Below are 72,089 nucleotides of genomic sequence, written 5' to 3'. Positions count from 1 at the left end.
CTGAAAACAAGATTGGCTCAAGATGAATGCATAACAGAAACATAAAACCTAGCCATATAACAAAAGCTCAATCAAAACAACAAAACACAAGCTCCTCATGCTAGAACGAGTGTAGATGCAAGTATGTGATTTTAAGGGAAACTCGAGAACCAACTGTCCCGAGTATGCTATCCCGCTATCGATGTCTGCTTTTACCTTTCAATGCAGTAGTTCCAACTCTGGATAAGCTACAGCAAAAGGTTTAATCAACAACTAAACAATCCAACAAAAAAGGCAACGGTTCAAGGTAATCTCTTTACCGTTCTTCGTCCAATTCTTGACGAAAAATGCTGCTAACACGGCTTGACAAACTCCAAACGAATCTGTTCAGATACAAATCAAAGATCAATTACCAAGATCGACTTACAAGCCAAGTTCAACAACTCAAAAAACGGTTCAAATCTCCAAAACTCAAACCGACGGCATAACGGCTATAACTGAACAAACCGACAACGCAGACAGCAGTTCAATAGCGATATAACCTCATATCAAAGCCAATACAACCAAAACAAGGCAAACCCAACAAATCTCAAAACCATAATTTTCGAAAAAGGCTTTCAAAAATCATAACAAATCCGAGCGTCGCTCTAATTCAAAACCGACAGATAATAAACGATCAAAACTCTGTCTAGAACAACATACTCGAATCTAGAACAATTCTAACAACATCCAAAAACTAGAATGTATCTGATCGTAGAAAAACTTACGATATAACAGAGCTCTCACTGCAGTGATCGATAATCTGCCTTCAGAAATAATTTCTAACGGACGGATCGAGCTCGGACTGAAATCTAGAAGCTTGAAAAGGTGATGGGGCGTTTCAATGGAGGAGGAGCCGGCTAAGGAAGGAGATGAAGACTTTCCCAATCAATTCCAAGTGTAGATAATATATAAAATCCAATAATTGCGTTTTAGTCCCTGAAAAATCCAATTTTTGCAAAAAGGACCCTGATCAAAATCAAGTCGGCTCGTGAACTCTGAAATCTCCGATTAACTCAAATAAACTCATTTAAGATAAAAACGGGGCGTTACAATTCTCCCCCACTAAGAAGAGATTTCGTCCACGAAATCAACAAGAACCACAACTCATAAGATAGAATAAAGAACTAAAGACAGTAAGAAGAACTCACGTCATCCGAATAACTCCAGAAATCGCTGTCTCATGTCAAATTTTGTCTCCCAAGTCGCTTCCTCGATGTCGTGACGGCTCCACTGCACTTTCACCAACGGAATCGACTTGGTTCTGAGTTGTTTCTCCTTTCGATCAAGGATCTGAATCGGTCGCTCAAAGTAGCTCAGAGTCTCGTCTAACTCCGCTTCGTCAGGCTGAAGAATATGAGAAAGATCTGGATGATACTTTCGCAGCATAGAGACGTGAAAAACTTCGTGAATACCAGATAAAGACGGAGGAAGTGCAAGTCTGTAGGCAAGATCGCCTATCTTCTCGAGAATCTCGTACGGCCCGATGAATCTCGGAGATAACTTCCCTCTCTTACCGAATCTGACAGTGCCTCTGAAAGGTGAAATCTTCAGAAATACTCGGTCTCCCTGATCAAAACTCAGAGGTCTACGCCTGACATTCGCATACTTCGCCTGTCTATCTTGAGTTGTCTTCATTCTGGTCTGAATGATCGTAACCTGCTCTGCCATATCCCTAAGCATATCCGGTCCAAAATCTGGTGACTCGGACAATTCATCCCAAAACAACGGAGATCGGCACTTCTCACCATACAAAGCCTCAAAAGGCGCCATACCGATACTCGCTTGGAAGCTGTTGTTGTAAGAAAACTCGACAAGAGGCAAAGAATCCTGCCAACTAGTGCCAAAGTCTAGCACTACCGCTCGCAGCATATCCTCTAACGTCTGGATAGTCCGCTCTGACTGTCCATCGGTCTGAGGATGATAAGCTGTACTCAGATGCAATCGAGTACCAAGTGCCTCCTGAAGACTATGCCAGAAGTGCGAAGTGAATCTAGGATCTCTGTCTGAAACGATCGACTTCGGCACACCATGCAATCTCACAACATTGCTAACATACAACTCAGCCATCTGATCATGACGATACGTCATCCTGTACGGAATAAAACACGTAGACTTCGTCAATCGGTCGATCACTACCCAAATGGCATCGCATCCTCGAACGGATCGTGGTAGCTTCGTGACGAAATCCATGGAAATGTGATCCCACTTCCATTCAGGAACAGATAGACTGTGCAACAAACCTCCTGGTCGCTTCCGTTCTGCTTTTACTTGCTGACAGTTCAAACACCGAGATACAAACCTCGCAACATCGCTCTTCATTCTCTTCCACCAGAACTGGTTCTTCAGGTCGTTGTACATCTTACGACCTCCAGGATGAATACTGAACCGACTGCAATGAGCCTCTCGGAGAATACGCTGTCTCAACTCCGCAACATCAGGCACAACAATACGGTTATTCACATACAGTACATCATCTCTAACCTGGAATTCAGACTGAGGCCCAGATCTGACTTTCTCTACTGAAACCTGAATGCTCGGCTCAGACTTCTGTGCTTCTCTGATTGCAACAAACAACTCCGCTTTGGCTTGAATAGCAAACACTCTGATAGTCTCCCTATCTGTTTCAAACTCTAAACCAGAAGTGCAACAATCATAGATCAACTGAGAAACACCAATAGTAGAAAGAGATAAAGAACATAGCTTTCGGCTCAAGGCATCTGCAACTGCATTCGACTTTCCCGGATAATACTTGATTTCACAGTCGAAATCCTTTAACAGATCTAACCATCTTCTCTGTCTCATATTCAGCTCTGCCTGAGAAAACAAGTACTTAAGACTCTTATGATCAGAAAAGATCTCGAAAGACTCACCATAAAGATAGTGACGCCAGATCTTCAAAGAAAATACAATCGCAGCTAGTTCAAGGTCATGAACCGGATAACGAGTCTCGTGCGGTTTCAGCTGCCTCGATGCATACGCTATCACATGCTTATGCTGCATAAGAACACAACCTAAATCTCGGTTAGAAGCATCACAATACACGGTAAAACCTCCAGTACCCTTCGGAATAGAAAGAATCGGAGCACTGGTCAGTCTCCTCTTTATGTCAACAAAGCTCGCCTCACAATCTGAAGTCCAAACAAAAGGCTCATTCTTCTGAGTCAGCTGGGTAATTGGCTTGGCAATAGACAAGAAACCCTCGATGAAACGACGGTAATAACCAGCTAAACCCATGAAGCTTCGGATCTCCGGTACTGAAGTCGGTCTAGGCCAATTCATAACCGCTTCAATCTTGCTGGGATCGACAGAAATCCCATCTTCAAAAATAATGTGACCAAGAAAGACAACTCGATCTAACCAGAATTCACACTTAGACAGCTTGGCAAACAACTGCTTAACTCGCAAAATCTGCAGTACGGTCCTCAAGTGCTCTGTATGGTCAGTACGGTTCTTCGAGTAGATAAGAATATCATCGATAAAGATAATGAAGAACTCATCTAAATAACGCTGAAAGATACGGTTCATCAAACCCATAAAAACCGCTGGAGCATTAGTCAAACCGAACGGCATGACTATAAACTCAAAATGACCATACCTCGTTCTGAATGCGGTCTTAGGAACGTCTTCCTCTCGCACTCTTAATTGGTGATAAACTGACCTCAGATCAATCTTAGAGTAGACAGAAGAACCCTGCAGTTGATCAAAAAGGTCATCTATTCGGGGTAAAGGATACATGTTCTTAACTGTAGCCTGGTTCAATTGGCGGTAGTCGATATAGAGCCGCATAGAACCATCTTTCTTCCGAACAAAAAGCACAGGAGCACCCCAAGGCGATACACTTGGTTTAATGTATCCCTTGGCAATCAAATCCTCAAGCTGTTCCTTCAACTCTCTCAATTCAATAAGTGCCATACGATAAGGGGCTTTAGAAATAGGTTGAGTACCTGGCACTAAGTCAATACTGAATTTGATTTCTCGAATAGGTGGCAAACCAAGAACCTCTTCCGGGAACACATCCGCAAATTCTCTAACCACCGGTAAATTTACCAAAGCTGGGCTAGATTTCAGTACATCAACCGCATAAACCAAAAATCCTTCTGCACCTCTCTGTAGCAAACGAGTCATAGATAACACTGAAATCAAAGGAATTCTAGATCGAGAACCCTTACCAAAGAATTTCCACTCGTCTGCCATTTTAGGTCTGAACCTGACAACTTTCAGAAAACAATCGACTGTTGCCCTGTACTTGGTTAAAGCATCTATACCGACAATACAATCAAAATCTGACAGTCCAAGTACAATACAGTCGAATTCTAACAAATTACCCTCAAAACAAAGTTCACAGTTCCTGACTAGTCTGACAGAAACAATTCTTCCACCCAAAGGTGAAGTAACAGCTACTACAGTAGGCAACAACTCAGTAGGCAAAGCATGCAATAACACAAATTTATCAGAGATAAAGGAATGGGAAGCACCTGTATCTATCAAAACATGAGTAGAATGACCAAAAATCGAACAGTTACCTGTTATAACATCATCAGGTGCCGCCTGAGCCTGATCCTCTGTCAAGGCGAAAACTCGTGCCTGCTGTCTCGGGGGCTGGCTTGCACTAGAGTTACCTCCCTGTCTGTTCTGTGGCTGGGGCTGGAAGGAGTGCACTGCAGAGGACTGCCTCTCTGGCTGAACTGTAGGTCTAGATGAACTCCCACTCTGAGCTCTATCTCTGTTACGCTGAGGGCACACCTTAGAGAAGTGTCCCGGTTGCTGACAGGTGTTACAATTATCGAAGACTCCCACACACTAATCCGGTGAGTGTCTTCCTCCACACTTGCTGCAGTACAAGGATGATGATCCAGAGCTCTGTCCTGAACCAAACTGTCGGGAACCATTGGAACTAGACGAACTGTTCCCCTGCCTTTTGAACTGTTTACCTCTTGCCTTGTACTGATCCTTTCTGTTTCCCCCACTGCTACCACCTTCATACCTCTGCTGCTGGTTCTGTTGCTGAGATGGTTGATTCTGATACTGAGAAGGTTGGTTCTGATACTGCCTATATTGCTGAGGTGCCACCTGATTACCTCTTTGCCTCCACAAGCCTGCTTCTGCTCCCTTTGCGTGATTCATGGCATCCGCAAAGTAGTTAGGCCTGTTGGTGTTAACCAACGTGAAGACGTCGGGGTTCAACCCATTGATGAACTGATCTGCCTTAGCTTCTTCATCCCCGGCAATTAGCGGCGCAAAACGCAACAGACTATCAAACTTAGCCACGTACTCTTCAATGTTCAGATTCCCTTGCCTTAGATTGGCAAACTCTGCTCCCTTATCTTTGCGATACGAGATAGGGAAAAACCGCTTATAAAATTTAGATTTAAAAAGAGACCAAGTAACTTCTGTACCTCTACTCTCAAATGCTTTCTTTGTCATGATCCACCAGCTCTTAGCACCACCACGCAGCTGATGAATTACTAACCTGATTCGGCGGTCATCTGTGTAATCAATGGAATCGAACAGCTGATCGATATCATCCAGCCAACTCTCGCAGTCAACTGGATTTTTTGAACCCATCAATAACGGCGGATTGAACGACTGAAACCTCTTCAGCAAGGTTTCCATAGGCGTTGCTGAAGCATCCAACTGATCAACTTCAGTGCTAGCTTGCTCAGTCGCAGGGATAACTGGCAGTGTGTTTCTGTTTATCACCCGACGAGGACCCATCTGATAATCAAAGGTTAGGACACGAGATATCTCAATCTCTACAATCAGTGCCCTTACAACCGCTTGGAATACCGGATACCAGTCGATAACAGAAACAGTTATATCTCAAGTAGATCATGCTTTATAAATTAAATCACATAACCATGTAATTCAATAATTCTCAATAACAAAGCATGCTCGCATGGAATTAAGTACACAGTTAAAATAATTCAAACACATGCGAGGAGCCAATACACGCAGACTCGATCTACCCGCTCACTCTAGTTCGACCAAGAATCTTATCGCTCTGATACCACTTAATGTGAGATCTCGATTCTAAATAATTATTAAGCATACAAGATCCAACACCAAAGTAAGAAAGAAATTTTTTTTTTTTTTTTTTAAAGGGGGGTGCGCTCGGGCGGGCAAAAACTGCCGCTCGAGCGCGCCCTAAACTCCAGCGCTGCTGGATTACTCGAACTGGGGTGCGCTCGGGCTGCTAAAAACTGCAGCTCGGGCTCCCCCCCTCTGCAGCATAATAGAACAGAGCAGAAAAGCTTGGCATCTCAAACAAAAAGGTATTCCATACATCAAACTCAAATTCATGCATTAAAAACATAACTTCTCCAGTTATTACATGAAACGCTAACGTTAATCAACTACGAACCAGTCTATAACATGCAACATAAGACTCGCATAATAGATACAACATAAACAACGAAGTTCGAGATCTAACATGTTCTACTATAACTAGATAAACATATTGACACGACTTCTAAACCGGGTCTCACTTCTACAACTTTCCCTCGGAGCTAACCATGCCTCTTCTGACTTGTTCCTGCCCCACCTGTTGCCAAGTACACATACATAATAAAGCAACAGCCGGATAACCGGTGAGAATGATAATCCCAGTAAAAACAACATATCAAGTAATACAACAATAAACATGCTTTCAAGACAACAACGAAATCAATAACGATGTAATGAAATGCATGTCTTTAAACCGGGATATCAACTCTGATAACGAGGGATTGCTGCTGTGCTTTTGGGATCCCGAGGGTGAGATTACGTAACGACTCACCGACTCACCCAATCGAGGTGGTGCCACGTATCCCACTCCTCTAGACTTTGAGCAACTATAATGAGTATGCTAGCACTAGGCGAAACGACTACGACCTAGGCCACTCAATCATAGTTCCCAAACGTCTAAACAAAAAGGGCGGTTCTGCCCGCTGAAAACAAGATTGGCTCAAGATGAATGCATAACAGAAACATAAAACATAGCCATATAACAAAATCTCAATCAAAACAACAAAACACAAGTTCCTCATGCTAGAAAGAGTGTAGATGCAAGTATGTGATTTTAAGGGAAACTCGAGAACCAACTGTCCCGAGTATGCTATCCCGCTATCGATGTCTGCTTTTACCTTTCAATGCAGTAGTTCCAACTCTGGATAAGCTACAACAAAAGGTTTAATCAACAACTAAACAATCCAACAACAAAGGCAACGGTTCAAGGTAATCTCTTTACCGTTTTTCGTCCAATTCTTGACGAACAATGCTGCTAACACGGCTTGACAAACTCCAAACGAATCTGTTCAGATACAAATCAAAGATCAATTACCAAGATCGACTTACAAGACAAGTTCAACAACTCAAAAAACGGTTCAAATCTCCAAAACTCAAACCGACGGCTTAACGGCTATAACTGAACAAACCGACAACGCAGACAGCAGTTCAATAGCGATATAACCTCATATCAAAGCCAATACAACCAAAACAAGGCAAACCCAACAAATCTCAAAACCATAATTTTCGAAAAAGGCTTCCAAAAATCATAACAAATCCGAACGTCGCTCTAATTCAAAACCGACAGATAATAAACGATCAGAACTCTGTCTAGAACAACATACTCGAATCTAGAACGATTCTAACAACATCCAAAAACTAGAATGTATCTGATCGTAGAAAAACTTACGATATAACAGAGCTCTCACTGCAGTGATCGATAATCTGCCTTCAGAAATAATTTCTAACGGACGGATCGAGCTCGGACTGAAATCTAGAAGCTTAAAAAGGTGATGGGGCGTTTCAATGGAGGAGGAGCCGGCTAAGGAAGGAGATGAAGACTTTCCCAATCAATTCCAAGTGTAGATAATATATAAAATCCAATAATTGCATTTTAGTCCCTGAAAAATCCAATTTTTGCAAAAAGGACCCTGATCAAAATCAAGTCGGCTCGTGAACTCTGAAATCTCTGATTAACTCAAATAAACTCATTTAAGATAAAAACGGGGCATTACACAAGACCCATACGTAGAGTCGTATGATTCTTACTATGGGCGGCAGCCGCTCTTTGATGGTTGCTACTGCATAGTCGGGCATTAGACTATAAATTTAGCGCTGACTGGGAGGCAACCCAGTGTTCTTTCCCTTGTTTTTGATTTTATTTTTTGTTTTGGTTTTTTTTATTTATTTTTTTACTTCTTTCCCATTCCATTTTTCCGAGCCTGACAATATATCTAGACTGATGCTACCTTACCTAGCGGATACCGTCAAGAAGGAAAAGGATGAATCGAAAACCAGGGGAGTGTTATTATTGTTTTCATTGTGTTTTTGTTCGCCTTTGCATTTGTGTGTTTGTATGCATTCTGTTCATTGTTTTGAAGCATTGAGGGCAATGCTTTGGATAATTATGGGGGGTAGACTAGTTTATTGCATTGGTTATTGTGTTGTTGTTTAGTTATTATGTTTTGTGTTCATTCTGTTTGCATTCATTTGGTTTAGTTTTTGTGTTTGGTTCGTAATCATGCATATCATTTTGTTGTTGTTCGTGTTGTCTTGCATGAGTATGATGAGTCATGGTAGCCTATGATGATGAAGTTTATTTGAAAAAAAAGTGGATTTTTGAAAGAAATTTCTCTTGACTGGACATGAGAAACTGTAGGTTGAACCGTGAATATTTATAAGCACTTGTGTTAGACCAGTGGAGTGTAACGAAAGATTTGATGAAGTTTCTGTCTGTTTGACCATTGCGTGACAATAGGTGGTTTGTGGATCTTGATTGTGTTCTATGAATTTTGATGAGGCTCTAGTTTACACTTATGATCTTGGGCGCACCTAGAAAAAAAAATTTTTACAACTCCATCCGGGCTTGGACAATGATTGAAATCCTAATCATTGCTCCATAGATAAGTTTGCGGGTAAAATGGGGTTGATGCTCCATCCGGGCTATAGACAAGGGGATTAAAAAAAAGAGAGATTTTTCGTATCCTAGACAGTTATAGCTAAGTCAGCGGGTAATTATTGGGGCTAAAGCAATACCGGGTGCAAAATCCGGAGGTGTGTAATTCATTATCTCAAGGGAGGTGGGTTTAGTCTAGAGGTCATTGGAAGGAATGGGCACTTGAAGAGTGAAACTTGCACTAATTTGTCATAGGTCGCTAAGAAGTTTTGAAACGAATTTGGTCTAAGTTGTATGAAACTGGAATGACAGTTCACACACACACGTTCACGTTAAACCAAATGTGTATTATGAAAAGTTGAGAGCGTCGGTGATTTTGTTTTGTGATTGAACTTCTCGGAGGCTGTGCACTCTCATGAATCGTCCTTACTTATGTTTTTGTGTGCATATTGTTTTTGCATGTCTTGCTTGAAGGCGAGCAAGGATTGAGGAAGACAACTCGGTCCAACCAGAACTCACACTTAGACAGCTTGGCAAACAACTGTTCAACCCGCAAAATCTGCAAGACGATCCTCAAATGCTCTGCATGGTCAGTACGGTTCTTCGAATAGATAAGAATATCATCGATGAAAATAATAACAAACTCATCCAAATAACGCTGAAATATATGGTTCCTCAAACCCATGAAAACTTCTGGAGCGTTAGTCAAACCGAATGGCATCTCCTGAAATAATGTGACCAAGGAAGACAACTCGATCCAACCAGAACTCACACTTAGACAGCTTGGCAAACAACTGTTCAGCCCGCAAAATCTGCAAGACGATCCTCAAATGCTCTGCATGGTCAGTACGGTTCTTTGAATAGATAAGAATATAATCGATGAAAATAATAACAAACTCATCAAAATAACGCTGAAAGATATGGTTCCTCAAACCCATGAAAACTTCTGGAGCGTTAGTCAAACCGAACGGCATGACTATAAACTCGAAATGACCATACCTCGTTCTGAAATCAGTCTTAGGAATATCTTCCTCTCGCACTCTTAGCTGATGATATCCCGACCTCAGATCAATCTTCGAATAGACAGAAAAACCCTGCAGTTGGTCAAAAATGTCATCTATTCGAGGTAAAGGATACCTGTTCTTTACCGTCGCTTGAGTCGGTTGACGGTAATCAATACAGAGCCGCATAGAACCATCCTTCTTCCATACAAAAAGAATAGGAGCACCCCAAGGCGACATACTAGGTCTGATGTATCCCTTGGCAATCAAATCCTCAAGTTGTTCTTTCAATTCTCTCAATTCGACCTGTGCCATACGATAAGGAGCTTTGGAAATCGGTTGAGTACCTGACAATAAATCGATGCTGAATTTGATCTCTCGAATAGGGGGCAATCCAGGAATCTCATCTTGAAATACGTCAGCAAATTCTCTAACCACTGGTATATCAACCAATTCAGGGCTAGATTTCAGGACATCCACTGCATAGATCAAAAATTCCTCTGCTCCTTTCTATAACAAACAAGACATCGACAAAATAGATATTAAAGGAATTCTGGATCGAGAACCCTTACCGAAAAATTTCCATTCATCTGCCATCTCCGGTCTAAAATGGACTACTTTCTGAAAACAGTCAACGGTAGCTCTATACTTGGTCAAAGCATCTATACCAATAATACAGTCAAAATTTGACAACCCAAGCACAATACAATCGAAAATAATCACGTTACCTTCGAAAATAAGTTCACAGTTCCGAACCAATTTTACGGACACAATTCCCCCACCCAAAGGTGAAGTAACAGCTACTACAACAGACAAAGGCTCATAAGGCAAGGCATGCATCAAAACAAATTTCTCAGATATAAAAGAGTGAGACACACCCATATCAATCAATACATGAGTAGAATAACCGAAAATCAAATAGTTACTTGCTATAACATCGTCAGGTGCAGCCTGAGCCTGATCCTCAGTTAGAGAAAAGACTCATGTCTTCTGTCTTGGAGGTTGGTTCGCACTCGGGTTACCTCCCTGTCTATTCTGTTGTTGAGGCTGGAAGGAGTGAACCGCAGAAGTCTGCCTCTCAGGCTGAGCTGTAGGTCTAAAAGAACTTCCACTTTGAGCTCGTTCTTTACCTCGTTGAGGACACCTTAGCAAAGTGTCCTGGCTATTGACAGATATTACAGTTCCCGAAAACTCCTACACACTATTCTTGGGAGTGTCTACCTCTACACTTGTTGCAAAACATAGATGGAAATCCAGAACTCTGTCCTGAACCGAACTGCTTGGAGCCACTGGAGCTAGAAGAACTGTTCCCTGGCTTCTTGAACTGTTTCCCTTTTGCTCTGAAATGATCCCTTCTATTACCCCCACTGCTTCCTCCTTCAGACCTCTATGGTTGGTTCTGATACTGCGATGGGTGATTCTGATACTGAGACGGTTGGTTCTGAGGCTGTATCGGCTGCTGAGGCACAAACGGAGCTCCTCTCTATCTCATCAAACCTGCTTCAACTTCTTTTGCATGATTCATGACATCCGCAAAATTATCAGGCCTAGTAGTGTTTACCAACGTGAAGATCTCATGGTTCAAGCCATTAATGAAGTGATCGGTTTTTGCTTCTTCGTTTTCGACAATGTGCGGTGCAAACTTCAGCAAGCTATCAAACTTAGACACATACTCTTCAATGTTCATGTTCCCTTGGCTCAGAGTTGCAAACTCAGCACCCTTGTCCTTCCTATAAGACACTGGAAAGAAACGCTTATAGAATTCTGTCTTGAACAAACTCCATGAGACAACTGTACCTCGATTCTCAATAGCCCTTTTCATCAAAATCCACCAGCTCTTTGCAACACCCTGCAGCTGATTAATCACTAACCTGATTCGGCGGTCATCTGAATAGTCGAGAGAATTGAACAACTGATCTATGTCCTCTAGCAAACTCTCACAGTCAATAGAATTCTCAGAACCTTTCAAGGTTGGCGGATTAAACGACTAAAACCTCTTCAGTAAGGTTTTCATAGGCGTCGCTGTGGCGTCCATCTGATCAGTTTCGGTACTAGCTTGTTCGTTTGAAGGAGTAACTGGCGGTGGGTTTATGTTAATTACTCAACGAGGACCCATCTGTTAATCAAAGGGTTAGGACACAAGATATCTCAATCTCTACAATTTGGTGCCCTTCAACCTCTCAGGAATTCGGATACAAGTCGATAAACAAACAGTTATATCTCAAGTAGTCCATGCTTTATAAATTAAATCACATAGTCATGTAATTCAAATAATTCTCAAATAATAAAGCATGCTCACATGGAATTCAAATAATCAAATGAATAACTCAAACACATGCGAGAAGCCAATACAAGCGGACTCGATCTACCCCGCTCACTTTTAGTTCAACCAAGAACTTATCGCTCTGATACCACTTAATGTAAGACCTCTGTTCTAAACATCTAAACTCAGATTAAACAATAATTAAGCATACAAGATCCAAGATTGAAAGACAATAATTAAAAAACAAAATTCCATGTAAAGGGGCCTCGCTCGAGCGGTAAGATCTTGCCGCTCGAGCGAGCAAAACTCTGTCCGCCTTCTTGAAGACCGTTCGCTCCATCGGTGAAAATCAACTGATCGAGCGGGCAAAACTCTGAAAAACAAAGAAGACACTACAGACACTCTCGCTCGATCGGTCAAACTCTACCAATCGAGCGAGGGAAACTTTGAACCAATTTCCAGAAATAACTCAAACAAAACTCAACATCATAATCCATTCAATACATAAAGATGAATATAATACATGCAACGGAAACATTCAATCCACAATATTCGAGTATTAGAAATTACAAACATCAAACAAGTTCGAGTTCTAAACATGCTTCAAAATATAAACTAGATTGACATGTTGTTCCACTTATAAACCGAGTCCCACTTCTATTCCTTGCTCTACACGCTAACCAAGTCTCTTCTGACTCGATCCTGCCCCACCTGTTGTCAAGTACACATACAAAACAAAGCAACAGCCGGATAAATCCGGTGAGAATGATATTCTCAGTAAAAGCAACATAACATGCAATGACAAGTACTATCTCAATAACATGAAATAAAGACAACATATTCAATGTTAATATAAATGAAATGCATGTCTTTAAAACCGAGATATCAACTCTGATAATCAAGGAATTTTTGCCATTCTTTTGGGATCCCGAGGATGAGATCACGTAACAACTCACCGACTCTCCCGATCGAGGTGGTTCCACGTATCTCCATCCTCTAGAATTTGGTGCGACTATAAGGAGTATGCTGACACTAGGTGAACTTCTACAACTCAGGACACTCTCTATATAGCCCCTAAAATGTCTAAACAAAAAAGGCGTACAGTCCGCTGAAATCAAAGATTTAGGCTCGAGATGAATGCATAAGAAAAACGTAAAACATTAAGTCATATAAAAAAAGTTCAAACAACAAAATAAAAGTTCCCCATTCTAGAACAAGTATTGATGCAAGTATATGATTTAAGGGAAAATTAAGAACCATCTGTGTAGTAACCCAGATTCCATTTTAAGATAATGATATGTTAAACATGATTAAGGGTTAGTAATTAACCAATTCCAGGGCATAATTGGACTTCAGAATTATCAGAGGGATCGCTGCATATAAGGGTGATAGCCAAGTTCCACTTTCCATGCTATGATATGGCATATAATTTTAAATGTGGCAAAACATGATTAAGGAGTCCTTATTTGGTAAAAATAAGTGGAAAATCAGCTCCGAAACGTTCGAAAATGGTAGGAAGGGTCCTGGGGGTCTCGGACAGTTCGGAGGCACCGAAATGAGTACGGACCATTCAAACTCAAATACAAAGTTCGGACCATCCGAACGTGGGTTCGGAGGATCCGAATCCAGCACTTAGGAGGCTCCGAACTCAGCCAGTTCGGAGGCTCCGAACTCCCCCAGACAGCAATGCTAGATGACTAATCCGCGATTTTTGAAAAGTGTCGTACATGCAGGTTCGGAGGGTCCGAACCCAGTTCGGAGGCTCCGAACTCCGACGGATTTTTGGCTATAAATAGGGCTCTTCGGAGTCATAATTTGAATATGAATTTCCGAGTTTTCTTCTTTAGTTATATAGTGTGGGTTATACACTTGAGGGCCCTATCGATTATAATAGAGGTTTTGGAATAACCAATGAGTGGTTATAGTCATCCGGGACTAGCGACTTCAAAGGGCTATCGACAAACGAAGGTATGGTCCGGGAATCTATTTAAGTTTTGGAAGTACTTATTAGCTTAGTTAAGGCTTATAGAACTTGTGTAGTGATACGATGAACTTCTGAATATAGGCTTGGAACCTAGGATCCTACTATACTTGAACTAGCTTAGAGGTACGTACACATTGACTGAGATTGCCAGCGAGTATACATGTTTATATGTTGCATTTATTTGGCATTATTATATGGCATGATATATGATTTACCGCTTTCTATAGTCATATGTCATGTGCATATACACGTTGAGCCTATACCTTGATATACCTGATTATAGAGTCGCTCAGCTCTATACTCGATAGTCTGTCACTGAGAGTACCGCGACGGCGGGGACATTTATGTCTGACTACTCTTGTCTACTTGACGAGTGTGGTTGCACCCAGAGGTTGATCCGTGCGGTGGCAGCACTAATGTGGCGCCAGTACTGAGCATGACTTTTCAGATGACCCTTTACCAGTCATCATGTTGCATGCACTATATACATATGTTTACTCATGTTTATGTACTGGGCGTTAGCGCTCACGTCCTAGTTATTATCTTGGACACCCTATTCATTGGAGCAGGTTGCAGGATGGACGGAGCTGGTAGTTTAAGGCAGGACTAGGGAGCAGGAGCCTTGAGGAGTTTATTATACAGCAGGATTCGATATAGCTGTATAATGTTTACTTTTAAGTTTTTCGATATGGTTGTATCACTACAGTATTAAGTCTGGATATATTTTACTAAGCTGATATGTAAATTATGGATTATGTTTCCGCACGTTTTACTCTGTTAAGTATTTTGTTGTATTAAGTTTAATGCATGCTATTAGTTGCCAGTTAGTAGGTGATTCCATGTAGAGTCACTACATTTTTGGTATCAGAGCATGCATAGATTTTGGGAATTAGTACTTGGGATTTAGTTTAGGCTTGAGTAATTCTTGCACATTTGGGATTTTAATGTGCAATTATTTTCAGGATATGGCTGACGAGAGTCACGGTAGTATTGGCCAGGGAGGTGGTCATCATCGTCATCATCGCCATCGTGATGATCAGTATCGTCCTCATGAGGGTAGACGCCGCTGCACTATTAATAAGTTCATGCAAGTAGGACCGAAACCCTTGGTGGGAGGCGAGAATCCTGAACAAGCAAGAAGTTGGATGTCCGAACTCGAGAGTGCTTTTCGAGCTTTCGATTGCACTGAGGAGCAGAAATTGGAAGTTCTATAATTCGTTCTAGAGAATCGAGCACGATTTTGGTGGGATGCCAAGGCTTCTCAGGCACGTACTGAGAGAGGACAGGTGACTTGGGAAGATTTCTGTCAGCAGTTTCAAAAATTGTATTTTCCTCCAGCTGTTCGCCAGGCACGATCGATGGAGTTGCTTACTCTGAGGCAAGGATCAATGACTATTGATCAATATCAGAAACGATTTCTTGATCTGCTACCTTTCAGTCCTAATATCAGTGACAGTGATACGTCCAAGTATGATATCTTTCTGCAAGGCTTGAATCAAGATATCTACTCACAAGTTGTCGTCTGTGATGATCCGACATCTTATGACATTTTGGTGAACCGTTGCCGTCTTGTGGAGACCAGCAACAGGCGGGCATAGTTGATGATGCCAGGTCAGCCTAGTGGATCTTTTGAGCCTAGAGCTCAATCTGTTGTGCAATCTGGACCTATGTCTTCTTCTACTCATACTACTTCGTCTGGTTCTCGTGGTTCACGAGGTACATTCCGTTTCGGGAAGAAGAAGAAGAAGAAGAAGAAGAAGGAATTTTGTAGCCACTGTGGAGGGAAACATCCTGCAGCTTCATGTCGGAAGGCTACTGGTGCTTGTTATATTTGTGGTGAGCAGGGACATCTGCGGAGAGATTGTCCTCAGCGTATGGGTTCTGCTAGTGGATCGGGATCACAGGTTGGATTTTAGGCTTCTAATTTTCCACGTCAGCAGCCAGCACCACAGAGTTCTTCTGGTTACCGTCCACACTCACAAGGGCAGGTGTTTGCTCTGTCTCAAGACCAGGCTACTGAGGGAAGAGATCGCATGTTGGCAGGTACCTTTTTGTTATGTGGTATTCCTACACTTGTTTTAATTGATACTGGAGCATCGCATTCCTTTATTTCTAGTCGTTTTGTTAAGAGACATAGATTACCTTATGTATCATTAGATATGGATTTAGTTGTATTTACTCCGCTGGAGCAGGAGGTAGTAACTAAGCGTCTAGTGATGGGTTGCCTTCTAGAGTTTGAGGGTAATGTGTTATCGGCTAATTTGATGATATTAGCGATGGCAGATTTTGATTGTATTTTGGGAATAGATATGCTGACTTTGTATCACACTACTGTGGATTGTTATCAAAGTCTGGTACAGTTTCATCCAGATGAGGGTGATAGCTGGTACTTTTATGGTGAGGGTGCGCGACCTCCAATGCCACTTGTATCGGCTCTGAAGGCCTGTCATGTCTTGGAGTCAGGTGGGGAAGGCTACCTCATTTATGCAATTGATATGTCCACGAGTAGTTTGAGTATTGATCAGCTACCGATTGTCAGCGAGTTTCCTGACGTATTCCCTGATGAGATTCCTGGTTTTCCTCCGGTTCGAGAGGTTGAATTTGGTATTGATCTAGTACCAGGAACGACGCCTATATCCCGAGCACCTTATCGTCTAGCACCGCCAGAGATGAGGGAATTGAAACAGCAGTTGCAGGATCTGCTTGATAAGGGATATATTTGTCCGAGTGTTTCTCCGTGGGGAGCACCTGTTTTGTTCGTCAAGAAGAAGGATGGATCGATGCGATTATGTATTGACTACAGGCAGTTGAATCGTGTCACCATCAAGTATCCTTTGCCGTGGATTGATGATCTGTTCGATCAATTACAGGGTACTTTTGTTTACTCGAAGATAGATCTGAGATCTGGATACCACCAGATGCGGGTACGAGACTCGGATATTTCTACGACTGCTTTCAGGATCAGATACGGGAATTATGAATTTTTGGTGATGTCATTCGGTTTGACGAATGCACCGGCAGTCTTTATGAATCTGATGAATCAGGTATTTCGAGAATATCTGGATAGATTTGTCATCGTCTTCATTGATGATATTCTTTTTTATTCTCATGACAAGGATGAGCATGCACAGCATCTGAGGATTGTTTTACAGACGTTACGAGATAAGCAGTTGTATGCGAAATTATGTAAGTGCGAATTCTGGCTTGATCGGGTAGTGTTTCTCGGTCATGTAATTTCTAGTGAAGGGATATCTGTTGATCCAAGTAAGATAAAGGCAGTGCTGAACTGGTCTCGTCCGACGACGGTTGCTGAGATTTGAAGTTTCTTGGGTCTAGCGGGTTATTACCGTCGGTTCATCGAGAATTTTGCACAGTTGGCCAGGCCTTTGACACAGCTTACACGGAAAGATGTTGCCTTCATATGGTCCTCGGATTGTGAGGAGTCATTTTACGAGCTGCGTAGACATCTTACTACTACACTTGTGTTAGCTCTACCTTCTGTATCAGGAGGTTATGTTGTCTATACTGATGCCTCTGGTCAGGGGTTAGGATGTGTTCTTACACAGCATGGACATGTTATTGCCTATGCTTCTCGACAGTTGAAGACGCATGAGAATAATTATCCAGTACATGATCTCGAGTTAGCCGCCATTGTATTTGCACTCAAGATTTGGAGGCATTATCTTTATGGCGAGAAATTTGAGATATTTACGGATCACAAGAGTTTGAAGTATTTATTCACTCAGGCGGAGTTGAATATGCGACAGAGACGCTGGATGGATCTTCTGAAGGATTATGATTGTGAAATCAAATATCATCCAGGTTCTGCTAAACTTACTGCTGATGCCTTGAGTCGGCAGGTCAGACTGTCTGCACTTCAGACTAATGAAATATCTCATATGATACAAGAGTGTTGTTCATTGAGTTTTACGCTCAAGCACAGGAAAGGGAGAAATGGGATTCGATTGTATACTATTCTATCTGAGCCAACATTGTATTCTCGGATCAGAGATGCTCAGATATCTGATGTTAAGACTCAGCGTTTGGCACGTCTAGACAATGGGGTTAATACATCTGGATTCCATTTTCAGGCAGATGGATTATTGTGCTTATCTAATCGAGTGGTTGTACCTGATGTTGCGGAACTCAGGAATGATATTCTTTCTCAAGCTCACAGGAGTCGATTATCAGTTCATCCTGGAAGCATGAAAATGTATAAGGACTTGTGAACTAGATTCTGGTGGAAAGGGATGAAGAGGAGTGTGCATCAATTTGTTTCGAGATGTTTGGTTTGTCAACAGGTCAAGGCTGAACACCGACGACCAGGTGGATTACTTCAGAATCTTGAGATTCCCGAATGGAAGTGGGATCACGTGACTATGGATTTTTTTCACTCACTTGCCTATGACTTCACGTCAGTGTGATTCTATCTGGGTCGTTGTTGACCGTTTGACGAAATCAGCACACTTTATTTCTTACAACCGGGAGTATTCTTATGATCGCATGGCACGCTTATATGTCCAGGAGATAGTGCGATTACATGGGATTCCAGTGAGTATAGTTAGTGATTGAGACCCACGATTTACCTCACGTTTTTGGGGTAGTTTTCAGCAGGCTTTGGGTACCACTCTGAGTTTGAGCAGTGCATATCATCCGGAGACTGATGGGCAGTCAGAGCGGACAATTCGTACGCTGGAGGATATGCTACGTTCTTCTGTCATAGATTTTGGTTTGTCTTGGCAGGATCAGTTACCTTTGATCGAATTTGCCTACAATAACAGTTATCATCGTAGTATTGATATGGCACCTTTTGAGGCATTGTATGGTCGACAGTGTCGTACTCCATTATTCTGGGATGAAGTCGGAGAACAACAAGTCGAGGGTCCTGAGTTGGTACAGCATATTGTATATAAGGTAGATTTGATCAAGCGGAGGATCAAAGCTGCTCAAGATAGACAAGCCAATTATGCTAATATTCATCGCAGGCCATTGCACTTTGAGCCTGGTGAATATGTGTTCCTACGAGTATCATCTTTCAGGAAGGTGATGAGATTCGGTGTGAAAGGCAAGTTGTCACCTCGTTTCATTGGACCTTTCCAGATACTGGAGAAGATTGGAGATGTTGCTTATTGTTTGGCGTTACCGCCATCTCTTTCCAGTATACATAATTTTTTTCATGCGTCGTTACTTTGACAGTACATAGCTGATGAATCACATGTAATTCAATCTACTGATGTTCAGCTAAAGCCAGATCTGTCGTATGTTGAACGACCACTCCGTATCCTAGACAGGAAGGAGAAAGTTCTTTGGAACAAGACTATACCACTTATGATGGTACAGTGGCAGCGCCGAGGTGTTGAAAAATCAACATGGGAAACCGAGATCCATATGCGAGCAGAATATCCTGAGTTGTTTGCTGTGTATTTTTTATTACCATGTAAATATGTAATTATAGTTGTTGTAATAAAACATTGTTTGATGTTTCATATTATTATCTTGATTTGTATTTAGATTTTATTTTGCGGACAAAATATCTAAAGGTGGGGAGAATGTAGTAACCCAGATTCTATTTTAAGATAATGATATGTTAAACATGATTAAAGGTTAGTAATTAACCAATTTCAGGGCATAATTGGACTTCAGAATTACCAAAGGGATCGCTGCATATAAGGGTGATAGCCAAGTTCCACTTTTCATGCTATGATATGGCATATAATTTTAAATGTGGCAAAACATGATTAAGGAGTCCTTATTTGGTAAAAATAAGTGGAAAATCAGCTCCGAAATGTCCAAAAATGGTAGGAAGGGTCCTGGGGTCTTGGACAGTTCGGAGGCACCGAAATGAGTTCGGACCATCCGAACCTGGGTTCGGAGGATCCGAACCCAGCACTTAGGAGGCTCCGAACTCAGCCAGTTCGGAGGCTCCGAACTCCTCTAGACAGCAATGCTAGATGACTAATTCGGTATTTTTTACAAGTGTCGTACATGCAGGTTTGGAGGGTCCGAACCCAGTTCGGAGGCTCCGAACTTCGACGGATTTTTGGCTATAAATAGGGCTCTTCGGAGTCATAATTTGAATACGAATTTCCGAGTTTTCTTCTTCAGTTATATAGTGTGAGTTATACACTTGAGGACCCTATCAGTTATAATAGAGGTTCTGGAATAACCAATGAGTGGTTATAGTCATCCGGGACTAGCGACTTCAAAGGGCTATCGACGGACGAAGGTATGGTCCAGGAATCTATTTAAGTTTTGGGAGTACTTATTAGCTTAGTTAAGGCTTATAGAACTTGTGTAGTGATACGATGAACTTCTGAATATAGGCTTGGAACCTAGGATCCTACTATACTTGAACTAGCTTAGAGGTACGTACACATTGAATGAGATTGCCAGCGAGTATACATGTTTATATGTTGCATTTATTTGGCATTATTATATGGCATGATATATGATTTACCGCTTTCTATATTCATATGTCATGTGCATATACACGTTGAGCCTATACCTTGATATACCTGATTATAGAGCCGTTCAGCTCTATACTCGATAGTTTGTCACTGAGAGTATCGCGACGGCGGGAACATTTATGTCTGACTACTTTGGTGTACTTGACGAGTGTGGTTGCACCCAGAGGTTGATCTGTGCGGTGACAACACTCATGTGGCGCCGGTACTGAGCATGACTTTTCAGATGACCCTTTACCAGTCATCATGTTGCATGCACTATATACATATGTTTACTCATGTTTATGTACTGAGCGTTAGCGCTCACGTCCTAGTTATTATCTTGGACACCCTATTCCATGGGGCAGGTCGCAGGATGGACGGAGCTGGTAGTTCAAGGCAGGACTAGGGAGCAGGAGCCTTGAGGAGTTTATTATACAGCAGGATTCGATATAGCTGTATAATGTTTACTTTTAAGTTTTTCGATATGGTTGTATCACTACAGTATTAAGCCTGGATATATTTTACTAAGCTGATATGTAATTTATGGATTATGTTTCCGCACGTTTTACTCTGTTAAGTATTTTGCTGTATTAAGTTTAATGCATGCTATTAGTTGCCAGTTAGTAGGTGATTCCATGCAGGTTCACTACAATATATCTTGAGTGTTCTATCCCGCTTAAACTATGACTTCTTATACCTTTCTCGTTCAAATAGCTCCAACTCTGGATACGCTACAAAAAGAGGTTATATCAAAATCCATACAACTACTAAAACAAACGCTCAAGGTAAAACTCTTTAACGCTCTTCATCTAACTTTTCGACGATCGATTACTGCTAACTCTGGGCTCAATCAACTTCAAAAGAATCTGTACGAAGGCAAAAGAAGATCAACAACGACAATCAAACCCAACTGTCAATGGTTCAACAATTCAAACGAATAAAAATACCAAAACTCAAACCGGCGGCATAACGGTTATAATCTGATCAAACCGGAAACACAGACAGCAGTATAGCATCGCAATCAACTCAATAAAATACTAAATCATCAAAAACATATCCAATCCAACAAATCTCAAAATCCCCATTTTCGAAATAAGCTTCTAAAAATCATAACAATTCTGAACGACGCTCTTTTTCTGATCCGACTAAGAATAAACGATAAGAACTATCTCAAGAACAACATAACCGAAACTCAATAGATTCTAACAACATCCAAAAATAAAAGTATAACTGATCGGAGAAAAACTTACTATAGAACGAAGCTCTCGCTGCCAGGATCGCTAAAGTGATTTCGGATTAAAATTCTACCGGACGGATCGACCGAAAACCGAAGAAGAAAGCTTGAAGATGGCGTTGGAAGTCTTCAATGGAGGAGATGGCTTGTTGAATAAAATGGAGGAGTGAGGACCAAGTCAAACAAGCTAAGATATTATATAAAATCTCAATTTTGCACTCTAGTCCCTGAAAATTCCAAAAATTTCAAAATAGACCCTGATCAAAATCAAATCGACTCTTGAATTCTATAATCTCTTATTATCTCAAATAAACTTAATTAAAATAAATTCGGGGCGTTACAGCAGCAGTCCTGAACCAACCCTGTCCTGAAATTTATCAAAACTAAGCCATCATGTACAAAAACGTGAGTTTCATGCATGAACTTGAAAATTTTCATTCTAAAACCACATACACATGCCACATCAGATATTTTATGCATAAATCAGTGTATTATGATTTAAATGGTGATCAATAAGAGAGTAAAAATGTGTATTTGCGTTATATACGTTCGAAAACACTACACCGTCGCGTAGATCGTTGTCCGAGACGATCTTAAAATAATAATTTATGGCTCTTGAAAACCTTAATCAAAGTTTTTGATGAAAAATCTATATCTCGTTCGTCCACGGTCCCGTCTATGCGATCACAAAATTACTTTTCTCAAATAAATTCACAAATTTCATAATAGAGGTTAAATGTTATAATAAAATTAAAAACATGCAAATAAATCATATATTTTACATAATAACACATAAAAATCATTTAACTCATTTTAAATTATTTTTAAATCATTAAATTCCTTAATTATGCATGCGGGTTTACGTAACGAATTTTCGGACGTTACAATACCATCTGAAAAAACAAGTGTGTAAGAGCTGGGGATGAACGCGAACATTTAATACCTTGCAACTGGTTTGAAGTGACTTCTTGTTGCATTAAGGATGAAAGTCCTTGGGAGCAAATCAAAACCAAATATGGAGAAAGTGGATCCTTATTTGAGGCCCCGGGATGGAGCAAGGGGTTTGATTTTCAATAATGAAATGATAAATAATAAACTCCGGCCTCAACTAACTACATAATGGAATCCATTATGGCTATTGGGAAAACCAATAAAGGAGAGGGCCCAATCTTATCCCCTTTTATATTGGTTCGGCCATAATGATTAATCTTTGAACTTGGATTCCATTCCTTTTATTTAACTGTTATTATATTGTTCCTTACTAGTATTTTTATGCACGAGTTTCGTGTTTGAATTGCTATTTTTAAAAAAAACGAAAAGCGAAAAATAAATTGTAAAATTTAAAATGAGTTATTTGCACCAAACATCCCTGTAAAATATTGCAAATGCACATTTTTCCCCTGTGAAATTTTAATAGGCATCTTCAACCCTGGCCTTTTAAAAAATTAGTGCACTCGCCCCTTCAGATGAGTGATTGTTGTGCACGTGCCCCTCATGCGATTGGGCAAAGATTTTGATATTTTTTTGCATCAAATACCCCTGTGAAATATTAAAAATGCATATTTGACCCCTGTGAAAATAACTTTTAAATCTATTCAACCCATAATACATAATTTTTATTAAAATCTAATTATAAAATATTTAGAAAACACTTTTCGTTTTATTAATTTTATTTTTAATTTTAAATTTATTATGATAATATAATTATTTTCTAAAAAATATTATTATTTTATCTTGTTATTATTATTTTACTAAACTTTCTTCTAGTTTCCAACTTCTCAATTAAAAATGGATTCATAAACGAGATTTAATACCTAAAAGTACCAAAATATTAAATCAAAATGATAATTTTATGCATATTACTTTTCAATTTAGGATTATAGATTTTTGAACCAAAATCTAAATTTTTTAAAATGCATTGCAGAATTTACATTAAATAATAATACACAATATTTATTAAGATCTAATTATAAAATATTTTTCAAATATTTTTAATTTTATTTATTCTTATTTTTTATTTTAAATTTCTAATTTGTAATTAATTTATTTCTAAAAAAAATATTACTTTATATCGTTATCATTATTTTATCAAATGACTTCCTGTTTTTAACTTTTCCATTAAACATGATTCATAAATAAGAATTTAAATATCTAAAAATATCAAAATATTGAACCAAATGATAAGTTCATGAATGTTACCTTTTCGATTTAGAATTATATAAGAATGTTATTTTTTTATTATTTATTACAAATTGTGCAATGCATATTCTCGAAAAATTTAAATTTTGGTTCAATAATATATAGTTTTAAATTGAAAAGGCAATATGTTTGAACTTATCGGTTTAGTTCAATATTTTGGTACTTGATATTATTTAAATATTTGTTTATGAATGCATGTTTAATGGAAAAGTTGGAAATAAGAAGAAAGTTTAATAAAATAATGATAACAAGATAAAATAATAATATTTTTTAGAAAATAATTATATAATCATAATAAAAATAAAAATAAAAATAAAATTAATAAAACAAAAAGTGTTTGCTAAATATTTTATAATTAGATCTTAATAAAAATTGTGTATTATGGGTTGAATAGATTTAAAAATTATTTTCACATGGGTCAAATATGCATTTTAATATTTCACAGGGGTATTTGATGCAAAAAAAATATCAAAATCTTTGCCTAGTCGCATGAGGGGCGCGTGCGCAACAATCACTCATCTGAAGGGGCAAGTGTGCTAATTTTTTAAAATATTAGGGTTGAAGATGCCTATTAAAATTTCACAGGAGAGATGTGTGCATTTACAATATTTCACAGGGGTGTTTGGTTTAAATAACTCAATTAACAATACAAAAAGTATAATGTTTCGTAAATAAATAGTCACTAAAACAGAACAAATACATTAATCTTACTGGTGAGTGACATTTTTATCAATAAAAAACACTAAAGATCACAAAATTAACGTCATTTTGGTAAATAAGATAACATCTAATGGCTAAAAAAATATAAAGTCATATAAAATGACTAATTACCTAATAATTTTGGTTTTGTTATGAATTAAGTTAGGATATAATTATAATTTTATCTCAAGTTTCATCAATTGATTGAAAGTTAGTTGTTAAAAAGTATCTACTATGATAATATAGTAAGATAATTATTCAGTGCACACTGTAGTGGTTGTGTGTTCCATTGTCGTAAAATAAAATATACAAAACAAAACTTCTTTTAGACCATTTAACATTCAATTTTGTTAAATGAGTATTCTATACTATCTACTTTTAAAAAATTATTAATTTCTTATCGAAAATATTACTTTTCACATATGTAAATAAGACATATTTCTTATTCGATCGATCATTAAAAAAATATTATTTTTTATTAAATATATACATGGTTTACCCATCTCACCATCACAAGCTCATAAAATTTGTGCTACTCAATTTTCATTTTAAAAAAATAAAATTAAAATTTATTTATTAAAAAAAAAAAAGTGTATCCATTGACCAACGAAAGTGTGAATAACATCCGATCGCACCACAAGGAAGGAAACTTTACCTCGACCGCCATGGACTTCCACCTCCTCCCCGGTGGCTCGCCGTCCTCCTCCGCCTCTTCCTCCGATCATCACCACGGCAACACCGTTTCCCAGAACGGCCACTCCTCCGATCCTATGCACTCTTGGTGGGAATCTATCTCCAAAGCCCGCTCTCGCATCCAACTTCTCTCCTCCCTTCTGCCTTCCGACTCCGTCGATCCCCTCTCCTCCCTCGCCGACACCGACCGCCCTGCTCGATCTCTCCTCCTCTCCTCTGCCGCCTACTCTTCCGTCTCCGCCGCTCTCTCCTCCCCCACATCTGGATCCGGCGACGACCCCCTATGCCACTGGCTCTACGATACTTACCTCTCCGGCGACCCTGATCTTCGTCTCGTTGTCCTCTCGTACCTCCCTATTATATCTTCCGTCTACCTTCACCGCATCCACCATCCCACCTCCGATCATTTAGTCTCTCTCTCTGGTTTCGAGGCCGTGCTCTTAGCACTATATTCATCTGAAACCAAAGCACGTCACGGTAAGCCTGTTACTGTTTCCATTCCCGATCTATCTCAGCCTTCGCTGTATCACTCCCCTCGCAATCCAGTTAAATCTTCGAATTCGATTTTGAAGACGGAAAAGCCTTTGATTGGGGTTCTGTCCCCGCCTTTGGAACCGCAGATCGCGGTTAAATCGACTAAGCGTGCCTGCATTGTTGGAGTTGCTCTTGATTGTTATTACCAGCAGATCTCGCAGATGCCCAGTTGGTCTAAGGTTGATTTCTGTAAATTCGCCACCATTTGGGCTGGGAATGATTGTACTTGTACTGCCGAATTCGACCAAAAAACTGAATGTATTGTTGAAAATAACATGGGAAATGAAAATAATAATGGGTTTGGGAGTGATATTACATCAGAGGCTGATGAGATTGAAAATATGTCCGGAAGAGTCAAAGATATAGTCATTAAGGACGGTAGTGCAGCCGAATTGGGTGTTGAGGATGCGAGAATTCCGGTGCCCTGGGAATTGTTGCAACCAATTTTGAGGATCTTGGGGCACTGTTTGTTGGGGCCATTGGGTGTGGATGAGGTGAAGGATGCTGCATCAGTGGCGGTGCGTCGATTCTATGCTAGAGCTTCTCATGAGCTGGTTCCACAAGCAATTTTGGCGACTCGGAGTTTGATTCAGCTGGATAAGAGGGCACGCGAGGCGGCCAAGGCAGCAACTGCTGCAGTGGCGGCTGCTAATTCTACCAGTTCGAATGCCAACACTCCCAGTAAGGCTAAGAAGCCGGAGATACTTTTAGTTTCAAAGTGATGATGATATTTGCCTGTATATGTAGTTTCTTCTCGTGTCTGGCTCTTTTTGTGAGAATGTGTGGTTCTGTTGTAGCTTATAGTGATAATGATAAATAGGGGTTACCATTTGTATTGGAGGTTAACTTCGAATTTATGAACTTGAAGTGATGATGCCCGTGAAGTTGTGTAAGATTTCAAACAACTATTAATATGATCTGTATTACTTTAATTGAAAGAAAGTTGCTTTTTTTGAAGTTGTTTAGATTGAAGTTACCTATGGATCATATTTTTCTTGCTGTTTTAAGTTGAAATGATGGATGCTTCTTCAAGCTGTGGAAGTTTATGAAGTGCTGATAATCTGATTGTTCTTGGTGTCAATCTATGACTTTGAATTTATCAACTTGATGTGATAGATGCTCTGTGAAGCAATGTAAGATTATGAACTATTGCTATGATCCGTGTTTGTTTATCTGGAAAAAAGTTGCTTTTTTTAAAAAAAATGTTTTCTACTGGTTTGGTTTTCTCTTCTTTTGTCATGTCACGTTTGGATTTTCTCTTAACAGGATATGGTTATTGCATCCCAACAATCCTTAGGTTGTTAGATACCCGATACTGAACCACGATCAACATATATCCATGTGTAGGACCTGTATATAGTTGAGCAAAGTGTACCGAAACTTTGAATGAATTGTTTATCATATACCATAGTGTGCAGATCAAGATTAGGAATATGAAGGTGATGGAATTGACTATGAAAATGATATTCCTTTTGTTTCTCAGAGCAATTTGATGTATCTTGAACCGATGATTGCCTTCTTACTGCAATAATCACGATGCAGTCTATGTCACAAGTTGAATTTTGAATTACAGTAGCTGTAAGTTCCAGTGGATTGGAAACTAGATGTTCTTGGCACTTGAATGCTCTATTTGAATGTCTGTGTTGGTGCACGCTGGCCCCATTCTGAGCACCTTGATCTTATTCCATGATATCTCAAATGGCATTGTTTTGAGTCCGACTCTTGCTACTGGACACAGCCATTGCTAAAAGACTGCTCCTTTTTTAGATGGAATGTGACCGTGGTGATGCATTCGTTTACTTGGCTATTAGCTAAAGAATGTCATCTATATTGGATTGCATCCAACGACAGCAAATGCATTTTTCGTTGGCTCACTGTTTTTAGTGTGTAAAGGTTCAGATTTGTCCAAGGTTGTTGAAATCCCAATCCGTCTTGCGCTCTTGTGTGCATGGGAGTTCGATTTTTCATCTTTCATTAGCTCTAAGTCGGCCTTCAATTTATACAAAATGATAACTTGGTTCATTCTAGACAATGCTGTATTTCGGATGAATTGTCAATACCATGTCTTTAGAGTGAATTGAGATACCGAGTCACCCATCTGATAAAGTTGGTGCTTTGTTTGAGTTATGAAAAATAATATTCTTTTCCCAAAAAAATATTACAATAATTTTATATATTTGTGTGTGTTTTTTTAAAAACAGGGAAAAAAACAAGGGAAAACAATACAGAAGATGAATAAGAAGCAAGAAACTGTCTGTTCTTTAAAATTAATGATTTGGGAGTTTTAAAACAAATATCAATGTCCGATTTGAGCATGTAGGCGAAAATAACTAAAACTACCAGACGACAGGCTATATACATCATAACAGTACATGCAAACTTCTTTGCAATCTCAGCCTAAAATTACAACGAAAATGTTCCAAATTTTCTTGCTTTCTTACACAAAGTGAACTCATAGCTGTCCTAGAATCCCAAAGGCATATTTGCTATCACTCCAACTAACCAGTCACTATATCACTCCCTAAATCACCATTACAACCAATTCCCTCACAATTTTATTTAACTTTTCCCACTATGAAATCCTCCGTTTTCTTCAGTTTCATTCTTATCGCGACCCTCTGGAATTTACCAGAACAATCGATAGCAGAAGACATCTCTGGAGCTGGTTTCCATGGATACGAGAGGGATGCTCTTTTAGCACTCAAACAAGGGTTTAACAACTCATTTCTTGATGGAAATTGGACGGGCCTCATGTGTTACATGAATGACACTACGTACTGGTATGGCGTTCAGTGCCTTAATGGTCGAGTCACGGGCGTAATGTTGGAACATATGTGGCTTGTAGGAGATATCAAGACGCATTCATTAGTCAATCTTACTGAAATGATAAATCTCAGCTTCAAGGGGAACTCCATATCCGGGAATCTGATGGATTTTTCATATAATCTGAAGTTGAGAAACATCGATTTATCAGGTAATAGGTTCCTCGGAGAAATCCCACAATCTGTTGTAAATCTGAATTCTCTGGAATCCCTCCAGCTTCAGGACAACAATCTGACAGGTCCGATCCCGGGACTCAACCAGTCATCCTTAAAAACGTTCAATGTTTCTCACAACAATCTTTCTGGATCAATCCCGGAAACTGAAACTCTTCGATCATTTAACCTTTCCTCCTACGCGAACAATCCAAATCTGTGTGGCCATCCAACTCAAACATTTTGCAGCACCAGAAACAACCTATCTGGTGAATCAAAAAGTGAGAATTCGGATTCAGACAACCATAGTAACAGCGGTTCACATTTGGTGGCCATATTAGTGGTGGCCGATGTGATCGTTCTAGTAGTCATTCTGTTCCTCTTCATCATTTACTACAAGAAATACAAGAAACTGAAAAAAGAAGTGAAGGTGAAAAACCCTCTTAGAGATGAAGAACATGACAGCACAATTATAGCCCGATCCCAGGAAAAGAGAGTACCCGAAGGAAACAGGGGGAAGCTTGTATTCATGGAGAAGGGCGTGACAAGATTCGAACTGGATGATCTGCTGAAAGCTTCAGCAGAAGGATTAGGAAGAGGAAACTTTGGGAATTGTTACAAAGCCAATCTTGAAATTGGGGAAGCGGTAGTTGTGAAGAGGTTAAGGGATTTGAAGCCATTGAGCCGTGAAGAATTTGCGAGACAAGTGAAAGCAATTGCGGATCAGAAACACCCGAATTTGTTGCCGCTTCTTGCTTCTTACCATTCCAAGGATGAAAAGCTCTTCATATACAGATTTGCAGCAAATGGGAACGTCTACAATCGCCTCCATGGTATGTAAATTTAAATCCAAACTTTTCGCAAAACTTAAATAATAATAATGGAATCTACAGGAGGAAGAGGATCCCGCGACCGAATTCCATTCCGGTGGAGTTCAAGGCTTGCAGTGGCACGCGGCGTTGCTCGAGTTCTGGAATACCTCCACCAGAACACCAGATCGCCGACCACGGCTCCTCACGGCAACCTCAAATCCACCAACGTTCTCCTCGACGAAAACGACGACATCCTCGTCTCCGACTACGGCCTCACCTCCCTCATTGCCCTACCAATCGCAGCTCAGCGCATGGTCGCCTACAAATGCCCTGAATACCTATCCCACAAAAGAATATCCAAGAAATCCGACATCTGGAGCTACGGCAGCCTGCTCCTCGAGCTTTTGACAGGGAGGATTCCGGCGCATTCCGCCGCTCCGGGAACCGACGGCGCGGACCTATGCGCATGGGTCCACCGCGCCGTGCGCGAGGAATGGACGGCGGAGATTTTCGATGCTGAGATCGCAGTGCAGAGAGGGGCGAACCAGGGGATGCTGAAGCTGATGCGGATAGCGATTAGATGCTGCGACAAATCGCCGGAAAAGAGGACGGAGATCGGCCAGGTGGCGGCGGAGGTGGAGGAGATCAAGGTCACCGGAGATTCGGACGAAGAGGGTTCGTACTCGTCGTTGGAGAGATCGCTGACCGATGATTCCTATTCGCTGCCACCGTCGCAAGTATCCCAAGACGATCGGAGATAATAAACATTTTTCATTTTTATTCTTTATATATATTTGTAATACTAAGTTGGCGTGGTCAAGTTGGTAACTTGATCGCATGATGATGTTAGTGTCTTTCTACAATGTGATGATGTTGCAGTGACGACGTTGAAATAATATTTTTTTAATTAATTAAATAATTATTTTAAAACATAATAAAAATACAAATAAATATAACAAATTAAAAATAAACATAATTAAAATTAAAAAACTACATTAAAAAAAATGCACATAAATATAAAAAATAATATTTTTTTAAAACATAAATTTTTTTTAAAGCATACATAATATTCCAAAATTAAAAACAAACATGAAAAAAAAACATATGAATTAAACTTGACAAAAGTAAATAAAAAAAAATTTAATTGATTTTGAAATATATAGTCGTTGACCTTTTTAAATATTTTTATTAATTATTCTTAAATTTTTTGATTTTTTTACAAGTTATTTAATTTATTTTTAATTAAAATCATTTTTATAAATTAAAATAATAGATCAACTCACCTCCATGTTTAAAAAAAATTTAAAAAAAAAAAACAAAAGATTGGTGGGGCCCGCGCATAAAAAAAATTCAAAAAAAACAAAATTTGTGGGCTTCACTTTGTCGAAACTCTCCGCGTGGGGCCCACAATCTTTACTGATTAAATGGGGCTTGATCTAATGTTCTAGTTGAAACATTATTATTATAAGTTTTGGAAATTCATATTTGGATATAAATTTTAACCAATCTAATATATATATATATATATATATATATATATATATATATAGTTTTGCTATGCTGCCCACCTATGAGGTGACAATCAGACATTGGATGAACCATTTGTATATGATTCATCTCATCCATTGATGATTGCCACCTCATAGATGGACATGAAGGTGGGCACAGGAGATGGGCAACATAGCAAAACTCATATATATATATATATATATATATATATATATATAACAAAAAATAGTTATTTCTTAAAATTTAAAAATGTGCATTAATTTTAGAAAAGAAAATATGGAAAAAAATTGATTAATAAGCCGTTGATAGTTATACATGAGACCAATATCATTTAATACATAAAATTGTCCCACGGGCATCAGATAGTGTGATAAAGCATTTGAAATTTCATAATAACAGTCCATCAAAGAGAATGCAAGACTAGAATCAGAAATGACAATTATATTGAATTATGCCATAGAAAGCACATAAACACGAATATAACAAGTCAACCAAAATATTATTATAAGGTAGATAAAAGGTTGTGCGGGAGAGGGAAGAATACTTGCAAAAGATTGTTAACCAAATTTACCACAAATCCATGGTTAAAATTGTTTACAAAAGCTCGTTGCCAGTTGTATCAAAGCTCAAAAGAACCTACGTTATGCTTCTGTTCAGCGTGTCTCCATCCCTTCAAGTCTTCGATATGTATCCTCTTCTTCCTAACGAGCCATTTTCAATTCCCCTCTCTTCTTCAAACGCCTAGTGCCCGCTGCTTTACTGGGTCCGGGTGGATGTTTCTTCAAACCTGCTAGGGTTTCACAAGAACATAGAGGTTATTTCTGGCCACAGTGAAGGATGTGAAAATGTAATCGCCCCACCTTCAAAATAACCGAGACAAACGGTCCATGAAGGGCTCTTGTTTATTGTATCAAATGTTAACTTTATGCATACCCATCAAACACACAAAAAAAAATTATAATAATGATAATACACATGGAAGCAAACACATGAAAGTACAAAACATTTAAAAATTAACATACCATTAAATTTGATAAATAGCAATCCTCTTACAACCTTGCTGATTTGGCAACATCAAAATGAGTGTTAAATAATTCCCATGAATTGAAATCGAATGCATGAAAATAAATTTCAGGTTCTAAGGCTGAATGCAAAGTGATTATTTCCAACTTCCAAGTGATAAATATGAAAATTAAGCATCAAACAACCATACTTAGGAATAAATTCAGTCTGAACTTTATTGAATAATTACGTAATGGAGTAAGAATTCAGGCCACATGAAAATCACCTAAATGGCATGTGTAAAATGTCGAAAAACTTCAGATACTATAATTATTACTCCATATTTTAGTTAATTGTAAAATACTCATCTGTCTATCTATTAAGCAAAATAAGCCAATGATATTTACCTTGAATTCCCTTCATGCGCGGCTGTCGTATGACTCTACCAGATGCATTCTGCATGGGCTCACACGAGAATAACTTCACATTTTCCCCTTGGAAACTCTTGAGCGATAGAAAGGACGAGCTATGTGATACAGCCTCTATCCAGCCACCTTTCTTCTGGACAACCAAATCAGTATATTGACAAGTTTTGGTCTCGTTGTTGTAATAGAATAGGTTGAAATTATTCCAACATAGCAAAATGTCACCATTTTGAAATGCTTTGACAGGGTAAACTGGGTCAGAATAACAAGGAACAAACTCACTTACTTCAGTAATAACAACCTGCTGAGTCCAAGAGCTCTCCACCCCATACTCCTTCATCACCCATATGCCGACAGTATCCAAATCTTTATAGCTATTGTCAACAACACACAAGCAACCGTCTAAGATTCCCATGGTTCCAAGAGTTGGTGGATCTACATGTGGTGGAGGTAGAGGAAAGGGCTGAAACGACTCAGATTCAAGGTCGAAACAAGAACTTAATACGTCGCCAAAGCCACAGTAATCTACCACACAGCCATGAAGATTTCCATTGAGGTACGAGCCAAAGAGAAGGTCAAAATGTCCAAATGGCACACCTGCCTGAACTCGTCTCCAGGAGCCTGTCCCCAGAGTGTAAATATAACACTCGTAATTTTCAATACCCAAGCATGCTGGTGCGTCGTCATCACCTATATGACTATGGACATTCACAACCACCTTGTATTGACCCATCTCGCTTACCCCAAATCCATACTGAACGTCACGATATTTGGCTGCGCCTTGAATCCTAGGAAGAGTAATATACTCACGTGTGATCGGATTGCATATATAAAGAGCACCATGTAGCTTGCCTTTATGATCCCACAGGCAAAGCAAACCATTAACCGAACCCACAATCCGTAAGTCAGTAGATAATAAGCCAATAGACACGCCAGGGTCAAATTTCATCGCCGGACTGCAGTGAAGATTGCTGTGTTGAAGCTCGAATCCATCTTGAAACTCAAATATTTGGCATAAATTTTCATCACCGGATTGATGGATTATTAAGCCAGGAGTCGCTAAAGCAAGATGGGATGCAGCAAACGAAGGAGTTGAGAGTAGCTCCAGAAATTTCTTGCAAACGCATTTGCAGCTTAGGATGGTTCGGGTCGGAAGTTTCAAGTGAATATCGATCATGATTTCCGATGGCAGATCAAGTAAAACAGTACTTTTACGCATATTCTTCTTCATTTTTGCAGAAATCTTTGCCATGGAGGTTATTAAAGCTTTTGTAAAGCTATTACTAGCACATTATTCTGAAGCTGATACGGAAAATTACCAATCCATAGTACATAAACCCTGAAAAATCAATCGTCATCGCGTAACCCCAAATCCGACCAAAATGAAAAAAAAAAATCATGTCGAAGAGATCAGAAATTGAAAAAAGAAAAGCATAACACAATTTCATTCATGTTTTCCCATAAATTGGGGAAAGTTTCAAATCCGAACAAATTACAAATACAGATTTAAGAACAGTCTATACATACATACCTACACACGACGACGAATCTGAAATCTGGCGATGGTCCAAGTTTTGGAGTCTGTTCCTCTTCTCGGCAACTTATAGGGGGGAAAAAGATCCCCGATCCCAAATAAATCGATATATTATATTACATTTGAATTATAATATATTGCCCAAAAATATACTACATTTTTTAAATTTGAAGAAATTCTATAACTATTGGTAAAAGTCCACGCGCTATGCGTGTGTGGTCAATATAATATAAACCAAATTCATTTCAGTTTTCTTCAACACAGGAGAAGTTGGTGTAGTTATTAATAATATGTAGAATGCAGTTTTCAAAATGCAAGACAGTTTTTTTTGTTTTTGTTTTTCACCTATTTTTACCTTTTTTCAATGTAAATATATTAAAGTTTAAATAACTACCAAGGGTTAAATTGTAAATATATTTTGGTGTCATCAAAACGTACCAAAGCAATTTTTAAAAGTGACTCAAGTTTTATAAAATAGTAAGGTTTAGAATGAATTTGGTTACAGAAACCCACAAGAAAAAAAAATGTTTTTTTTTTAAAAAAAATGTTTTTTTTTTTAAAAAAATGAAGTGTTCAGTTATAAAAGTTCTTTTAGACAATCACTTAAAAAAGTAATTTTTTAAAAGCTATAATTTTTGGTTTTTTGACTTCTACTTCTACTTCTATTTAAAAATTTAAATAATAACATTTTTCGACATTTATTCAAACGTTAAAACTGCTTTTGGTTTTTTTAAGTTACAACATCTGTATCCAAATTGGCCCTTAATTTATGGATAATTTTTTCGAAGATAATTATGAATAGTTAACTATAACACACTGTTTGGAAGCATGAATTTGGTAGGATTTCTTAGGATTGGATTTGTGAATCCCATTTTCATTGTTTGGTTTCATGGAATATATATAAAAGAGATAAAATAAATTTGACAAAGACAAAAATGATTGAATTCCAATTGATTGAAAGAGATTATGGCAAGGTGAAATTAAATTATTAATTTTCCTTTCTTGCAGTTACACACATAGGAAAAATAAGATAAAATTCTCCAGTAATATGGAGAGATAAAATGAATTTTAAAATAATCGATACGATTGATTCGCAATTGATTGAAAGAGATTGTGGGGAGGTTCAATTAAATTATTAGTTTTCCATTTTCGCAGTTTTTATAAATTTTAGTGCTTGAAAGTACGCGTTACGTGCTTATTCAATATGTTTTTTTAAAAAAATAAAAACAAAAAAAAAATAATAATTTTGAAAAATATTTTTAAATAAATTAATTAATTTTATAAAACATGGTATTTTTGTAAATAAGTACTTATCAATTGACAAAATAAAATAATATTTTTGTAATTAAATATATATTAAAAATAAAAATAAAAAGAAGTTGGTCATTTCAACCAATGGCGGATCCAGGATTTTTAATCCATTTGGGCTAAAATTTTAAGCTCTCGTATCTTTTAATATTTTGAATTGGACTACCCGGGCTAACACCAAATTAAACAAAAATTATTCAAAATTTTATATACAAAATTAAAAAAAAAAATTCGGGCCCACCCGGGCTAAAGCCCGGGTGAGCTTCTACTTGGTTCCGCCATTAATTCCAACATACCAACCTCTTAACTTTAATAAAATAAAATAAAATAAAATAGATAGGAAGAACAAGAGAAAATTATCCAAAAGACAGGTAAAATAAATTTGAAATGATAATTATGATTGACGTGTAAATTGATTGAAAGTAAATTGATTGAAAGAGATTGTAGGGAGGTTAACTTTAAATTATTAATTTTTCCTTCTTGCGGTTACAAACACATAAAGAACTAAAGAGAAAATGAGATGAGAAATAATTGATATGAGGTTTAAAAAAAAAATTATTTATAATCTTAACTTTTGAATAATTGTTTTTTATGGATTTGAATTACCTGCTGTCTTTTGAATAATTGTTTTTTATGGATTTGGATCCCCTGCTGTCGTTTCCTCCACACCCACATGTTTTTTTCTTTTTTTCTTTTTTTTTCTCTTTTTTTTTTTCAAGTTAATTTTTTAACATTCTTTTAACTCAACGATTTTGTTTTTCTTCTTTCTTTAAAAAAAACAAAATTGGTTTTATTTTTTATTTTCTAGTTCATCCAATTTTTCAATCTAATTTTATTTTTTTAAAAAAAACAATTTTTTGCCTCCAATTTCTACACGTTCAATTCGTCTATTTTTTTTCTTCTCAATTCAAGTTTTTTTTAAAATTTACAATAAATAAGAGAAAATTTCTGAAATTTTGGGACCTGAATATTCGGGAACGCGAACCCGACATATTTCAAAACTTGAATATTCCGAACTGCGAATATTCGGAATCTCTCTGGTAGCCTGGTAGGGAGAATAAATTCCGGTTTTTTTTTCCGTTTTCAAGATTTCGTTCAAAAAACAAAAAAAAATGCTTATTTATTTAAAAAAAATGCTATTTCAAAATTTATATTAAATATAAAATAAATATTCGACTTAAAGAATATAATATTAAAATATTTATGATAATGTTTCAAGTTTTTTCTCAAAAAGAAGAACATCATACGATATCATATAATTATTAATAAAATATTATGATAAAAATTAATGGATAAATTTTAGTAAATAGATTGTCAACATCTTTTATTCTAAATATTTGATCTAATTAGATAATTATAAATATGAATTAATTAAAATTTTAATTTAATTTTTAAAAAAGTCACCAAAATAAAATATCATTTCGCGATTCTATTGTACGATCGTTCCAACAATAAAAAAAATACATAAATTAAGTTGACGGTTAATTGTTATATATGTTGAAACACAATAATTTGTTGCTCAATCTATTATTAAAATTATTAATAAAATATATTACAATATTATTTCATAAGGGATCGAGAATCCCCTCGGCATAAAGTTTTCCCGATCTTCTTTCGATATTAATCTAGACGAAAAAAATTGAAAAAACTCGGTTCGAAAAACCCGAATATTTAGGTCCCAAAATTTCAAAATTTCCTTTTATTTATTGTAAATTTAAAAAAACTTGAATTGAAAAGGAAAAAAAATAGAAGAGTTGAACATGTAGAAATTGGAGGCAAAAAAATTGTTTTTTTAAAAAATAAAATTAAATTAAAAATTGAAAAATGTTATAGATAATTTGTTGTAGATAATCATTGAGATTAGGTTTATCATGTTATCTACTATTCAAATCTGTAAATACACTCTATAAATAAAGCCTCCTTTAGTGAATAAAGCATTCCTATTCATTCTCTCATCTCCGTATTTCTTATAATTCTTAACACGTTATCAGCACGAGTGCTCATTGAGGTAAAACTCACAAAAAAAAAATTTCTATGAATGCTATCGATGAAACACAATATTTAAATTAATATTGATGCCATCGAAATCACATAAATTTTGGTCTTATGTTAATACTTCTTGTTTTAAATTAATGCTCCTGAAGTAGCATAATATTCAGATTTGATATTGATAATCTTGAAGTAACACAAGCTCTAGGTTATGTTGATGTTCTTGAAGAACGCAAATTCATAACTTTTATTAATGCTCCTAAAGTAGCATTACTTTTATTCTATGTTGGTGTCCCTGAAGTGACTTAAGATTTTAAATATTTTCGATGTTCTTGAAGGATATCGGTTTTAAATATATGTGTGTGTGTGTGTGTGTGTGTGTGTGTGTGTGTTTGTTTGAAATATATGTATGATATATAAATTTGTTCATTTTTTTTTGGAATTCACGATGATGCTGTTCTAGAATATTGATGGATATTATGATCTATTTAAATAACTATTTAAATTGATTCTCTTTCAAAGACTTTGACTTGTTTCAAAGTCTATGATTTAAAATAATATTTTTCTCTTGTTTCTGGATTATAATATTGATATAGATTGATAACGAACACATATAAATTGCATGAATTTAGAATTCACATCATTATCCAATACTTAGAATATTGAAGCATGAATTATCTCACACGTATGATTGCTATGCATGTACTATAATTTATGTTCATTGTTAAATTTTCATTCTCGACTTTAAACTCGTATATACATATTTATATTTATATTTATTGTATATTAATGAATATTCATGATTTTTATGTTATGTATAGATTTCATCATGTCGAACATCACCAAACTTGAATTTGAAGCACTTGATTTGTCCGGAAAGAACTACTTGTCATGGATATTGGATGCCGAGATCCACCTTATATCTATGAATTTAGGGGATACAATCAAAGAAGGAAATGAAATGTCCCAGCAGGATCGTGCAAAAGCACTCATTTTCCTTCGTCATCATCTCAACGATGGGTTGAAAATCGAGTATCTCACTGTGAAAGAACTACAAGAGATTTGGAAAAATCTAAAAGAAATATTTGACCATCAGAGAACTATTGTTCTTCCAAGAGCTCGATACGAATGGATGCATTTACGCTTACAAGATTTCAATTCTGTAAGTGATTATAATTCTGCATTATTTAAGATCAGCTCCACCCTAATACTCTGTGGAGAGAAAGTCACGGATCAAGACATGTTAGAAAAGACATTCTCCACTTTCACGCATCAAATGTGCTCCTGCAGCAGCAATATCGTGAACATGGATTCAAAAAGTACTCCGAGCTAATATCTTGCTTACTAGTTGCTGAACAAAATAATGAGTTACTCATGAAAAATCACCAATTGCGTCCAACTGGATCTACACCATTTCCTAAAGCAAATGGAACTTCATTTCCTGAAGCAAATGCTAACACAGCACAAAATCATAACAATGAGAACAGGCGTGGCCAAAGAAGAAACTATCAGCAACAAATTGGAAAGAAACATAAGACAAGCCACCAGCAGTGGAATTCCAATAATGAAGAAGCAAATGAAAAAAGTTCAAAGGAGTTTGAAGATAAATGTTATAGATGTGGGGTGGAAGGACATTTGTCTCGTACCTGTCGTACAACAAAACATCTTGTGGATCTTTACCAAAGCTCGATGAAGGAAAAAGGAAAAATAGAGGCAAATCTTGTGGATTCTGATGATCCAGTTGATATAACTCACTTGGATGTCTCTGATTTTTTCGCTCATCCTGATGGAAATATAGATAATTTGATTGGCGGTGGTGTGTTAGAAAACAAAGAATAATGTTGTCTATGGATTTGTTTCTACTTGGAGTTCAATTTTTTCGTTATTAGGTTATCATCGTCTAATTTTTGTTTTGAATTTCAATTCATGTTTAGGATTTTCGGTGATGTTATTCGATTATTATTCAATAAATTTTATTTATCATTTTATTGAAATTATTGCTTATTGAGTTATATTTTGTTTTAGATTAATGATGAAATATCACGTTGAATGCCTCGTAGGCAGTGGTACAACACATACCATCCTTCAAAATAAAAGATACTTTTTGGAATTAACATTAGCTGAAAATAATGTTATAACAATATCAGGTGCATCAAAAATTATTGAAGGCTATGGAAAGGCAAAAATCATTTTACCAAATGATACAAGCCTATACATTGAAAATGCACTATATGCTAGCAAATCCAGCAGAAATTTGCTCAGCTTTAAAGATATCCGTCGAAATGGATATCATATTGAAACATTAACTGAGAATAATGTTGAATACCTTGGTATTACATCTATTATATCTGGCCAGAAGCAGATAAAAGAAAAGTTATGTGCACTCCCTTCTGGGATGTATTTTACCACAATAAAAGCAGTTGAAGCAAACACTTGCACAAACCAGAAGTTTATCGACCAACAAAGCTTCAAACTATGGCATGATCGGCTTGGTCACCCTGGGGTAACAATGATGCACAAAATAATAATGAACTCACATGGACACCCTTTAAAGAACCAGAAGATTCTTTTGCATAATGATTATTCATGTGTTGCTTGTTCACAAGGCAAACTAATTATAAGACCTTCCCCTACAAAGGTTGATGTTGAAGTTCCAACCTTCTTGGAAAGAATCCATGGGGATATTTGTGGGCCTATATGAAAGAGTAGGTGCCCGGTGAGCCAACTTGTGGCTAAGGGCTTTGATGACTCTTTGTATAAACAATCTTTTGTTTAATATAATTTACACTTTTATTAATGGCAATGACTTTATCTTTCTTCATATTGTTATATTGTGATATACTATTGTTGTTTGATAAAGACCTTGAATATACTATAGTGTATGTAAGATGTGGTAGAACATGGGGATGTCTATCATGAAACACATCTTATAGTCACTGTATATTCTAAACTGTTCCTAGTCGATTGAGTCGTCCGTTAATAAGGATAAGGATCGCTCGAGTTTGAGACTAGCATTTGCGATGCAGAGTACCACGTTTCATTGGTAGGAAACATAGAGATGTTCGAAGCATGCAAATGGATATTCATATGATGAATGATCGAACTACCCTATCCGGACTTTCCAAGTGGTTATCACTTATCGAGTGGATAAAGTCCGCGGTTTTGGTTGTACATCATTAGTCCTTACTACTTGAAACATCATTGAGACTCTATATGCTAGTACTATGCTTTGACTCATTTACCGACTCTATTGGGGTCATCAGGTGTCGGGATTGGGTACAGTTACGACACATATAGGAGTCGATGCTTTGTTGTCAAGGATTCACCACATACTTGCGAGTGTGGATATCCTATGCGATCTGAGGAGATATTAGTGTGACGAATCTCTGGCCAGAGTACATGATGTGTTTTAAGAAATGGTTTCTTAGTAGCACATGCGATGTCACTATTTGATCTTCAAGATGTATTGCATAGTTACCGAATCTCGAACGACTCTCGATTTACCAATGGTTGTTGATTCGATCGAGATATTTGGATGAAGGGACCGTACTGTACGCTAACCAAAATCTATTGGTTCTTGCAGGCACTATCAGTGATACCTAGGGAATCATGGGGCGATGTTGCTAGGCGCTCTTACCATGATTCGATGGGCAAGTCGGAAATTGTTGTTCCGAGTCACAAGGAGTTGTGAGCCCACGGCTAGCTGTATCCCTGAACCATTGAGGGTCACACAGAGTAATGGATTTTTAATCCCCGTTGAGATAGTTAAATTTAAAGAGTTAAATTTAATGAACAAAGAAGTTGGACTTCTTATTTAAGAGTAGAGGAGTAAGATTTCCTAAAATGACATAGGGATGGGCAATTTTGGAAATCACTGAATTCGGATTCAGAAAAATTTATCTTGACTTTAAAAGGTGCAGAAATGGTTTCTGTGCACATTGGTGAAATCGGTTTATCAATCGGAGTCATGATGAATTTTATATTAATTTCTGAACATGCGGGCTTTGCTTGTCGGGCTTGAACTTATGACTAATGGGCCCTAAGCTGTTAGCGGCCTACATTATAAATAAGTTATTGCAGTACAGAAGTAATACACAACAGGTCACAATTTTCGAAAAAAACCCTATTTTTCTCTCTAACAGTGGCCGCCCCCCTCCCCTCTGCTCAGTAAAAATCCAGCCTGTGAATTTTGAATTACAGTCTGGTTTAACGGATCAAATTCGTTAATTCTCTTCGTAGAAACTTCTGATAGATTTTCTAATGCAATCTATCAGAGGGATTAAATATCTGTTCGTGGACCTGATTGAAGAACAGTTCGTCCATCAGTTCCTGGGAGATACAACAAGAGCAGAGCAATCTGTTGGTGTCCATAATCTCGATTCGAGATTTGAGGTAAAAATTTATAATTGTTATTTAATTTTTACACGCACAATTTAATCGTAAAGTTTTGATACCCATTATGGAATCGTTCCATATAAAATTTTAAACTTCCGCTGCACCGGGTATCAATTCTGATTGATCTGATCGCCGTTCTCCAACAGTGGTATCAGAGCCAGGTTGCTCAGATCAAGCGATTAAATTAATCGATTGTACAAAAATTTTTAAGCCTCGATTTTTTGAAACAAAATAAATTTTTTAAATTAAAAATTTTTCGGGCAAAAACACGAGCAGCGAGAGTCGCTGCCCCGGGCAGCGCACGGCGCTGCCCTAGGGGCAGCCGGGCTGCCCGGCCCGAGCCCCTTTGGGGCGCGGGCAGCCCGGGAACGTCCCGGGCGGCCCGCGGAAAAATTAATTTTTAATTTTTAAAATTAAAATTTTAATATGTTAAAATTCTATTTTTGGTCCGATCGAAAATTGTTTTTGATTGGTCCACGAGGCATCGGATCGAATTGTTCGAGTCCGAAAATTTTAAAATTGATTTTTGGATAAATTTGAATTTTTGGAAAATTCATATATTTTATCCGTTAAATCAGATTTTATGAAATTAATTATTTTTGGTACAATTGATGATAAGATATGATCTTATGGAAATATTGAGTAAAATATGATTTTATGTATAAAATTGGATTTTATATGTAAAATATGATTTTATTTGATAAAAAGATAAAATATGATTTTGTATGTAAAATAAGATTTTATATATAGAATATGATTTTATCCTTTTAATTTAAATTGTCATTGCATGTTATCCAATAAATTAATTTTGAATTAAAAGTTATTGGATAAGGATGATCGATTGCCATGACCAATTTTGTAGGTGTATGTTAGGAATTTACATTTGTTTTTATTGTTGTTGGATTTATTAATGGGCCTGGTTTATGGCTCAATATGAATTGTCATATGTAATAAAAGTGGGTCTGGTTTATGGCCCGTTTCCACCCCTTGAAATGTATCCCCTATTTGTCATGGTTATTTATTGTAAATACATTAGACTTAGTGGGAGATGAAGATTTGAAGACGGAGGTGGGCCCAGCAGACAATAAAGACTGAAGAAATGTAAATTGGAAGCACAATGTAATAGGATTGCATACTGCATATTACCTAGGATTGGACTAAGACTCGTGATTGGCAACCACGGGTCGATTAGAAATGGAATCGATCATCCTATATAATATATGATATTATTGTTGTATGCATGTATTAGACAAAATTGTGTGAATCCGGCAAGCATACAAATTTTTAAAAATGATGAGACAAATTTTCAAAATTAAAATCCCTCATTTTAAATATGATTTAAAATTGATATCAAGATAAATAAAGGAAATTTAAAATTGTTTAAATGTTCCTACCTTCCATCAACGATCAATGTATGAGATGCTACCCGTGGATATGGTCCGGCTCATATTATTGGGGGGGCCCGTTCGTCGAAAAGCTGTACATTGGATTGACACATGTTGTAAGTTGGGTGGAACTCCCATGGGATCGGCTCATATTATTGGGGGATCCACATGGCGACCGTCCATCACAACTTAATATTGATGGGTCATCTTGACATGTCACAATAAACGGCGTCATATTATTGGGCCCTTATTGGACATGAGGTAAAAACGTGGAGGTTGCTTTGGAAGCAATTGGGCTCTACCTTTTGAAAATTATGGTTGGCTGATATTATTCGGGACCATAGTTTGTCAATTGGACTCCATGTTCTCACTAAGGAAAACAGTTTCCCGTTTTCACTAGAGGGTAGTGAAATCGTTAAAATAGTGGGAGTGAGATTCATAAAATAAATTTCGCCTATTTTATGTCTTAGTAAATTAATCAAACAATCACTGATATTTGTCTGTTCCTTTTCAGTATTTCATAAAGATGAATTCGCGTAATCCATTATTCTCTATCCTCGAACAAAATAAATTGACTGGCGCAAACTATACGGAATGGTTCCGTAAGTTGAAGATAGTCTTGACTTCGGAGAAGATGCTCTACGTGTTAGAAAAATCTCATCCGAAGGAAGCACCAGCTGACATAAGTCCGGAAGAGTTAGCCAAACTTGATACATGGTGGGACCATGATATCAAGGCCAAATGCTATATGCAAGCCTCGATGTCTGATGAACTCCAGAGGCGATTTGAGGACACCGTGAATGCTGCTGACATTCACGTACAACTCAAGGAACTTTTTGGGGCTCAATCGAGAGCTGAAAGGTTCGCTACTGTAAAAGAGCTAATGACGTGTTGCATGCGTGAAGGGACTTTGGTCCGTGATCATGGGATACGAGTGATTTGGCTCATACAGAAGTTGGTAACGCTTGATTTGGTGTTGGAGCATGAACTCAACGTGGACTTACTACTTCTATCTCTTCCTTCTTCGTTTGACGGATTTGTGGTGAATTTCAATATGAACAAGACAGAGGCCTCCCTTGAAGAGATGGTCAATATGCTTGTGACATATGAATCCACTTTAAAGAAGGATAAACCGGCTTTCTTGGTGGGCTCCTCTTCTTCTGCTAAGAAGGGGCCAAGTACAAAGGGTAAGAAAGGTTCTGTCCCACCCAAGAAAATTGAACCCGAGAAGAAGTACAAGACAAAGGCTTCAAACATGGAAAAGTCCAAGGATGTTTGCCATTACTGCAAGAAGCCCGGTCATTGGAAGCGTAACTGCAAGGAATATCTAGAGCAGTTGCGAACTGCAAAGGGTATGTTCTATATTGAAATAAATGTTTCACTTAATACTACTTCTTGGGTATTGGATACCGGATGTGGATCTCACATTTGCAATGATTTGCAGGTGATGACAAGAAGTCGCAGGCTTAGAATGGGTGAGACCCAGCTGAGGCTCAGAAATGGTTCCAGAGTTGAAGCTAAAGCTGTGGGAGATATTTATTTAATTTTGCAGAACGGTTTTAAGTTACTTTTGAGAGATGTTTTATTTGTTCCAGATTTGATTAAAAACATTATTTCTGTTTCTATGCTTGATAGAGATGGTTATTCTTGCAATTTTGTGAATGGGATTTGCAATATTTAAAAGAATGAATGTTTGATTGGAAATGGACAACTTGAAAACGATCTATATAACTTAAAACTAAAAGACGTTCCAATAAATTATGTTGATAAACCGGCAACAACAAACAAAAGGAAAATCGATAGTCAAAACCCGGCAAACCTTTGGCATGCTAGGCTAGGTCATATTTCCTCAAGGAGGATGAACAAGCTAGTGGGAGAGGGCATGTTTGATATGTCTGATATTAACTCTCTACCTACTTGTGAATCCTGCCTGAAAGGAAAAATGACTAAATCTCCTTTTAAGGGGAAACCTGAGCGTAGTCAAAATCTGTTGGATTTGATCCATACAGATGTTTGTGGTCCATTTAGAGTTGGTACTCAATATGGCCACACCTACTTCATTACCTTTACTGATGATTATTCTAGGTATGGGTATTTATATTTAATGAAATATAAGTCTGAAGCATTTGAAAAGTTCAAAGAATTCAAGGCTGAAGTAGAAAACAAGCTAGGTAAAAGTATTAAAGCACTTCGACCGGATCGAGGTGGAGAATACTTAAGTACCGAGTTTTTGGACTATCTAAAAGAGAATGGGATTCTCTCTCAGTGGACTCCTCCTATGACACCATAGCTGAATGGTGTATCGGAGCGTCGTAATCGAACTTTGTTGGACATGGTTCGATCTATGATGAGCTTCACTGAGCTTTCACCTTCGTTTTGGGGCTATGCGCTTGAAACGGCGGTATTGTTGTTGAACAACGTCCACACCAAAGCAGTGGACAAAACACCATACGAGTTATGGAATGGCAAAGCTCCTAAGTATTCGTACTTGAGGATTTGGGGATGTCCTGCTTACGTGAAGCAGACAGTGGGAGATAAGTTGGATAGTCGATCCACCTTATGTTATTTTGTAGGGTATCCGAAGAATTCAATCGGATATTATTTCTATCATCCTGCTGAAACAAAGGTGTTTGTTTCAAGGAATGCCACCTTCTTGGAGAAGGAGTTCTTATTGGATAAGAAAGGCGAGATGATGGAACTCGAAGAAATTCGAGAAGAACCCGAAATACAAAATAACGATCCTACACCTCAGGAACCATTGATAGACACGCTTATACCTAGAAGATCCGAGAGGAATTCTAGACCTCCTATTTGATATGGTCTTCTTCTTGAAGGGGATCAAGATGAACCCGATGTTGGATGTGATCCAAAAAACTTCAAGGAAGCAATTTCTGATGCGGATTCAAATTTATGGCTTGAAGCTATGCAGTCGGAAATAGATTCGATGCATACAAACCAAGTTTGGTCTTTAGTATATCCTCCCGATGGAATTGTTCCAATAGGGTGTAAATGGATCTACAAGAGAAAGCTTGGGCCTGATGGTAAGGTATTGACCTACAAGGCGCGATTGGTGGCGAAAGGTTATACTCAAAGACAAGGAGTTGACTATGATGAAACCTTTTCACCAGTTGCAATGTTCAAGTCCATAAGAATCCTTATTGCCATAGCTGCTTGGTATGACTATGAGATATGGCAAATGGATGTGAAGACTGCTTTTCTTAATGGAGACATTAAGAAAGAAATCTATATGACGCAGCCTGAGGGGTACACATCCATGGGAAGCGAGCATAAGGTATGCAAGCTTCAGAGATCAATCTATGGTCTAAAACAAGCATCAAGAAGTTGGAACCAGAAATTTTATGAAACAATAAAGGATTTTGGTTTCATCAAGAACCCGGAGGAACCATGCGTGTACAAGAAAGTAGTTAAGGATACTGTGACATTCTTAGTACTTTATGTTGATGACATCCTACTCATTGGGAATGACGTAGGGATGTTGCAGTCAACAAAGATATGGTTATCAGGTAGATTCTCGATGAAGTATTTGGGTGAGGCATCCTATATTCTAGGGATACAGATCTATAGAGATAGATCTAAGAGAATGATAGGACTCACTCAATCAACCTACATCGACACCATATTGAAACGGTTTTCAATGGATGGGTCCAAGAGAGGACATCTACCCATGTGTCATGGAGTTTCTCTATCCAAGTCCATGTGTCCCAAGACTGATGAAGAGATAGAGAAAATGACACATGGACCATATGCGTCAGCCATAGGTAGTATCATGTATGGGATGATATCTACCAGACCGGATGTAGCATTTGCTCTGAGTGTCACGAGCAGATATCAAGCTAATCCCGGTCAAATGCATTGGAAAGCCGTGAAGGACATTCTTAAGTACTTACGAAGGACTAAGAATATGTTCATGGTATATGGAGGAAGAGAACTAAAATTGGAAGGCTATACCGACTCTAGCTTCCAAAGTGACGTGGATGACTCGAAGTCAACCTCTGGATTTGTGTTCATGCTCAATGGCGGTGCTGTCTCTTGGAAGAGTTCCAAGCAGGACACCACAGCGGATTCCACCACTGAGGCAGAATACATTGCAGCATCAGCTGCTGCTAAAGAGGCCGTTTGGATGAGGAATTTCGTCCAAGAGTTGGGCGTCATTCCTGAAGTTGTTGGTCCAGTCCCGGTGTACTGTGACAACATGAGTGCCGTTGCTCAGGCAAAGGAACCAAGGTCTCATCAAAGATCCAAACACGTACTGAGGAAATACCACATCATCCGGGAGATTGTGGAAAGAGGAGACATCACTGTCGAAAGAGTGGCCTCTGCAGACAATATCGCTGATCCACTTACTAAGCCCTTGCCAGGACCATTATTTGACAAACATCGCGAAGCAATGGGTCTACGTAGTATGACTAGTTGGCTTTAGGGCAAGTGGGAGATTGAAAGAGTAGGTGCCCGGTGAGCCAACTTGTGGCTAAGGGCTTTGATAACTCTTTGTATAAACAATCTTTTGTTTAATATAATTTACACTTTTATTAATGGCAATGACTTTATCTTTCTTCATATTGTTATATTGTGATATACTATTGTTGTTTGATAAAGACCTTGAATATACTATAGTGTATGTAAGATGTGGTAGAACATGGGGATGTCTATCATGAAACACATCTTATAGTCACTGTATATTCTAAACTGTTCCTAGTCGATTGAGCAGTCCGTTAATAAGGATAAGGATCGCTCGAGTTTGAGACTAGCATTTGCGATGCAGAGTACCACGTTTCATTGGTAGGGAACATAGAGATGTTCGAAGCATGCTAAAGGATATTCATATGATGAATGATCGAACTACCCTATCCGGACTTTCCAAGTGGTTATCACTTATCGAGTGGATAAAGTCCGCGGTTTTGGTTGTACACCATTAGTCCTTACTACTTGAAACATCATTGAGACTCTATATGCTAGTACTGTGCTTTGACTCGTTTACCGACTCTATTGGGGTCATCAGGTGTCGGGATTGGGTACAGTTATGACACATATAGGAGTCGATGCTTTGTTGTCAAGGATTCACCACATACTTGCGAGTGTGGATATCCTATGCGATCTGAGGAGATATTAGTGTGACGAATCTCTGGCCAGAGTACATGATGTGTTTTAAGAAATGGTTTCTTAGTAGCACATGCGATGTCACTATTTGATCTTCAAGATGTATTGCATAGTTATCGAATCTCGAACGACTCTCGATTTACCAATGGTTGTTGATTCGATCGGGATATTTGGATGAAGGGACCGTACTGTACGCTAACCAAAATCTATTGGTTCTTGCAGGCACTATCAGTGATACCTAGGGAATCATGGGGCGATGTTGCTAGGCGCTCTTACCATGATTCGATGGGCAAGTCGGAAATTGTTGTTCCGAGTCACAAGGAGTTGTGAGCCCACGGCTAGCTGTATCCCTGAACCATTGAGGGTCACACAGAGTAATGGATTTTTAATCCCCGTTGAGATAGTTAAATTTAAAAGTTAAATTTAATGAACAAAGAAGTTGGACTTCTTATTTAAGAGTAGAGGAGTAAGATTTCCTAAAATGACATAGGGATGGGCATTTTTGGAAATCACTGAATTCGGATTCAGAAAAATTTATCTTGACTTTAAAAGGTGCAGAAATGGTTTCTGTGCACATTGGTGAAATCGGTTTATCAATCGGAGTCATGATGAATTTTATATTAATTTCTGAACATGCGGGCTTTGCTTGTCGGGCTTGAACTTATGACTAATGGGCCCTAAGCTGTTAGCGGCCTACGTTATAAATAAGTTATTGCAGTACAGAAATAATACACAACAGGTCATAATTTTCGAAAAAACCCTATTTTTCTCTCTAACAGTGGCCGCCCCCCTCCCCTCTGCTCAGGAAAAATCCAGCCTGTGAATTTTGAATTATAGTCTGGTTTAACGGATCAAATTCGTTAATTCTCTTCGTAGAAACTTCTGATAGATTTTCTAGTGCAATCTATCAGAGGGATTAAATCTCTGTTCGTGGATCTTATTGAAGAACAGTTCGTCCATCAGTTCCTGGGAGATACAACAAGAGCAGAGCAATCTGTTGGTGTCCATAATCTCGATTCGAGATTTGAGGTAAAAATTTATAATTTTTATTTAATTTTTACACACACAATTTAATCGTAAAGTTTTGATACCCATTATGGAATCGTTCCATATAAAATTTTAAACTTTCGCTGCACCGGGTATCAATTCTGATTGATCTGATCGCCGTTCTCCAACACTATACACCCACCATGTGGACCATTTCTCTATTTCATGATATTGATTGATGCGTCTAATAGATGGTCACATGTGAGTTTGCTTTCAACTCGAAATATAGCATTTTCTAGATTACTTGCACAAATTATTAAATTACGAGCTCAATTCCCAGATTATTCAATCAAGAAAATTCGTCTTGATAATGCTGCTGAGTTTAAATCGCAGGCATTTGATGAATATTGTATATCAATAGGGATTTCAGTTGATCATTCAGTTGCCCATGTTCATACACAAAATGGCTTAGCAGAGACATTTATTAAACGGTTGCAGTTAATTGCTAGACCATTAATGAGAACGAAACTTCCATCTTCTGCGTGGGGCCATGCCATAATACATGCTGCATCATTGGTTCGCATAAGACCAACTAATTATCACCAGTACTCACCCTTACAACATGCTTACGGTCGAGAACCTGATGTTTCTCACCTTCGAGTATTTGGTTGTGCAGTTCAAGTCCCTCTCCCACCCACACAACGAACCAAAATGGGTCCACAACGTAGAATTGGGATTTATGTGGGATTTGATTCACCATCTATTATTAGATATTTGGAACCTTTGACAGGTGATCTTTTTACTGCGAGGTTTGCAGATTGCCACTTTGATGAGTCAGAATTTCCAACTTTAGGAGTAGTAAAGTTGTATCCTGAAGAACAACGAAAAGTTAGTTGGAATGAGAAAACACTATCTCATTATGATCCTCGAAATAATCAAAGTGAGCAAGAAGTTGAAAGAATCGTTCACTTGCAAAGAATTGCGAATCAATTGCCCGATGCTTTTGTCAATACAAAGAATGTGACAAAGTCGCATATACACGCAGAGAATACCCCTGTGAAAATTGATGTCCCTGTAGGACCAACTAATATTCAACCTGAAAACGAATCTAAAATACGCCAGAAGCGTGGTCGACCAATTGGTTCAAAGGACACTGTACCTCGAAAAAGAAAGGTACAAGATAAAGAAAATCCAAAAGCTCCCGAAGAAGAAATTCCGGATGATATTGTAAGAGAAATCAATGAACCCGGTATAGGAAATATTCCTGAAGAATTGCAACTTGGTGAAAATAATGAGATTTCAACAAATTACATATCATCTCGAAAATTGTGAAATCGAAATAATACAATTATTGATAATGTCTTTGTGTTAAATGTGGCCTTTGACATTATGCATAATTGGGATTTAGAACCACAATCGGTTAATGATTGTCAAAAGAGAAATGATTGGCCAAAATGGAAAGATGCCATACAAGCTGAATTAGATTCACTAGAAAGACGTAAAGTGTTTGGACCCGTAGTTCGAACCCCTGAAAATGTAATCCCAGTAGGATACAGGTGGGTTTTTGTGCGAAAGAGGAATGCAAATGACGATATTGTAAGATACAAAGCTCGACTCGTAGCCCAAGGTTTCTCGCAGAGACCTGGAATTGACTATGAGGAAACATATTCGCCTGTGATGGATGCCACTACTTTTCGATTCCTGATCAGTTTAGCAGTATCAGAAAATCTTGATATGCAACTCATGGATGTAGTAACTGCTTATCTTTATGGTTCACTTGATAGTGATATATATATGAAAGTCCCTGAAGGACTCAAACTATCAAGAGAAAATAATGCAACTCCCAAGACTATGTTATCAATAAAACTGCATAAATCCTTGTATGGATTAAAGCAATCTGGACGCATGTGGTACAATTGTCTTAGTGAATATTTGTTAAAATAAGGGTACACAAATAATGCTATTTGTCCATGCGTATTTATAAAAAAAAACAGATAAGGGTTTTGTAATTGTGGCGGTATATGTTGATGATCTAAATCTTATTGGCACTCCAGAAGAGCTTGCTAAAACTGCCAATTACTTGAAAAATGAGTTTGAGATGAAAGACTTGGGAATGACAAAAATTTTTCTTGGACTACAGATTAAACATTTACAAGATGTGATATTTGTTCATCAATCATCATATATAGAGAAAGTATTAAAACGTTTTTATATGGATAAGGCACATCCATTAGCATCACTAATGGTTGTTCGATCACTTGATGTTAACAAAGATCCTTTTCGACCGCTTGAAGATGGAGAAAAGATCATAGGTCCAGAAGTACCATATCTAAGTGCGATTGGAGCATTGTCATACCTCGCAAATTATACTCGTTCTGATATAGCATTTTCTGTTAATCTTCTAGCAAGATATAGCTCATGTCCAACCCGAAGACATTGGAATGGTGTAAAACACATTTTTCGTTACCTTCGTGGTACAACCGATATGGGATTATTTTATTCAACAAAATCAAAGTCTTCTTTAGTTGGATATGCAGATGCAGGTTATCTTTTCGATCCACATAAAGCTAAATCCCAGACAGGCTATGTGTTTACACGAGGAAACACTGCCGTATCATGGAGGTCAATGAAACAATCCCTAATAGCAACATCTTCAAATCACTCTGAGATTATGGAAATGCATGAAGCAAGTATAGAATGTGTATGGTTGAGATCTATGACGCAACACATCCAAGAATCATGCGGGTTGCCAACAACCAAAGATAGCCCAATAGTTATATTCGAAGAAAATACTGCATGCATTGCACAATTAAAAGGGGGCTACATCAAAGGGGATAGAACAAAGCATATCTCACCGAAATTCTTCTACACACACGAGCTTCAAGAAAAAGATGATATTGATGTCCATCAGATTTGTTCAAGTGATAATGTAGCTGACCTATTTACAAAGGCACTACCGACATCAACTTTCAATAAATTAGTGCACAAAATAGGGATGCATCAATTAAAGGATCTTAGATGATTGAGATCAGGGGGAGCATCTATTGATGTACTCTTTTTCCTTCGTTCAGGTTTTTTCCATTGGGTTTTTCTGACAATGTTTTAATGAGGCAGCACTCAAGACCCTATATTTCTCTGTAGCGATTTGTTAATTCAATAATCATCTAAAGGGGAGTGTTATAGATAATTTGTTGTAGATGATCATTGAGATTAGGTTTACCATGTTATCTACTATTTAAATTTGTAAATACACTCTATAAATAGAGGCCTCCAATAGTGAATAAATCATTCATATTCATTCTCTCATCTCCGTATTTCTTATAATTCTTAACAAAAAGGAAAATTGTTTTATTCACGACCAATTTTGTTTTTTTTGTTTTTTTTAAATAAAGAGTCTGTTTGGATTTTGTAGAGATTTTTTAAAATAAGTGCTTTTAAAAGCTACAATTTTTGGCTTTTAAAAAAGCTCTAATTTTGACTTAAAAAAGTGCTTATTTAAGCACTTTTTTGGTCAACCAAACACCTTGGTAACTGAAAAGTACTTAAAAAGTTACTTTTTTGGCCTGGCTTTTGAAACAAAACGGGGCCAAAGAAGAAAAAACAAAATTTTTGAGTTAAAGAATTAAAAAAAATTACAAAATTTGAAAAAAATAAAAAAAAGAAAAGAAAAGAAAAGAAAACCAACCGAAAAAAAAAAACAAAGTAAAAAGCATGTGGGCTGTGGAGGAAACGCGTTTCCTCCACATCATCCTCCAAATCCGTTTTTTATTGATAAAAATGAGAATGAAACTTCACTTAAAAATATCAAAACTGTTTTTCTAACGGTAAATTAGGATTAAATCCCTAAATCTAAACTTTAGTTTGGGGTCAGGCCCTATGTTAGCCCACGTAACTCTGTGATCCCTTGCCCATCTCATTTATAAGTTTCAACTCCCTTTTAGATTGAAAATTACTAATATATCCTTATTTTTTATTTTAAATCCTAAAAGAACTTATTTTTTATAGGAATCCTAAATGAACCTTTGATATATATATATATATATATATATATATATAATCTCTTTCGTTTCCAATTGCCAATTACGTATTCCACTCCAGTTTTCTTCCCATAATTTTTTCCAAGAATCCGAAATGTACAAGAAAAAATTGGTGATAAAATGCCGAGATGTAAGAAACGGTTGTCTAAAGATGCGAGTGCAAAAGAAAATCCCGAGCGTTAAAGAAGCAGAAGAAGTCGAGAAAAGATCATCCATATATGAAATCTCACGTAGGTTTATATATAACATAATATTCTTTTGAATTTGAACCATATTTGAGGATTGTTTTGTGTTGTGATTGGTGTTGGAAAACGGTGTTCAGATCAATCAGAATAGATACCCGGTGCAGCGGAAGTTTTAAAATTATATATGGAACGATTCCATATCATGGGTATCAAAACTTTACGATTAAATTGTGCGTGTAAAAATTAAATAACAATTAAATTTTTACCTTGAATCTCGAAACGAGATTATGGACACCAACAGATAACTCTGCTCTTGTTGTATATCCCAGGAACTGATGGACGAACAATTCTTCAATCAGGTCCACGAACAGAAGTTTAATCCCTCTGATAGACTGCACTAGAAAGTCTATCAGAAGTTTCTACGATGAGAATTAACGAATTTGATCCGTTAAACCAGACTGCAAATTCAAAATTCACAGGCTGGCTTTTCTGACAGAGAGAGGAGAGGGGCGGCGACCACTAGAGAGAAAACCCTAGTGTTTTCGAAAATTATGCCTTCTGTTGTTTAATTTCTGTACTGCAATAACTTATTTATAATGTGGGCTGCTAACAGCTTAGGTCCCATTAGTCATAAGTTCAAGTCTGACAAGCAAAGCCCGCATGTTCAAAAATTAATATAAAATTCATCGTGACTCAGATTGATAAACCAATTTCACCAATGTGCACAGAAACCATTTCTGCAACTTTTAAAGTCAAGATAAATTTTCTGAATCCGAATTCAGTGATTTCCAAAAATGCCCATCCCTATGTCATTTTAGGAAATCTTACTCTTCTACTCTGATATAAGAAGTCCCACTTCTTTATTCACTAAATTTAACTCTTTAAATTTAACTATCTCAACGGGGATTAAAAATCCATTACTTGTGTGACCCTCAATGGTTCAGGGATACAGCTAGCCGTGGGCTCACAACTCCTTGCGACTCGGAACAACAATTTCTGACTTGCCCATCGAATCATGGTAAGAGCGCCTAGCAACATCGCCCCATGATTCCCTAGGTATCACTGATAGTGCCTGCAAGAACCAATAGATTTTGGTTAGCGTACAGTACGGTCCCTTCATCCATATATCCCGATCAAATCAACAACTATTGGTAAATCGAGAGTCGTTCGAGATTCGATAACTATGCAATGCATCTTGAAGATCAAATAGTGACATCGCATGTGCTACTAAGAAACCATTTCTTAAAACACATCATGTACTCTGGCCAGAGATTCGTCACACTAATATCTCCTCAGATTGCATAGGATATCCACACTAGCAAGTATGTGGTGAATCCTTGACAACAAAGCATCGACTCCTATATGTGTCGTAACTGTACCCAATCCCGAAACCTGATGACCCCAATAGAGTCAGTAAACGAGTCAAAGTACAGTACTAGCATATAGAGTCTCAATGATGTTTCAAGTAGTAAGGACTAATGGTGTACAACCAAAACCGCGGACTTTATCCACTCGATAAGTGATAACCACTTGGAAAGTCCGGATAGGGTAGTTCGATCATTCATCGTATGAATATCAATTTGCATGCTTTGAACATCTCTATGTTCCATACCAATGAAACGTGGTACTCGGCATCGCAAATGCTAGTCTCAATCTCGAGCGATCCTTATCTCCTTATTAACGGACGGCTCAATCGACTAGGAACCGTTTAGAATATACAGTGACTATAAGATGTGTTTCATGATAGCCATCCCCATGTGCCACCACATCTTACATACACTATAGTATATTCAAGGTTTTCATCTAAACATCTTATAGTATGTCACAACATAATAATATGATAAAAGATAAAGTAAACGCCATTATAAAAGTGTAAATTATATTAAACAAAAGATTGTTTGTACAGAGAGTCATAAAAGCCCTTAGCCACAAGTTGGCTCACCAGGCACCCACTCTTTCAATCTCCCACTTGCCCTAAAGCCAACTAGTCATACTACGCAGTCCCATTGCTTCGCGATGTTTGTCAAATAATGGTCCTGGCAAGGGCTTAGTAAGTGGATCAGCGATATTGTCTGCAGAGGCCACTCTCTCGACAGTGATGTCTCCTCTTTCCACGATCTCCCGGATGATGTGGTATTTCCTCAGTACGTGTTTGGATCTTTGATGAGACCTTGGTTCCTTTGCCTGAGCAACGGCACCCGTGTTGTCACAGTACACCGGGACTGGACCAACAACTTCAGGAATGACGCCCAACTCTTGGACGAAATTCCTCATCCAAACGGCCTCTTTAGCAGCAGCTGATGCCGCAATGTATTCTGCCTCAGTGGTGGAATCCGCTGTGGTGTCCTGCTTGGAACTCTTCCAAGAGACAGCACCGCCATTGAGCATGAACACAAATCCAGAGGTTGACTTCGAGTCATCCACGTCACTTTGGAAGCTAGAGTCGGTATAGCCTTCCAATTTCAGTTCTCTTCCTCCATATACCATGAACATATTCTTAGTCCTTCGTAAGTACTTAAGAATGTCCTTCACGGCTTTCCAATGCATTTGATCGGGATTGGCTTGATATCTGCTCGTGACACTCAGAGCAAATGCTACATCCGGTCTGGTAGATATCATCCCATACATGATACTACCTATGGCTGACGCATATGGTACATGTGTCATTTTCTCTATCTCTTCATCAGTCTTGGGACACATGGACTTGGATAGAGAAACTCCATGACACATAGGTAGATGTCCTCTCTTGGACCCATCCATTGAAAACCTTTTCAATATTGTGTCGATGTAGGTTGCTTGAGTGAGTCCTATCATTCTCTTAGATCTATCTCTATAGATCTGTATCCCTAGAATATAGGATGCCTCACCCAAATCCTTCATCGAGAATCTACCTGATAACCATATCTTTGTTGACTGCAACATCCCTACATCATTCCCAATGAGTAAGATGTCATTAACATAAAGTACTAAGAATGTCACAGCATTCTTAATTACTTTCTTGTACACGCACGGTTCCTCCGGGTTCTTGATGAAACCAAAATCCTTTATTGTTTCATCAAATTTCTGGTTCCAACTTCTTGATACTTGTTTGAGACCATAGAATGATCTCTGAAGCATGCATACCTTATGCTCGCTTCCCATGGATGTGTATCCCTCAGGCTGCGTCATATAGATCTCTTCCTTAATGTTTCCATTAAGAAATGCAGTCTTCACATCCATTTGCCATATCTCATAGTCATACCAAGCAGCTATGGCAATAAGGATTCTTATGGACTTGAAAATTGCAACTGGTGAAAAGGTTTCATCATAGTCAACTCCTTGTCTTTGAGTATAACCTTTCACCACCAATCGTGCCTTGTAGGTCAATACCTTACCATCAGGCCCAAGCTTTCTCTTGTAGATCCATTTACACCCTATTGGAACAATTCCATCGGGAGGATCTACTAAAGACCAAACTTGGTTTGTATGCATCGAATCTATTTCCGACTGCATAGCTTCAAGCCATAAATTTGAATCCGCATCAGAAATTGCTTCCTTGAAGTTTCTTGGATCACATCCAACGTCGGGTTCATCTTGATCCCTTTCAAGAAGAAGACCATATCGAATAGGAGGGCTAGAAGTCCTCTCGGATCTTCTAGGTATAGGCGTGTCCTCTGAAGATTCTTGAGGTATGGGATCATTATTTTGTATTTCGGGTTCTTCCCGAATTTCTTCGAGTTCCATCATCTCGCCTTTCTTATCCAATAAGAACTCCTTCTCCAAGAAGGTGGCATTCCTTGAAACAAACACTTTTGTTTCAGTAGGATGATAGAAATAATATCCGATTGAATTCTTCGGATACCCTACAAAATAACATAAGGTGGATCGACTATCCAACTTATCTCCCACTGTCTGCTTCACGTAAGCTGGACATCCCCAAATCCTCAAGTACGAATACTTAGGAGTTTTGCCATTTCATAACTCGTATGGTGTTTTATCCACTGCTTTGGTGTGGACGTTGTTCAACAACAACACCGTCATTTCAAGCGCGTAGCCCCAAAACGAAGGTGGAAGCTCAGTGAAGCTTATCATGGATCGAACCATGTCCAACAAAGTTCGATTGCGACGCTCCGAAACACCATTAAGCTGAGGTGTCATAGGAGGAGTCCACTGAGAGAGAATCTCATTCTCTTTCAGATAGTCCAAAAACTCGGTACTTAAGTATTCTCCACCTCGATCCGATCGAAGTGCTTTAATACTTTTACCTAGCTTGTTTTCTACTTCAGCCTTGAATTCTTTGAACTTTTTAAATGCTTCAGACTTATATTTCATTAAATATAAATAACCATACCTAGAATAATCATCAGTAAAGGTAATGAAGTAGGTGTGGCCAAATTGAGTACCAATTCTAAATGGATCACAAACATCTGTATGGATCAAATCCAACAGATTTTGACTACGCTCAGGTTTCCCCTTGAATGGAGATTTAGTCATTTTTCTTTTCAGGCAGGATTCACAAGTAGGTAGAGAGTTAATATCAGACATATCAAACATGCCCTCTCCCACTAGCTTGTTCATCCTCCTTGAGGAAATATGACCTAGCCTAGCATGTCAAAGGTTTGCCGGGTTTTGACTATCTATTTTCCTTTTGTTCGTTGTTACCGGTTTATCAACATAATTTATTGGAACGTCTTTTAATTTTAAGTTATATATATCTTTTTCAAGTTGTCCATTACCAATCAAACATTCATTCTTGTAAATATTGCAAATCTCATTCACAAAATTGCAAGAAAAACCATCTTTATCAAGCATAGAAACTGAAATAATGTTTTTAATCAAGTCTGGAACAAATAAAACATCTCTCAAAAGTAACTTAAAATCGTTCTGCAAAATTAAATAAACGTCTCCCACAGCTTTGGCTTCAACTCTAGAACCATTTCCGAGCCTCAGCTGGGTCTCACCCATTCTAAGCTTGCGACTTCTTGTCATCACCTGCAAATCATTGCAAATGTGAGATCCACATCCGGTATCCAATACCCAAGAAGTAGTATTAAGTGAAACATTTATTTCAATATAAAACATACCCTTCGCAGTTCGCAACTGCTCTAGATATTCCTTGCAGTTACGTTTCCAATGACCGGGTTTCTTGCAGTGATGGCAAACATCCTTGGACTTTTCCATGTTTGAAGCCTTTGTCTTGTTCTTCTTCTCGGGTCCGGTTTTCTTGGATGGGGCAGAATATTTCTTACCCTTTGTACTTGGCCCCTTCTTAGCAGAAGAAGAGGAGCCCACCATGAGAACCGGTTTATCCTTCTTTAAAGTGGCTTCATAAGTTACAAGCATATTGACCATCTCTTCAAGGGAGGCATCTATCTTGTTCATATTGAAATTCACCACAAAACCGTCAAACGATGAAGGAAGAGAGAGAAGTAATAAGTCCACATTGAGTTCATGCTCCAATACCAAATCAAGCGTTACCAACTTCTGAATGAGCCAAATCACGCGTACCCCATGATCACGGACCGAAGTCCCTTCACGCATGCGACACGTCATTAACTCTTTTACAGTAGCGAACCTTTCAGCTCTCGATTGAGCCCCAAAAAGTTCCTTGAGTTGCACGTGAATGTCAGCAGCATTCACGGTATCCTCAAATCGCCTCTGGAGTTCATCAGACATCGAAGCTTGCATATAGCATTTGGCCTTGATATCATGGTCCCACCATTTATCAAGTTTGGCCAACTCTTCCGGACTTATATCAGCTGGTGCTTCCTTCGGAGGAGATTTTTCTAACACGTAGAGCATCTTCTCCGAGGTCAAGACAATCTTCAACTTACGGAACCATTCCGTATAGTTTGCGCCAGTCAGTTTATTTTGTTCGAGAATAGAGAATAGTGGATTGCGCGAATTCATCTTAATGAAATACTGAAAAAAAACAGACAATAATCAGTGATTGTTTAATTAATTTACTAAGACATAAAATAGGCGAAATTTATTTTATGAATCTTACTCCCACTATTTTAACGATTTCACTACCCTCTAGTGAAAACGGGAAACTGTTTTCCTTAGTGGGAACATGGAGTCCAATTGACAAACTATGGTCCCGAATAATATCAGCCAACCATAATTTCAAAAGGTAGAGCCCAATTGCTTCCAAAGCAACCTCCACGTTTTTACCTCATGTCCAATAAGGGCCCAATAATATGACGCCGTTTATTGTGACACGTCAAGATGACCCATCAATATTAAGTTGTGATGGACGGTCGCCATGTGGATCCCCAATAATATGAGCAAATCCCATGGGAGTTCCACCCAACTTACAACATGTGTCGATCCAATGTACAGCTTTCCGACGAACGGGCCCCCCCAATAATATGAGCCGGACCGTATCCGCGGGTAGCATCTCATACATTGATCGTTGATGAAAGGTAGGAACATTTAAATAATATTTAAATTTCCTTTATTTATCTTGATATCAATTTCAAATCATATTTAAAATGAGGGATTTTAATTTTGAAAATTTGTCTCATCATTTAAAATTTGTATGCTTGCGGGATTCATACAATTTAGTCTAAACATGCATACAACGATAATATCATATATTATATTTTAGGATGATCGATTCCATTACTAATCGACCCGTGGTTGCCAATCACGAGTCTAAGTCCAATTCTAGGTGTTATGCAAGTATGCAATGCAATCCTATTACATTGTGCTTCCAATTTATATTTTTTCAGTCTTTATTGTCTGCTGGGCCCACCTCCGTCTTCAAATCTTCATCTCCCACTAAGTATAATGTATTTACAATAAATAACTATGACAAGTAGGGGATACATTTTAAGGGGTGGGAACGGGCGATAAACCAGGCCCACTTTTATTACATATAACAATTCATATTGGGCCATAAACCAGGCCCATTAATAAATCCAACAACAATAAAAACAAAATGTAAATTCCCTAACATACACCTACAAAATTGGTCATGGCAATCGATCATCCTTATCCAATAATATTTAATTCAAAATTAATTTATTGGATAACATGCAATGACAATTAAATTAAAAATGATAAAATCATATTCCATATATAAAATCTTATTTTACATACAAAATCATATTTTATCTTTTTATCAAATAAAATCATATTTTACATATAAAATCCAATTTTATACATAAAATCATATTTTACTCAATATTTCCATAAGATCATATCTTATCATCAATTGTACCAAAAATAATTAATTTCATAAAATCTGATTTAACGGATAAAATCTATAAATTTTCCAAAAATTCAAATTTATCCAAAAATCAATTTTAAAATTTTCGGACTCGAACAATTCGATCCGACGCCTCGTGTACCAATCAAAATCAATTTTCGATCGGACCAAAAAAAAGAATTTTAACATATTAAAAATTTAATTAAAAATAAAATTAATTTTCCCAGGCCGCCTGGGATGATCCCGGGCATCCCGCGCCCCAAAAGGGGCTCCGGCCAGGCAGCCCGTCGCTGCCCCTTGGGCAGCGACGATCGCTGCCCGTGTTTTGCCCGTCAAAAATTTAATTTTAAAAATTTGTTTTGTTTCAAAAAAACCGAGGCTTAAAAATTTTGTACAATCGATTAATTTAATCGCTTGATCTGAGCAACCTGGCTCTGATACCACTGTTGGAAAACGGTGTTCAGATCAATCAGAATTGATACCCGGTGCAGCGGAAGTTTTAAAATTATATATGGAACGATTCCATATCATGGGTATCAAAACTTTACGATTAAATTGTGCGTGTAAAAATTAAATAACAATTAAATTTTTACCTTGAATCTCGAAACGAGATTATGGACACCAACAGATAACTCTGCTCTTGTTGTATATCCCAGGAACTGATGGACGAACAATTCTTCAATCAGGTCCACGAACAGAAGTTTAATCCCTCTGATAGACTGCACTAGAAAGTCTATCAGAAGTTTCTACGATGAGAATTAACGAATTTGATCCGTTAAACCAGACTGCAAATTCAAAATTCACAGGCTGGATTTTCTGACAGAGAGAGGAGAGGGGCGGCGGCCACTAGAGAGAAAACCCTAGTGTTTTCGAAAATTATGCCTTCTGTTGTTTAATTTCTGTACTGCAATAACTTATTTATAATGTGGGCTGCTAACAGCTTATGGCCCATTAGTCATAAGTTCAAGTCTGACAAGCAAAGCCCGCATGTTCAGAAATTAATATAAAATTCATCGTGACTCAGATTGATAAACCAATTTCACCAATGTGCACAGAAACCATTTCTGTAACTTTTAAAGTCAAGATAAATTTTCTGAATCCGAATTCAGTGATTTCCAAAAATGTCCATCCCTATGTCATTTTAGGAAATCTTACTCTTCTACTCTGATGTAAGAAGTCCCACTTCTTTATTCACTAAATTTAACTCTTTAAATTTAACTATCTCAACGGGGATTAAAAATCCATTACTTGTGTGACCCTCAATGGTTCAGGGATACAGCTAGCCGTGGGCTCACAACTCCTTGCGACTCGGAACAACAATTTCCGACTTGCTCATCGAATCATGGTAAGAGCGCCTAGCAACATCGCCCCATGATTCCCTAGGTATCACTGATAGTGCCTGCAAGAACCAATAGATTTTGGTTAGCGTACAGTACGGTCCCTTCATCCATATATCCCGATCGAATCAACAACTATTGGTAAATCGAGAGTCGTTCGAGATTCGATAACTATGCAATGCATCTTGAAGATCAAATAGTGACATCGCATGTGCTACTAAGAAACCATTTCTTAAAACACATCATGTACTCTGGCCAGAGATTCGTCACACTAATATCTCCTTAGATTACATAGGATATCCACACTAGCAAGTATGTGGTGAATCCTTGACAACAAAGCATCGACTCCTATATGTGTCATAACTGTACCCAATCCCGACACCTGATGACCCCAATAGAGTCAGTAAACGAGTCAAAGTACAGTACTAGCATATAGAGTCTCAATGATGTTTCAAGTAGTAAGGACTAATGGTGTACAACCAAAACCGCGGACTTTATCCACTCGATAAGTGATAACCACTTGGAAAGTTCGGATAGGGTAGTTCGATCATTCATCGTATGAATATCCATTTGCATGCTTTGAACATCTCTATGTTCCATACCAATGAAACGTGGTACTCGGCATCGCAAATGCTAGTCTCAATCTCGAGCGATCCTTATCCTTATTAACGGACGGCTCAATCGACTAGGAACCGTTTAGAATATACAGTGACTATAAGATGTGTTTCATGATAGCCATCCCCATGTGCCACCACATCTTACATACACTATAGTATATTCAAGGTTTTCATCTAAACATCTTATAGTATGTCACAACATAATAATATGATAAAAGATAAAGTAAACGCCATTATAAAAGTGTAAATTATATTAAACAAAAGATTGTTTATACATAGAGTCATTAAAGCCCTTAGCCACAAGTTGGCTCACCGGGCACCCACTCTTTCAATTGGTTGATGTTGCGTGATGTTCATGATTTAATTTATTCTTTCGTATGCTAATCATTCTTTCCCAAATTCTAGGGTTTTGTTTCTACTAATATGTTCATTTACATTTGTTATATTTTGATATTTATCTTTCAAACAGTTGAATTAGATGGATGATGTTTAGAAATTATGGTGCAGTACTCAATTTTCACTCAGTTATCTCCAATTTCTAGGGTATTTGTGTTGATATAATTGTTAAAGTACTTGTTTATGTCTTTGAATTAGTATGTGAACTATTTGTATCATTATAAGTCAAATTTTGGAAAGAAGGTCAACTTGAGTGAGTAAGAAATTGTTATCCCTGTTTAAATGGTCGTAATGTTTTTTTTTTTAAAAAAAAGGAATTGATGTGGAAGATAAAATTGTTGATAATGGATAGAGGAAGAAAAGTGTGAAAATGAAAGAACTAAAACCAATGATAAGCAAACAAGGAAGTATTAGGATAAATGATACTCCCTTTTCTAATTTGATAACAGTCTCATAATTGGTATATATTGAATAGATTTGACATTATTACATTAACTCATGTTGTTTGATTTTTTTGTGATGATAATAAAATCCTTTCATTCCAAACGTTTTTTATATTATTATCGGTTTGTATCGTATTGGCCAGCCAGTGGACTTAGATCTTAAAATGAAATCTACATTTGAGACTCGTCAATTTGGATGCCAAGTGGGAAGAACAAAGCGAGGGGCAATCTATGAAAAACTTATTTCTCTTGCATGCTGTGAGGATGAGTAAAAATTTGATGATTTTATTAGACTTTATCTTTTTTACATCTACAACTGTATTATATTTTTCACTGATAATATTGAACCCCAAATTTTATCTTTCCTTATTTTGATAATCTCACTGCATTTTTTTGAATATGCTTTGAGGAAATTTTGCATTTCGTTTTTAGAGAAATACGGAATATTGGAAGTAAAACTTATTTAGACGGATGTACTGTGGGTTGATGGTGCATATTTTGTTTCTTATGATTGTGTGATGTTTTTATTTAATTAAATCTTATTGATTTTTTTTAGTCTTGGGTATATGAAAGAGTTCCTTCGTTAGATGCATTACTTAGTTTACAAATATTATCTCGGTTGCTTCGATGAAAAGACAACAATATCTCATTAAAGGTTGTTAATGTTGAATCATTGTTGAAAAAAGATTCAGCAAAGGTAATTACCCTTTTATGTAATCACTTAAATTAGTTGTGTAAATTTATTTGTGAAATTGACATTTTTGTGATTTTTTTACCGTACAGATTCTACCAACATATCAATTTGACGAGAAAAAGATATTGTTGGACGTAAAGCTATTTGATTTTCTTTCATATAATTTCAGATATCATGTTTAGTTGGATACATGTGGTTCCTATCTGATTTCATCATAAGTAGTGAGGAAGTAGTGAGAATGGATTTTTGCGATCAAGGTTTGAATGTGGAGTCTATGCATGCATGTAGTTCGAGTTTCTAGCTCGTGACACGGGTGAAATATGGTGTATCAAAGGGAAGTGAGTATGAGTGCTTATTGAGCTTGTATTGCCACTACTATAATATCCGATGCACATGGATTCTTGAAAACTATCTAGCTTGTCTATTTTGTTGGTGTTGAATTATGGTTGTATTAAACAATTTTGGTGGAAAACACGCACGTTTTTAGATGATATATGTACCTGATTTTGGCAGTATGTATAATTATTGAGAAGAATGGATTGCTGAAAAATATTTTAACTTGTATGTGTTGGTGGGGATTGATTTTGGTTAATTCTGTTGGTGGAAAACATACACATGTTTTGATGCAATGCATATTGGAGATGGTGATTCCCTATATATTGTTGTTCGAGAGTTTTTTTTTTTTTTTTTTTTTGCATAGTTTGACCAGAAAACCCACATCGTGTGACTCGTTTAACTAGAGAACACCAATATTTCAATCATTAGTGGTGCATGTTGATATATATTTGAGATACTAAAACCATATAATATCTACTCAAACAAGTTCTGCTTATATCAATTCACAAGTATAATCTAAGCTTTAATTACTCACTTGAAGATGGTATATATTCAAGTAAATAAGGTACCATTATATTAAAATCAAGTACAAAACGCGGTGAATTTAGCACATGTTTAAGAAATTTCAGTAGTCACACAAAAAAATCAACACTAATATCAATTGACAAGTAAATAATGAAAGAACTAAATAAGATACATGTGTAAGTAAACCATGTACATCCAAGTACAAATAGGGTACATATAGGAGCCAACATAGCGCAATCTCATCAAAATGGGGCATCCGATAGGAATATTGTGGTATCCGACAAACGTAGATGTCATTTGTTACAAAACATAAATGGAGATTGTTATTTTAAATATCTAATTTCAAATGAGATAGTCACACAAGAACCTAAATTAAGATTAGAGCACATATGATCAATTTCTTGGCAATTAGTTCATGAGTATCTTTAGAATGTTTGCATGTTACTACTTCAATTTGAGAAACCAATATTCCAACCATTAGTGGTGCATGTTGATATATGTTTGAGATATTAAAATCATATAATATCTAATCAAACAAGTTTCACTTATAACAATTCACGAGTATAATATAAGTTTTAATTAAACACTTAAAGATGGTAAAAATTCAAGTAAATAAGGTATCATTATATTAAAATCAAGTACATTATGGGTTGTATATAGCACATATTTATGAAATTTCAGTAGTTATACAAAAAAACTACACTATCAATTGACAAATAAATAATGAAAGAACTAAATAAGGTACATATGTAAGTACATCGGGTACATTCAAGTACAAATAAGGTACATATAAGAGTCAGCAAAGTACATTCTCATCAAAATTGAGTATCCTATGGGAATATTTTGGTCTCAGAAAAACGTGAATGTCATTGATTACATAACTTAATTGGATATGGTTATTTTAAAGATTGAACTACAAATGAGATTTTCACAGAAGAACATAAATTAAGATTCGAGCATAAGTGATCAATTTCTTCGTAATTTATTCATGAAAATCTATATAATGTTTATATAATACTACTTTAACTAGAGAAAACCAATATTCCAATCATTAGTGGTGTCTGTTGATATATGTTTGAGATATTAAAATCATAGAATATCTACTCAAACAAGTTCCACTTATAACAATTCACGAGTATAATATAAGTTTTAATTAAACACTTAAAGATGATACATATTCAAGTAAATAAGGTATCATTATATTAAAATCAAGTACATACGGGGTGTATATAACACGTGTTTATGAAATTTCAGTAGTTATACAAAAAAACTAAACTAATTATCAACTGACAAATAAATAATGAAAGAGCTAAATAAGTTACATATGTAAATAAACCGGATACATCCAAGTACAAATAGGGTACATATAGGAGTCAACAAAGTACATTCTCATCAAAATTGAGTATCCGATGGGAATATTTTGGTCTCAGAAAAACGTGAATGTCATTGGTTACAGAAATTAATTGAAGATGGTTATTTTAAAGATTGAACTACAAATGAGATTTTCACACAATAACAAAGATTAAGATTCGAGCATAAGTGATCAATTTCTTGGTAATTTATTCATGAATATCTATATAATGTTTATATGATATTACTTCAACTAGAGAAAACCAATATTTCAATTATTAGTGGTGCGTGTTGATATATGTTTGAGATACAAAAACCATATAATATCTACTTAAACAAGTTCCACTTAAATCAATTCACAAGTATAATATAATTTTTAATCACACACTTAAAGAGGGTACTGATTCATGTAAATAAGGTACAATTATATTAAAATCAAGTACAATACGGGGTATATATATCACATGTTTATGAAATTTCAGTAGTTATACAAAAAAACTACACTAATTATCAATTGACAAATAAATAATGAAAGAGCTAAATAAGGTACAGATGTAAATAAATCGGGTACATCCAAGTACAAATAGGGTACATATAGGAGTCAACAAAGTACATTATCATCAAAATTGAGTATCCGATGGGAATATTTTGGTCTCAGAAAAATGTGAATGTCATTGGTTACAGAAATTAATTGGAGATGGTTATTTTAAAGATTGAACTACAAATGAGATTTTCACACAAGAACATAGATTAAGATTCGAGCATAAGTGATCAATTTCTTGGTAATTTATTCATGAATATCTATATAATGTTTATATGATATTACTTCAACTAGAGAAAACCAATATTCCAATCATTAGTGGTGCGTGTTGATATATGTTTGAGATACTAAAACCATATAATATCTACTTAAACAAGTTCCACTTAAATCAATTCACAAGTATAATATAATTTTTAATCACAAACTTAAAGAGGGTACTGATTCAAGTAAATAAGGTACAATTATATTAAAATCAAGTACAATACGGGGTATATATAGCACATATTTATGAAATTTCAGTAGTTATACAAAAAAGCTACACTAATTATCAATTGACAAATAAATAATGAAAGAGCTAAATAAGGTACAGATGTAAATAAACCAGGTACATCCAAGTACAAATAGAGTACATATAGGAGTCAACAAAGTACATTCTCATCAAAATTGAGAATCCGATGGGAATATTTTGGTCTCAGACAAACGTGAATGTCATTGGTTACAGAACTTAATTGAAGATGGTTATTTTAAAGATTGAACTACAAATGAGATTTTCACACAAGAACATAGATTAAGATTCGAGCATATGTGATCAATTTCTTGGTAATTTATTCATGATTATCTATATAATGTTTATATGATACTACTTCAACTAGAGAAAAATAATATTCCAATCATTAGTGGTGCGTGTTGATATATGTTTGAGATACTAAAACCATATAATATCTACTTAAACAAGTTCCACTTAAATCAATTCACAAGTATAATATAATTTTTAATCACACACTTAAAGAGGATACTGATTCAAGTAAATAAGGTACAATTATATTATAATCAAGTACAATACGGGGTATATATAGCACATATTTATGAAATTTCAGTAGTTATACAAAAAAGCTACACTAATTATCAATTGACAAATAAATAATGAAAGAGCTAAATAAGGTACAGATGTAAGTAAACCAAGTACATCCAAGTACAAATAGGGTACATATAGGAGTCAACAAAGTACATTCTCATCAAAATTGAGAATCCGATGGGAATATTTTGGTCTCAGACAAACGTGAATGTCATTGGTTACAGAACTTAATTGGAGATGGTTATTTTAAAGATTGAACTACAAATGAGATTTTCACACAAGAACATAGATTAAGATTCGAGCATAAGTGATTTATTCATTAATATCTATATAATGTTTATATGATACTACTTCAACTAGAGAAAACCAATATTCCAATCATTAGTGGTGCGTGTTGATATATGTTTGAGATACTAAAACTATAGAATATCTACTCAAAAAAGTCCACTTATATCAATTCACAAGTATAATATTTTAATTACACACTTAAGGAGGGTACATTCATGTAAATAAGGTACCATTATATTAAAATCATGTACATTAAGGGGTGTATATAGAACATATTTATGAAATTCTGTAGTTATACAAAAAAATCTACACTAATTATCAATTGAAAAATAAATAATGAAAGAGCTAAATAAGGTATATATGTAAGTAAACTGGGTACATCCAAGTACAAATAGGGTATACATACTATTTCAACTAGAAAAACCAATAGTCCATCCATTATTGGTTCATTTTGATATATGTTTGAGATACTAAAATCATATATATCTATTCATATAAGTTTTACTTATACTAATTCACAAGTATAATCTAAGTTTTAATTAGTCACTTAAAGAGGATACATATTCAAGTAAATAATGTACCATTATATTAAAATACAGTACATAACAAGGTGAATATAACACATATTTATAAAATTTTAGTAGTTACACAAAAAGGTCACACTAACATCAATTGACTTGTTTTGACACTTTTTCAAGAGGAGATTGGTGTAAACATCCCATGATGAATGAAAACTCAATTTTTATACTTGATTTTAGGTATTTTGTACCATATGTATAGATTGAATGTGCCTGATTTCCTAATATATGTACTTATTTTCTATCAAAAATACGATATGCAGTTGTCATTTATACAACCAGCCATGTGTACAAAAAAAATAACACCATCAGTGTTAATTTCTCCAATAACACCAAATAAAAACACTAATGTTATACGTCAACAATAACAAGCATATCAATAAACTTTCCATAATACAAAAATACCACACATCAACATAATTACAAAAAGAAAAGTTCAACAAGTTCGGGCTAAAAACAAACAACACTTTTACAATATGTCTCCGAAATGTAATCATCAACGCAACATTAAATCACAAAGAAACCACTAGAACGTGTATGCTTCCTAGCAGGTAATTCCACGATTAATTACCCTTATTGCGTACTATTTCTCTTGGGAAAGTATGAAAAACATAATTAATAATCAACATTTCATAAATATAATATATAAAAAAAAATCGACAAGTAAATCATTACAACTAGACTCAATATTGGATAATATTTCAATGAACCAAAAACACTTATATGGCTTCTTGCAATTACGTTTGTTGTGCCCTTTCTTATGACGACGAACACTCTTTGACACACGTGTTTCAACTTGAGACAATAACCGCATAGTCTTCCAACGATCTTGTAGACTGCGTATATCCGGAACATTGATTACAGTTCTTCATCATTGTTGGGCTCATACATGTCGAATTGTCGGTATATGATTGATAATTCCTTTATATGCTTGGCAATACATTTTAATATGGAAATACTGATAACAAAAGCATATAGCCACATCGACTTTGATTTAATAGTTTCACAATCATGCTTGGCATGAAAGAATGTTGATCTGTCAAGCTCTACATGAAAAATTTCATTCATTCAAACCAATCACAAATGATTTATCATCATCAACTACCTCAAATTTCCAGCCACATCGTTGATATCACAAACAATTTGTCATTAAATTAATAGCAACCAAAACATGCAAGGTTGGAAGAAGACAACAAACAACTTCAAGAGTTTTCAAAATCGATACAGAATTAATTGATATTACAAAATATTTTCTATTACAGAATCTTTTGTACAAGCCTTTAGATTTTCTGGACTACTAAAATATATTTGTCTTATATACAAAATAACTTTAAGGATTTGCTGGAATATTAGAAAAAAAAAATTGATATTACGAATTCTACCTTACCTTTTGATTTTTTTCAAAATCGAGAATTCGAGGGCCTGGGATCGTGTTCTTTGGATTATAAGACAACTTTGGAGTAGAAGATTCAAAATATAAAAACTTCCAAGATTTCGATTTCAACATACAAAGATTCAAGTGGATTCGATTTCTGGTATTTTGCTTCCAGGGTTTCGACTTTGACTGACAAAATTTCCCAGGCCTTCGATTTTCGATAATTATGCTTCAAATGATTTTGATTTCAAATATAAAGTTTACATGTTTCTGTCGGAACGAAGAGAAGAAATAAGGAAAATGAAGAAGAAAGAGGGGAAGTTGTTTGTCCTGTGAGATTTGAAGGGCAAACTGGTAAAATATTCAGTTAGGGAGTTTAAACACATAACTTGAATGAGTAGAGGACTAGAGAATAAGACAGTCTGATGCAGGGACTGAGCCCAAAACCAAGTTTGGGTTTAGGGATTTAAGGGGAATTCACCCTTTTTCTAACCCCTCTTGTAATATTAAAATTAATTAATAGATACAGCTTAACAAATTACTAAAACTGCATTGGATTTTTTGTCTAGATGTTGGGATTGAAAAGAAAGGAAGATGAAAGAAAAAGAATAGGAGAAAAGAAAGGGAGATTTTTAAGTTTTCTTCGTTCTAAATTTCTAACAAATTTTCCCTCTTTTCCTCTCATTAAAATCTACCAAATAACAGAATTTTTTAAATTTAAATCCCCTTTCTTTTCGCTACAGCTTTCAAAAGAAACCTAAAAAATTGGGGGGAAATTTTAAAATTAAAACAAACGCAATAATTTATTATTTTTTAAAAAAGAAAAACAAAATATCGGATAAGTGAAATTATATGGGATTTGGTGGGTGGAATTGAAAATATCGTTCTAGTATTTGACAAGATGAGATTTCAAAACATGGTTGATATTTGATGGGATTTCATATAATTTCACGGATTTTTCGATGCTACAGTGTGAGCACTGAGCAATGCCCACACTCATGAATAAATTGACATTTGACAGTTTTTGGGTTAAGTCGATGTCACCACAGGGCAGTGCCCTGTGGGTGGCGTGGCGGATTTGATTGGTTGAAATCAGTGGACCCCACATGAGACTCACTGATTTTAACCAATCATGATGTTACACGTCGCTCGCAGGGTAGTACCCTGCGGGCGGCATGAACAAAACCCATATTTTGTTCATCTAATTTCATTCTGTTTTTTTTTTTTCATTTTCATTTTCACACTTAACCCAATCAAATGATATCCTAGTTAACCTCCTCATTCTTCGGATATGAAATATTGCAATTTCCAAAAGATTGCAATTTTTTTTATTTAAAAAAATTGTAATTTCTAAAAAGTTAGTGATATTATAATAAATTTGTTAGGATAATTATATTTATAAGCACATATTTGGTTGGTGTAAACATCATATCGGTTTACAAATACTAGTTTTAAAATTTTTAAAATCATATTATTTGAAAATAAGTGTTTTTATGTTCATAATTCAATAAAAAATTGGCAGGCCGGCCCGCCTCGTCTCAACCTGTGGCCCGTTTGGGTTGGCTCATTTAAGCTTGCCTCCAAACGAGTCAATAAAACCCTAACCCAACCCGCCAATTTTGCATGGCGAGACAGGTTGACCCGACGAGCCCAACCCATTTTGACGACTCTATTGTTGACATGTATTTTCATCATATTTTAATATATTTGAAATAGTATTGCCATAATT

The 72,089-nt window shown here is 36.9% G+C and overlaps 3 protein-coding genes and 1 pseudogene across 6 annotated transcripts; 3 read left to right on the top strand and 1 right to left on the bottom strand.

Annotated features, from left to right (window-relative positions):
* Positions 1-25,338: 25,338 nt before the first annotated feature.
* On the top strand, positions 25,339-26,915 carry LOC140865594 (uncharacterized). Its single transcript, XM_073270275.1, has one exon. The coding sequence runs from the start codon at positions 25,391-25,393 to the stop codon at positions 26,672-26,674; it is 1,284 nt and encodes a 427-aa protein (XP_073126376.1). The 5' UTR covers positions 25,339-25,390; the 3' UTR covers positions 26,675-26,915.
* Positions 26,916-28,286: 1,371 nt separating this feature from the next.
* LOC140862390 (pollen receptor-like kinase 4) lies at positions 28,287-30,500 on the top strand (annotated as a pseudogene).
* Positions 30,501-31,728: 1,228 nt separating this feature from the next.
* On the bottom strand, positions 31,729-34,317 carry LOC140865570 (F-box protein CPR1-like). 4 transcript variants are annotated; one of them, XM_073270250.1, is made up of 4 exons: positions 34,207-34,317; positions 32,962-34,014; positions 32,658-32,811; positions 31,729-32,038 (listed from the first exon to the last, which is right to left on the bottom strand). In XM_073270250.1, the coding sequence occupies exons 2-4, from the start codon at positions 33,925-33,927 to the stop codon at positions 31,950-31,952; spliced, it is 1,209 nt and encodes a 402-aa protein (XP_073126351.1). In that variant the 5' UTR covers positions 33,928-34,014; positions 34,207-34,317; the 3' UTR covers positions 31,729-31,949. The 4 variants fall into 4 exon arrangements, with proteins under 4 accessions (XP_073126351.1, XP_073126352.1, XP_073126349.1 ...); XM_073270251.1 differs by having other exon boundaries at positions 32,658-32,808; XM_073270248.1 differs by having other exon boundaries at positions 32,658-34,014.
* A 4,018-nt stretch (positions 34,318-38,335) lies between these two features.
* LOC140862388 (uncharacterized) lies at positions 38,336-39,345 on the top strand. The gene is made up of 2 exons (XM_073265410.1): positions 38,336-38,668; positions 38,797-39,345. Exons 1-2 carry the CDS (start codon positions 38,336-38,338, stop codon positions 39,343-39,345), a joined length of 882 nt encoding a protein of 293 aa, XP_073121511.1.
* The last annotated feature ends 32,744 nt before the right edge of the window (positions 39,346-72,089 follow it).

The sequence above is a fragment of the Henckelia pumila genome, chromosome 4 (genome assembly GCF_033568475.1).
Source record: "Henckelia pumila isolate YLH828 chromosome 4, ASM3356847v2, whole genome shotgun sequence".
Lineage (NCBI taxonomy): Eukaryota > Viridiplantae > Streptophyta > Magnoliopsida > Lamiales > Gesneriaceae > Henckelia > Henckelia pumila.
The sequence above is the reverse complement of the archived record's forward strand: the minus strand, read 5'-3'. Positions and strand labels throughout refer to the sequence as shown.

Excerpts from the sequence above, each read along its gene's own strand:
- LOC140865594 (XM_073270275.1), top strand. The coding sequence starts at position 25,391 with ATGGACTTCCACCTCCTCCCCGGTGGCTCGCCGTCCTCCTCCGCCTCT.
- LOC140862388 (XM_073265410.1), top strand. The coding sequence starts at position 38,336 with ATGTCGAACATCACCAAACTTGAATTTGAAGCACTTGATTTGTCCGGA. Across the intron at positions 38,669-38,796 it reads GCTTACAAGATTTCAATTCT|CAGCAATATCGTGAACATGG; the intron begins GTAAGTGATTAT and ends GTGCTCCTGCAG.
- LOC140865570 (XM_073270248.1), bottom strand. The coding sequence starts at position 33,927 with ATGGCAAAGATTTCTGCAAAAATGAAGAAGAATATGCGTAAAAGTACT. Across the intron at positions 32,039-32,657 it reads GCGCATGAAGGGAATTCAAG|CAGGTTTGAAGAAACATCCA; the intron begins GTAAATATCATT and ends GTGAAACCCTAG.